The following is a 72,089-nucleotide window of genomic DNA, read 5'->3' on the forward strand; positions in this document are numbered from 1 at the left end:
TAAAGACATCCAGCATTTACTGTCTGTGAGTCATAGTAAAACCAAGTGCAGCTAAGTACTGTATATATTTGTGCACATAGCTTGTAATGTAAATTATAGGAATATATTTGTTATGGATACCATAAGACAGTGCACTGTAAATAGCTAAAACATAACAAACTCCCAGTTTCACAAACGTTTCAACACCAATTGCTAAATTTCCATGATTTTCGCCAGCAGCATCAGCACAGCAGCTGGCTACACTTGGTCCACAGCACAATGTTCTTGTAACACCTCCATCTGATGATGAGGCCTCAGTGGCTCGAAAACATGTGTATGGTAGAATTAATTGTAGCAAAAAATTAAAAGAAGTAACTGGTTTCATACTGCTTACCACATAACTCATTTAATTAATTGTTGTTTATTAAGTTAAGTATATCCTTTTAAGAGTTGAGGGGCACAAAAGGGAAGCACTGGTTGAGAAAAGAGTGAGACAGGGCTTTAGTCTATCCCCAATGTTATTCTATCTGTATATTGAGCAAGCAGTAAAGGAAACAAAAGAAACGTTGGGAGTAAGAATTAAAATCCATGGGGAAGAAATAAAAACTTTGAGGTTCGCCAATGACATTGTGATGTTGTCAGAGACAGCAAAGGACTTGGAATAGCATTTGAACAGAATGGACAGTGTCTTGAAAGATGAACATCAACAAAAGCAATACGAGGATAATGGAATGTAGTCGAATTAAGTCTGGTGATGCTGAGAGAATTAGATTAGTAAATGAGTCACTTAAAGTAGTAAAGTAGTTTTGTTATTTGGGGAGCAAAATAACTGATGATGGTCGAAGTAGAGAAGATATAAAATGTAGACTGGCAATGGGAAGGAAAGCATTTCTGAAGAAGAGGAATTTGTTAATATCGAGTATAGATTTAAGTGTCAGGAAGTCGTTTCTGAAAGTATTTGTATGGAGTGTATCAATGTATGGAAGTGAAACATGGACGATAAATAGTTTAGACAAGAAGAGATTAGAAGCTTTAGAAATGTGGTGCTACACAAGAATGCTGAAGATTAGATGGGTAAATCACATAACTAATGAGGAGGTACTGAATAGAATTGGGGAGAAGAGGAGTTTGTGGCACAACTTGACAAAAAGAAGGGACCGGTTAGTAGGACATGTTCTGAGGCAATTTAGCATTGGAGGGCAGTGTGGAGGGTAAAAATCGTAGAGGGAGACCAAGAAATGAATACACTAAGCAGATTCAGAAGGATGTAGGTTGCAGTAAGTACTGGTAGATGAAGAAGCTAGCACAGGATAGAGTAGGATGGAGAGCTGCATCAAACCAGTCACAGGACTGAAGACAACAACTACAACAACAATAATTGATAGATAGTAAAGGATAAATTTTTGAATTTTTTGATTTACAAATGTTTGAAGTTCTTTTACAGTTTTATGATCCAAATAATTCTCATTACAATTATCGATAAATGAATTAAGTTCTTCTTTAGTGAATTTAAAATAACCTCTCAGCGTATTTGCTCTATAATAATTATGAAAATCTTCTAAGCTGGTCGATTTTATTTCGTGTTTGTAACGAAAAATTAATATTTTTTAAATATAAAAATTTGTTTAGGTTTTAGATAGACATTAATTTTAGATTTTCGAGAAAAATAAAAAAATGTAATGAAATTCAAATAAAAATAATTTGATATGAACATTATAAGTGATTAATTAATTATTTTATGTTTATAATTTTAATTTATTATTTTATGATTTGGTATCTCTTAATTTTAATCAAACTGTGAGCACTTCATGAAGAGTGGGAAAATTTTTGCTTTGAAAATTGTGCTTTTTAATGAGTGGAAAACGATTTCATTGGCTTTTTGTTGCCTCCACTTGAATCGCCATGGGATAATTACTCTGGTGCATGTAGAAGTGTTTCGAAGCACACTCTTAACTGTATGTTATTGAACATGGAATTTTGCAACAGACCCTCTATGTTTTCACCTCTTGCCACAACAACATCGTCAATTACGATTGCAATGGGTACGGGACAATTTGGATTCGACCGTTAGTGAATGGAATCTACCAGTTCTTTGGGTGTATCATATTTTGGCTATAGTTGGTTGATGGTCGCCTCCACAAACGCCCTCATCATGGTGAATGGTGACTCAGAACCTTCAGCCCACCATGGACACAGCCTGGTGCGAGCAGGATTATGCTACAGGAGACATTCTTCTGCACTTGCATGAGACCTGTGGTAGTAATCAAATACAAGTTGACAACTGCGAACCACCTGAACCCTTTCATGACCTGTGTATACACATCTAAGCCACACACAACCACAAATCTGTCAACAAACTGCTGGAACCCTGATATGTAGAATCAGTGGTGTATTTCATTCCGAAGGTGGACAAACAAGCTACTAAGCAGGTGGTCATAACGTTTTCGTTACAGAGTCACATGTATTCATTGAGTATGGTTTATTCCTTTTCCTATTGATTTTTATATATGATAATATATAGATAGATAGATAGATAGATACCCACCAGGGTAGCCAAATGTGCTAATGCAATGCTTCCTGGAATCGAGTAGGTGTGCAGGCTCTGGATCGACTCCGCCCAGCGGATTAACAACAAGGGCCAGTATGCTGGTCAGCCTGTATGTGGTTTCTAGGCGGTTTTCCACATCCCACTAGTAAACACTGGGCTGGTCCCCACGTTCCGCCTTAGTTACAAGACTCACAGACGTTTGAACATGTTCACACTATTTCATGGGTTACACTAGATGCAGACAGCTGTGGTACTCTACTTACATCCCGTGGAGTTCGAGGTGGGGGCAGGAATGGCATCCAGCTGTCCTCTGCAACTAACACTGCCAAATACGTAATAACATGGCTGACAACACTTAGGCGCAGGACAAGAACCAAAGGAAGAAAGCCTTGAACTCTTACAGCAATTGGCAAATAGCTGTGAAAATCTAGGAACAATGGGCAAGGGACACTACATTAGTAGTGTGTGGATAAGCTGAGAATTTAGATGTTGGGAGGCATGCTAAGGTATTCCTTACAGTTGTGGTGCCACTTGGGTCTGGATGGTGCTGTAGTCAGCACATCTGCTTAGTAAGCAGGAGGCCTAGATTCGAATCCTTGTCTGGCACAAATTTTGAATTTTCCCCATCGATTTAAATTAATACCCACTCCAACAATATCTGTAATTCCTTTGTGTCTTAAGTAACGTTTTACTACAAAGTGACATGTATTCATTAAGTACGGTTTTTTCCTTTCCCTATTGAATTTTATATATGATAATTCGCTTCAATCGTTCCGTGTTTGCAAAAGTTATTCCTAGTTTTGAGCTCTTTCAATTCGATTTCTATATTTGTTAGATGGTGAATCTCTGCAAATGTTGAGCTGGAACTTCTACTTTTTAATGATCTTAGACATTCTATTTTTCTGGCCCTGAAATTACTACATGTTTGGATAACATTTACATGCAGAGAGCAATTTCTCGTTAGTTGGTACATACAAGATTAGCAGTATTGATCAGTGTCAGTATTTCGTCCTCTGAGTTTGTACTGTGTTGTGCTGATTATTCTATATGCTATGCTGAGCATCTGTCTTTTTAATATGTGGTTTTGTTGTTATATGTCATAATGTATCATTTGTTGCTTACCCTCTGTTCAATTGTTGTGCATTTCGTTTTGTCTGCCAATGTGTGTGTTTATGATTACTTATTGTAAATTTCTGTATAGTTCCTGTGCTTTATTGTTTATTTTATCTGGTATTATCGCATCATAGCCAAGTAATGCAAACTGTACAGGACGGAATACTTCAACAATTTTTCCCACCAGGCACCGAAAGAAAGAGGAATGTCAACATCCAAAGAGATGTTGTCATGCCATTCATGGCTTAGATGGCAGACGGCGTGTTCTAACTCAGTAACGGAAGAACCAACATTGCGGTTCACAACACAAACCCCTTAAGGAACGTGGTGGCCGTAAGGCAGCCTGTCCAGTCCACTGATATATTACCAATAGACCATATCTGGGATTACGATGGGAAGACGTTCAGAATTGTGAAGCTTTCGAGACCATTTGTTGACAAACAGTCTGTTGGTTTCTGTCTCTGGTTCTGTGGCCGAAATTTGTTTGATGATATTTCTGACATTTCACCAGCACATGTGTCTGGCATTCTCAAAGCTTCACCCTCCATTGCTGGTCCACCGCTACTAATGGAGGGTGAAGCATTGACAAAGTCAGCCACTCAGGCTGGCGAAACGTAAGAAAAATCATCAAAAAGTCAGAAGTCAACAGGCTGGAAGAGATACACTTTCATACCAATCTCCAGACGGTTTTATTCATAAAATGATAGTATCAGTTTCAGGCATAGCTCGTTATTACTCAAGATGATGCTCAGAGGCTGTTAGCTTCCATCCTGCAATGGTTACAAAAATTTATTCGTGCCTGTGGTTGCCACATCTCATACTAATATTCATCTTGGACATCAGTTCCAAATGAGATGAATGTTAAATCGCGTAATACATGTTATGTTATCTAAGTCTCCAGAAATACTAATACACTAGCTGTTCTTGGCCATGTATTACTGTGGCTGTATGGTTAAATAGAAAAGCAAGAAAAGTGAAAACACACATTTCTAATACATATTTCTAATATATATGAGAATTGTATACACGTTCTAATCTCCTTCTCATCCTTGTCTCTCTCAATCTTCTCCTGCCCCACTCTTTGCTCAACTCCTCCTCCTCCCCCTTTCTCTATCCGTCAGCTTTTCCCCCTCTTTTTTTGCATCTTCGCCTCCCTATCTCTCTTTACCTCCTCCTGCCCTTCTCTTTCCCTCCTGTATCTGTCCAACACCTCCTCGCCCTTTCTCTGTCCATCTACTCCTGCCCTCTCCCTCAACATTTCCTCCTGCCCCTGCCTCTCACCACTTCATACTTTCTGTTTTGAACGTCAATGTCCCCCCACCCCACCATCCATCACCAATTCCCCCTCTCTCTGAAAATGAGCCTTGTTTATTGTTATTGGAAATTCAGATTTTGTAGTAGTATTCTAAAAATAGGCCAAAAAATCATAACTACAACTAATGTTTCTTTATTATATATTTCACAGATTTATTATATATACAAAAAATATAGAACCTTTATGCATCCATATGTTTATAACAGTAGTAGGTACAATTTCGAAGTAAATGGGTCGAGCTCTTTTTAAAATTTTTTGTAACATTGTTCCCCTTTATATATGACATATATTTTTATACATTACACATACTGAATGATATAGCCAATGTGGGTCCGAATGTTCACGAGATAACTGTGAAAAATTTGAAGTAATTCAGTCAACAACTTTTCGAGATCTTTGATAGTAATATTTCCCCTTTATATATTTCATATTTATTTATCATATATATTAAAAATAGGTTTGTAAAAGCACACCTAAATTTCCCTGCAATGTTGTGTCAAAATTTCGAAGCAATCGGTGAAGAACTTTTAAAGAATTTAGAAGTTCAAAAAACGAAGGTGAGGTTTTCCAAAAAAACGAATCCCCTTTATTATTATATATCTAGTTATGTACCATATGGCGCTCTAGTAGGTATATAAAAACACGCTCCTGTTCCAATGCAATGTTGTGTCAAAATTTCAAAGCTATCGGTGACGTGAACGCAGACATTTCCATTTCTATTGTACAGATGTCAGTCTGGTGCGCCATGGTATAAAACTTTCCATCTCCATCAGTGAATGCTCAGGGTATATACAGACTTTTTTATTGATAGGTGAGAGACCAGACGGAAACCAGAAAATAAATAGGGTTGTGTGGGTACATTATTGTTGTTGGTTGGTTGTTTTTGGGGAAGGAGACCAGACAGCGTGGTCATCGGTCTCATCGGATTAGGGAAGGATGGGGAAGAAAGTTGGCCGTGCCCTTTCAGAGGAACCATCCCAGCATTTGCCTGGAGTGATTTAGGGAAATCACGGAAAACCTAAATCAGGATGGCCGGACACGGGATTGAACCGTCGTCCTCCCGAATGCAAGTCCAGTGTCTAACCACTGCGCCACCTTGCTCGGTGGTACATTATTACCTAACATTTAGTAGCTAAACAAAGTCAGTAATGCTTTTTTGAATTCTAAAATTTATTTATTCATTTGTAATACATTTTCGTTTATAGTTTTGAGAAATGAAAAGGAAGCTCTTGATATAGAAACAGAAAAAATATTTAAAATGTCTAATCTGTAAAGAAAGAAACGTTTATAACAAACTAGAGCCTCCTATTTCTGGAATGTGCCAGCAGTCCGCTCAGCCAGTATGGAAGGAAATGGACGCCCCCCAGCGGTCTTGCAGCGCCTGGTCCCCAGCAGCTCCGTCGCCCACCACCGGCTGTACCGGCTCCTGGTTGCTGGCGGCATCTCCGCTAGGGACCGCTGGTACGTCTGCAGGTTCCTGCGCCATCGCGGCCACGACCTGCAGACAAAGCGACAAGTTGCTTTCGAAACTGACGCAACCATCAACTCCTTTTTCAGTCACAATGTCTTAAGAAAAATCTAGATGTGGTCGTATGATTCACTAATCTAGCAAAAGCGTTCGACAATGTACAAAGGTCCAAGGCGTTCGACATTCTCAGGATAATAGATGGAAATCAGGAAAAAAAATCGGATAATATGTACAACGTCCAAGAATAAAAATAATAATGCAGGACCCAGAACGAAGTACTCTGATTTTAAGGTTTTAAGGCAGAGGTGTAGACTTCTATCCCTACTGTTCAGTCTATAAACGGAAAAAAAAACAGAGATGGAAATAAAAGGCATGTTCAGGAATGGGATTAAAATTCAAATTGAAAGCATATCAATGATGAGATTCAGTAATGATATTGGTATTATTAGTGAAAGCGAGAAAGAATTGTGTTGAAAAGAATCATGGCTTCCAGGCTTGGATATGCACTGTGAGTGAAAGAAAGAGAGGTGAAAGTATTGAGGAACAACAGAAGTGAGACCCATATAAGTTTACATCAAAACTGCAGACTTGGAGGTAGATGAAGTCAAGTAATCCTGCTACCTTGGAAGCACCACAACACATGATGAAAGAAGCAAGGAAAGTATAAAAAACAGGCTAGCACAGGCAAAGAGGGAATTCCTCGACCAAAGAAGTCTATCGCTATAAAGAATCGATCCTAATGTAAGGAAGAAATTTATAAGAATGCATATCTGAGCATTTTATGGAGGTGACTGTGGGAGAAATTCGGAAAAAACAGAATCAAAATCTCTGAAATGTGGGATTGTAGAAGTATGTTGAAAATTAGTTGGACTGATAAGATGAGAAATGAGGAGAATCTCTCCAGGATCGGCGAAGAGAGAAATATGTGGAAAACACTGATAAGAAATACGGACACGATGACTGGTCGTGTGTTAAGGCATAAAGAAATAGTTTCTATGGCAATTAGGATACGTACAGGATAAAAACTGTAGGATATGACTAAGTCTGGTATATATCCAACAAATAACTGAAGAAGTTTCATAACTGCATGTGCAACTCTGACATCAAGAGATTGGTATAGAAAAGGTTTTTGTGGTGAGCGGAATCAAAGCGTTCAGAAATTGATGACACAAAATTAGTCTCAGTACAGTAGGAACTGAAATAAGTTGGAACCGATCACTCTAAATTTTCTTTATAGATTGACCTGATCTAAGAAATCAGCTAGATTACACATCCCGTGGCTTCAGAAAAGAATTTGACTCAGTACTACACCAACGCTCATTAAAGAAAGTACGATTTGATGTAGTACCAAATACAGTTTGTACATATATTGAGGACTTGTTAGGGAGGATGGAGCATGCTATCTTCTACAGAGGCCACCGAGAGTTGTATAAGTACCCTTACGACTGCTGCAGGAAAGTGTGTCGGGACTACTGCAGTCCATCGTATGTCAATGATCTAGCAGACAATGTACATAATAATCTAACACCTCTCACAGAAAATAGCGTTATAATAGATTACTCTATGAAAAAGCTGCACATATACTCCGTCGATTCTTGCAAGGTTTCAAACTAGCGCAAAGGTTGGCAAGTCCTTGTAAATTTCCAAAAATAAAAATGAGTCACAACTGGAATCATTCAACTCATGGATATAACTCTGAGGAGGGAGGGAGGGGGAGATAACATTTTTGTGGGGATGTGAAATGGAATGATCACGTAGGACTAATCATAGGTAAATTAAGTCACGGACTTGGTTTCATTGGTATGGTACTGGGAAGATGTTATGACTCTACGAAGGAAATTGCGTATAAAATCCATGAGAGAATCATCCAGGATTGTATTCATCTGTCTTCATCTGTTTTGAGCGTATGAACAAACTACAGTACTGTTGGTCACATATTTGTCTGACAAATGGGAGAGTGTCACTGGTTTGCAGAGAACAGATGTAAATGCACATTTGTCGTATCTCAATATGCTTCTAGTTATATAAGGTGTTTAAAACAAGGGATCGTATATATTAACAGGAGACGGTATTTATCAAAACTATAAAAACATTTCCTATAAATATTAGAATGGGACGAATTATTTATTGAGGTAAGGACCATTTTACATGCGTTGAGAAAGGTCAGTGTAGAGATGTGTAAGCTGCCTTCGTCCTGACGTACTTTTCTCATTTCTTCTCTTTCGTGTCTTTACTTAGTCTCCTATGGATGCTGTTGTCAGAGAACGCACTTTCAACTGTCTTCTACGTCGTCCATTCCGTAGATATCGTTTTGACGTAGTGCTGACCAGAAGGAAATTGGTTATTCCTTGCGAACAATGTGAATAGTGAATTGAAGTCCTATTATTTCATGCGGGAAGTAACAATCGTGGTACTTTGGTATGGTTTAGTTACCTGCGTTAATCGACTGACATGTGCAGTGCACGGCGAACTACACGTACAGTGTCATACTGCAACTGAAAAAAATGTTCAGCAGTGTGTTATAAAGATTTGCATATAAAGGGACGATTCGGATTGAGAAATTGGGAGGTCTCGTGCTGTCCACACAAGGAGTGGAGAGGGACGAATGTATCGAGGAGGAGACAATCTAGAAGCAGACTGCGACGAACTGAAACTACTGAGGGCATGAACCACGCTTTTGTGAGTTCAGCACTACACGAGCTGTTACTTTGTCGAAATCACATAGAGCGCGGTGGTGTAGCAGTAAAGTACGTGTCTGGAGATCGAGAGGTTTGCAGACTGAATCCCGGTCGCAAATTTTCATTTGTTTGATCTGTCATTCACCTCTATGTGATGTAAAAGAATCGCGAGGAACGATATGTGTTTCGGACTCCATGTTAAATTTTACTTTCCTTTGCCCGGCTGGATAACTGGGTTGAATTAGTGCCACACAAATCGCCAAAGTCGTTTCTATTCGAAAGAGTTGCACGCGGTAACTGAGCCACACGAAATCATAATTACTTATCGTGCTTTGAAGCCCTCGTGCCAAAAGACCACCATCTCAAATTATAGATGGGTTCTCTGATGGATTGCTGAACATCCTTTGCGTCGAAATTGCCCTTTACTAACGAATGAAATCGGATTCCCACAGAGAGGATAGTTAATTACACACAGAGTGACAATGTATTACAACAATAAACATCTGTGGACAGATGCAAACTGTCGATTGGTCATGAAAGCAAGACATAAGCATATATTTGGTATCGTTGGTTGGTTGGATGGGGATTGTGGTTGGCGCACTCCGTGAGATCTGGAGGGCAGTAGATAACAGTGGACAGGTTTATACCATGCTCCTTGACTTCTGGAAGTCATTCAGTACAGCTTTGAACTGTCACCTAGGGAGCAACATACAAACTTACAGAATACTGGACAAACTTTGTGAGCGTGTTCAGGACTTTCCAGCAGATAAAACTTTGACCTGTTGTTCTTAACTGGGTGAAATGATCAGGCTGAGAGTACCACAAGGGACTGATACAGAGCTGTGATGTGTTCACAGAAGCTCTGTGAAGCTTTTTGTGGCTGGTTCTGTTTTATATAGGAAAGCTGGAACTCCAGGAAAGTGCAGTGAAAAGCAAGAAGGTGTGGAGACAGTAAATGTTCGGTGTATCGAGGGTAGATGCTTGGTGCAGGGCCTGAAGATTCATCTTCAACATAAACAAATGTAACATATTGAGCATAAAATGGCAGAAAGATTCATTATTGTTCGATCATATTATTGGCAGTCAATCACTGAATTCAAAAACAATCAAAACATATCTGGGAGTAACCATCATTTCACCGGCCTAATTAACACGTGCTATTTATCATCAAATGTCGAACGAAAAATTGCCCGCTACACTGGACAACGCCACCCTCGCAGAAAGAAAAGGAATGTAATTTACGCAAGAGAGGTCACCTTCCTATTATCTATACTACGACAGAGACTAACACAAACGTTGAATGAGAGATTAATTGGTCGAACAGCCCCACTGACGTGTGCTTCATCAGATTCCTGCCTGTGCGGATACTTAAAGCCAAAGTGTTATTCCATGGTATCGAGTTGACTCATACCCAACATACCTAATTATTGGCTTCCGGCAAAATGTTTCTACAGGTTCCTTTTCAGGATTTGACTAGTAATATCTCCAGTGGGACACATTGTTTAGACAACCTGTATATGTGGAACCATTCGCAGTTCTGGGCCCAATTTATCTGTCGCAGCACATGATATACAAATGGCGTTGATGATGTCGAATGTGTAGACGGAAGCCGTAGGTTTTACAATCTCCCTCCAGAAAAGTATGCGTGTTATTTGAAAATATACATCAAAATTACTATTGACGGACGCCGTTCTCAGCTTAAAAGAAACAGTAAGATTTTTCAACCTCAAATTGGACGATCAGCTTACTTGTTTATGACACGTAAAATATATTAAAACGAGCACCTTTAATGCTCAAAACATTCTGATATATCTCAGTAGGTGGACACAAGTGAAACCAAGTTATACCTTTTACTGTTTTGTAAAACCTATGTTTGATGCTGGCTCGGCTGAGGGAGTAGGATCTGTGGATTAACTCTCCCAAAAAGTTAGACAGCGTCCACCATCGGTGTGTTAGGGTATCTACAAATAGCTTCATATTAAGCTTCATGAACAGCATTTTCTTCGACATTAGTGAACCCTGATTTTGCATGCACTGGAAATTCGTTACGATCCAGCCTAGTCTTTAGTGTTTTAATGTCGTTGCTCGCTCGAGAGGTGTAAGCGTCTTTCTAAATCATAGAGGAGCAAAGATTTCTTTTCGGATCCGGGAAAAACTAGCACAACAGAAGTCTAGATAAGACGGACATGCATGTGCTAGACATTCGCGGAGAATCTCTTGGAAATATTTCTAAAAAATATTCACAAAACAATCTAAAAAGTTTGTGAAGAAGGAATTGCATCCACACAGTGTGTCCTCACAAATACTGCCGGTACGCATGACGTTTGTTCTGCATTCAGGTCTTATTCCAGAGGTGTGGACATATATTGTGAGGTCTAAACCTTTTTATTATCGGAAGGCCTTTAATAGAGTACAACATTACGAGGTGACTGAGATCCTAAGAAGCAGTGGGATATCGGTTGACACCTTAAATAGTCCTCAATCAAGGCAAGTACTGAGTGTTATAGGCTTGAACTGAACATAAATAAAATAAAAGTAATGGTCGTTGCCAAAAAAATATACCAAACTGTCATCTAAATGGTAATGGTAAACTTACTGCAAAAGTAAACAAAAATGGTATATCTGGGAACTAACATTAACAACCAATGGGATAACTCACAAGAAATTTAAGTCCGTATTAAAGAAGTTCGACTCAGGAACTTTTTCGAACAAGAAGAAGTGATACAGCTATGAACGTTATCAAAATCCGGAATGGATCAGCACTAGAAGACGAAAAATAATACGTTTCTGCGTTTTGAGAAGTGTTCAGTTTCACATTTCTTGACATTTTGGAACAAGCTGACAATTTTTGCACCATCCGGAATGCTTAATGTTACTTTCACATCTGTTGACGACTCTACATCCAAGCTGTCACGTTGCTTCTTCACTGCCAAGAAAGCCTCAATTGAGACACAGATTTCATTTGAGACACACCAAATGACCCTACCTTGATAAGTGTTGCTGCAGTACCGAGTCATATGAAATCCACTACGTGAAGAGAAGATCGAAACACAGTCGCACTTACCACGAGAGCCAGACAGAGGAGCAGGAGAGACTTGGTGGAGGCTGCCATGACGACTGATGCTGCTCTGGCGTCTCCTCGTCCCTTATATACACGATGCGCTGGCGACGACTACGTGCTCTGCGAAGTGGAAGAGAGAAGCAAATATCGCGTGAGGCCTGCTGTTGCAGCTGTCTGCATCGGACAACAACACATTTTGTTAAGATGCCGGAAATGTGTATCGCGCAGGACGACGAAATGACAGCTGAAGTCGCTAACGCACTTCTGTGCAGAGGCCCTCGACTCGGAGACAAGCCGATTCGACTCTTGGTGATGAATGAAATTGTCACTGCCAATATTTTCCAGATAAGTGGGTTAGAGATGATGAAGTAAATTTCTGTTCAACAGACCTCTCTGTTGTGCTAATCATATACAGGTGATGTTCGTGACATATATTGATAATGAGACAGACTGAAGCAATGAATTTAAATTTATACCAGCGCCAGGTATCCTGCTGACTATATGGACGCACTACCCATTGCGCCACCCTGACACACTGGCTGCCATAGCTTCGTGGACAGCATTACTGCCTCTCGCATTCCAAATTCCAATTCGTGCCCAGGACTTTGCCAGCCCCCTTGAAAACTCAGTGTTGCTGAAGCTCTCTGATATCGCAATAGCACCTTAGCGATGAGAGAAATGGGGTCAAACTTGCCTGTGCCTCAGCAATAGGTGATATATTAATCATATAGTCGATGTTCCTCACATAGGACATATGTCTCGTAAGAAGGAGGCCCAGACTCGAATCCTGGTGCTGGTTCAAATTTTAATCCATTTCTTCAGCCTACATCATTATCGTAGAGAAAGGTGAGACTCATTATATCTCAGAAAAATTAACTGTATATGATTAATACACTATGTGATCAAAAGTATCCGTACACCCGGAGAAACATACGTTTTTCATATTAGGAGCATGGTGCTGCGCCGGCCAGTGTGGCCGAGCGGTTCTAGGTGCTTCAGTCCGGAACCGCGCTGCTGCTACGGTCTCAGGTTCGAATCCTGCCTCGGGCATTTATGTGTGTGATGTCCTTAGGCTAGTTAGGTTTAAGTAGATTTTAGAAGACTGATGACCTCAGATGTTAAGTCCCATAGTGCTCAGAGCCATTTGAACCACTGTGCTACCAACTACTGGCAGGTACTCCGTATCAGCGACTTCAGTAGTTATAATCGTGCGAGAGCAAAAAGGGGCTATCCGTGGAACTCACGGACTTCGAACGTGATCAGATGATATGGTGTCACTTGTGTCATATGTCTGTACTTGAGATTTCCGCCCTCCTAAACATTTTTAGGTCCACTGTTTCCGATGTGATAGTGAAGTGGAAACGTGAAGGGACACGTACAGTACAAAAGGGTACTGGTCGACCTCGTCTGTTGACTGACAGAGACCATCGACAGTTGAAGAGGGCCGTAATGTGTAATAGGCAAACGTCTACCCAGACAATCACACGGGAATTCCAAACTGCATCAGAATCCACTGCAAGTAGCCTTCTTTGACAGTTAGGTGGGTGGTAATAAAACTTGGATATCATGGTCGAACGGCTGCTTATAAGCCACACATAGCGCCGGTAAATGCCAAACGACGCCTCGCTTGGTGTAAGGAGCGTCAACATTGGACCATTAAACAGTAGATGGGTGTGGGTACGGCAAATGCCCTGTGAACGTCACCTGCCAGCTGTGTAGTGCCAACAGTAAAATTCGGAGGAGGTGGTCGTGTTTTTCATGGAGGGGGCTAGCACCCCTTGTTGTTTTGCGTGGAACTATCACAGCGCAGGTCTACATTGATGTTTTAAGCAACTTCTTGCTTTCCTCTATTGAAGTGCAATTCGAGCATGGCGATTGCAGCTTTCGACACGATCGAGCACGTGTTCACAATGCACGGCCTGTGTTGGAGTGGTTACACGACAATAACATCCCTTTAATGGACTGACCTGCATAGAGTCCTGACCTGAATTTTATAGAACACCTTTGGGAAGTTTTGAAATGCCGACTTCGTGCCATACCTCTTCTGAGTGAAGTACTCCGTGAAGAAAAGTCTGCCACTCCCCAAGAAATCTTCCAGCATCTGATTCAACTTAAGCCTGCGAGTGTGGAAGCTGAGAGTGTGCCAACACCATATTGAATTCCAGCATTACCGATGGATGGCGCCTCGAACGTGTAAGTCGTTACCAGTCAGGTGTACGGATGGTTTTCATCACATAGTGTATATCACATATGCCTGAGGTATAGGTATAATTAACGCCACTTCGTGCATTGCTGAGGTACTATCCCAATATTGGAGAGCCTCTGCAATACTGGTGCGAGTTTAGAAACGGAATAGCAATAATCTAAGGCGTGAACTCCAATTTGTATTGGGGCGGGAAACGTAGTGGTTTGTCTGCGCAGCTGTCATATATGGAGAACCAGTGAGGTGCAAATGAGAGCGCCCGCGTGTGTGTGAATTCCTAAGGGGCCAAACTGCTTTGGTCATCGGTCCCTTGACTTACACACTACTTAAACTAACTTAAACTAACTTATGCTAAGAACAACACAAACACTCATGCCCGAGGGAGGACTCGAATCTCCGCAACATGACACCATAAACCGCGCGGCCACTCCGCACGGCCTGAGGGCGCGTCTCCGTAGTAAGCAGGAAACCTAGCTTTTGGTATTAGTATAAATTTTAATTCCTTCCTTCAACCTACAGCATTTTCTCTGTTGTGTGTCATAAGTTAAGCGAGGTGACGGTGTGGATCGTAATACATTCGCCTAATGGGGAAGTCAAGCCCTGCGGTTCCTTTAGTGGCATTCGAGAGGATTAGGCTATGTGCCGCTCAGCTATACTCATGAAATATACTCACACACAACTCTCACATATCCGCAATGAAAGAGCACTGTGTGCGTTAAAAATGACCACCTTTTTCACAGGCAACTGAACCCACTACGTGGGGATACCCCAGCCAACAAGGCCATACGATACATACATTTTCACCGCCTGTAATACGTCGGCGATTGTGTTAGGCTCTAGATCGTGCAAAAGTGGCCAATGCAGACCTGTGATAAACGTAGCAGGGTACAGATCTATTCCCATCCCCCCAGGAACCACTGATCTTCCCGTGGTGTGGTGGTTTGCGCGCCTCAACGATAAAGTAGTCAAGTAGCAGATACAACTACAATGGAGGGGTATCTGTTGAGCGCCAGACAAACCTGTGGTTCCTCAAGACGGTCAGCTGCATTTTAGTAGTTGCAGGAGCAATGGTCTGAATGATCGACAGATATGGTTGTGAAACATGAAGCAACATTGCCTTGTTGTGCTGGTACCGCGAACGGATGAAAACAAAGGGAAAATGAAATGGGAGAAAGGGAAAAGATGGTGGTAACATGTTGCTTAAAATCTTTTGGAGGTAAAATAGTCCCCAGTTCGAATTTCCTGGTGGGGACTATTCTCGAGGACGTCACCAGCACGGAAAATAAAACCTGCATTCAGCAGGAAAGAGGGTGGGAGGTTAGACTCCCATAACAGGGCGGGTAAGTTAAAAAATTTAGGAAGGAGATGGATAGGTTGGCAATTAATGAAATTTGATGATGGGATGAAAAAGACTTCTCGTCAGACGAGTACACAGGTCAACTGGCTTACGATTAAACTTTCCAGAAAATCAAGACCGAGAAAAGATTATCAACTATATTCTGTTTGCATGTAGTTTTAATAATTTCCTCTACATTTACATGGGTATTCTGCAAATCAGAAGGCAGAGGTCCCATCGAAAAACCTTCACAATAATCTCCCATTATTCCACTCTCGAGCAGCGGGCGGAAAAAACGAACATCTGTATCTTTCCTTCTCAGCTCTGATTTTTCTTATTTTATTATGATGATTGTTTCTCCCTACGTAGGTCGGCGTTAACAAAATGTTTTCGCATTCGGAGGAGAAAGTTGGTGATTTCGTGAGAAGATCTCGCCGCTGCTGGAAACATATTTGTTTCAACGATGTCCCTCCCAAATCCTGTATCAGGACCGTAAGATCTCTCCCCTATTTCTCGATAATACAAAACGTGATGCCCTTCTTTGAACTTTTTCGGCGTGCTTCGTTAACCCTATCTGGTAAGGATCACACATCACGCAGCATACTCCAAAAGAGGACAGACAAGCATAGTGTAGGCAGTCACTTTAGTAGATCTGTTGCATCATCTAAGTGTTCTGCCGATTAGACACAGTCTTTTTTTCGCCTTCCCAACATTTTCTACGTGTTATTTCTAATTTAAGTTGTTCGTAATAGTAATTCTTAGGTATTGAGTTGAATTTACAGCTTTTAGCTTTGACTGATTTATCATGTAACCGAAGCTTAATGGATTCCTCTTAGATCTCATGTGAATGACCTCACAATTTTCTTTATTTAGGATCAGTTGACAATTTTTGCACCATACAGATATTACTCCTATATGATTTTGCAATTTCTTTTGATCTTCTGATGATTTTACTAGCCCGTAAAAGACAGCGTCATCTACAAACAACCTAAGACTGCTGCTCAGATGGTCTCCTAAAGCTTTTATATAAATAGGGAACAGCAGAGGGCCTATAGCACTACCTTTATGAATACCAGAAAACACTTTTGCTTTACTCAATGACTTCCCGTCAATTGTACCCATTCCAACATAAACTCCCTAATCCAGTCGCGTAACTGAGACAGTATTCTATAAGCACTTAAGTTGATTACAATCTGCTTGTTAGGTTCGGTGTCAAAAGCTTTCTGGAAATCTAAAAATATGGAATCATTTAGAAATCCATTCTCGATATAACTCAACACTTAGTGTGTGTGAAGAACTAGTTGTGTTTCACAAGAACAGTGTTCCCTAAATCCGTGTTCACTGAGCGTCAATAGGTCGTTCTGTTCGAGGTAATTCATAATGAAATATATGTTCCAAAGGCTGCTGCATATCGCTGTTAATTATCTAGTTTTAGTGCATTACTCCTATCGCCTTTTTTGAATAGTGGTTTGACCTACGCAATTTTCCAATCTTTGGGTATGGCACTTTCGTCGAGTGTGTGGCTCTATACGACTGGTAAGGCTGAAGCTATTGCATCGGCGTACTCTGAAAGGAGCCTAATTGGTATATAGTCTGGACTCGAAGACTTGCTTTTATCAAGTGATTTAACTGGTAATACTACTCTGAGGATATCATCTTCTAACACTGACGTTGGCAACTGTTCTTGATTCGAATTCTGCGATATTTACTTCGTCTTCTTTGGTGAAGGGATTTCAGAAGGCTGTGTTTAATAACTCTGCTTTAACAGAATTGTCATCGATAGTACTTCCATTGCTATAGCCCAGAGAAAACATTGTTTCTTGCCGCTAGCATACTTTACACATCACCAGATTCTTATTAGATTTTCAGCCAGGTTTCCAGACAAGATTTTGTTGAGGAAAGTATTATAAGCATCTCGCATTCAAGTCCGTGCTGAATTTCGAGCGTCTGTAAAACATTAGATCTTGGAATTTCACATTCTTTTAAATTTGGCATGCATTTTTCGTTGCCTTTCCAACAGTCTTCTGACCCTTTTTGTGCACCAGGGAGATCAGCTCCATCCTTCATTAATTTATTTGGTATAAATCTCTCGATTGCTATCGACACTATTTCTTTAAACTGAAGCCACATCTGGTCTATAGTTACATTGTTCATTTCGAAGGAGTCAAGATTGTCTCTCAGGAACGGATAAAACGAATTTTTATCTTTTTTTTTTACTTGATACATTTTTCGTTTATTTTTGGAGGATTTGGGAGTTACGATACCCAGTCTGTCTACGACAACCCCGTGTTCACTAATTCCTGTATCCGTCCTGATGCTCATTATTAGCTCAGGATTATCTGTTGCCTTGGGGGTCAAGTGTGTTTTCACAACAGTTTACTATTCGCATGGGCTCATGAAGTAACGGATCGAAATAATTTTCAGAGAATGCGTTTAGCACAATTTCGGATGATGTTTTACGCATTGCTCCGGATTTAAACATGTATTTTCGCCAACGTATCGATGGTGAATTGAAGTCACCACCAACTGTAATTGTATGAGTTGGGTACGCGTTTCAAAGTTGATTCAAGTTTCTCTGAACCTTTCAGCAATTGTACCATCTGCGTTTGGAGGCCGATAAAATGCTCCAATTATTACTTTATTCCATTTTCCAAGAATGACCTCAATCCATACTAACTCACACCAACTATCTACTTCAGTTTCAGTAAAAGATAAACTGGGTTAGATAGAGCAGCAATCAGTCGTAGAATTAAGTTGCAATATAACCACAGTCATTGCGTGCACCCACCCCATGGAGGGCAACCTGAAAAAGATAAACTGCTTCTATCAGCAACAAATATGCCACCTCCAACTGTGTTTAGCCTGCCCTTTCACAACACCCTTAGGTCTACCCCCAAAAATTTCCGCTGAACTTATCTCCGGCTCTAGCCAGCTTTCCATGTCAATAACGGTGTGAGCATCAGTGCTTTCTATTAGCGGTTGGAGCTCTGGCACTTTCCCAACACAGCTGCGACAATTTACAACTGTTATACCAGTGGCTTCTGTATCTACGTTTTTACTCTGTTCAAACTGCACTCTCTGAAACTGAAGCCCTTTTTGTGTTTTCCATAGACACTCTAATCTAAAAAAACTGACCAGTACGCGCCACACAGCCCCTGCTATCTGTGTAGCCGCCTCCTGGATGCAACGGACTCCTGAGCTTTTTAGCGGACCCCGAAACGCCGCCACCCTATTGCGCAAGTCAGGAATCTGCTGCCTACATGGTTGCAGAACTGTCTAAGGCTCTGATTCAGACCTTCCATTGGGCTCTGTACTAGAGATCTGCAATGTGTCCTATCGACTATGCTGCAAATGGTGAGTTCTACTTTCATTTTGCAAGCAAGTCTGGTAGCCTTTTGCACCTCTGATAGCTGCTCGAAACCAGAGAGAATCTCTTCTAATCCAAAGCGACACACATAACTGATAACGACTCTAGCCACCATCTGCAGTTGGCTGAAATCTCTAGAAGAAAACAGAGAATTCACAAAGCTGATGGTTCCTTATAAATATTTTGTAGATTTTAATTATATAACTACAATTAACCACTGTAATAGTGATAAATGAGATTATAAGTTATGCAAATCAGAAATGCAACATCTATGGAAGAACTACAAAGCAGATGTTAAAAATAGAAGCCACATTAAAGATAAACATAAGTGAAAGATTGCTAGAATGAGTTAATCACAGTGAAGACAAGATTTTTGGGTTAAGACCTGTTGGTACATATAAATTCAGTGGTAAATTACCAATAAAATTTGATCAAGATAAATTAAATATTGGTGAAATGTCTCATCAAAGAACAGACAGATTAATAAATCTTTTATCTAAAAGACGGATTACTATGGGTCATATCAAGGAAAAGCCACATTAATAAATCTTTTATTTAAAAAAACAGATTGCTATGGATGACATGACTACAAGAGTTACAGGTTCTGATTTATTAAATAAGGTATATATTTTGTACTATTCAGGAGCATTATATTCGGATAATAATCTGACTAAAATATAAATATTATATAAAAGTAACTGTCGATGATTTTTTGCCAGTATTGAGGCAAAGAAATGCAGATGATTCACCGCAGTGTGAGGATGAGAAAAGAGGTGAAGACTGAAGTAAAAGACATACAGGAAGACCAGTGAAACATATTATGTAGATTAGACATTTAACTGATATATTAGCAGTTATTCACGGAGAAGAATCAGATGGAAATAAAATTATCACAGTGAAAAAGTTGGACTAACACACATGTTAACCAATAAATTTAGTTATGTCATTATCAACAACCTGAAAAGAATACAATATCTGAAAATATTTTTGAACAGTTTGCTACACACATTTTGGAAAACAGAAAAATATCAAAAAGGATTAGTTAATACTTCAGTTAAAAAATAACCATTCGAAATGCGTTTCCCTGGTTGTAATTATTGTGGGTCAGGAATAAAATTAGGAGGAGTATCAGTTAGAGGCAATCAAGGAATAAACCCACTAGATGAAGCTTGCAAAAATCATGGTTTTGCATACAGAGATCATAAATATATAGAAAAGACATGAAGCAGACATACAACTTCAACTATTTGAAAAAGAAAGAATGCATGCTTCTGATACAACAACTGTAGTTGAATGAGTTGTTACAGCAGTTGGAGGAATCTTTTATGGAAATAGAAAATTACATATGGGTTTAGATGTTGATTGCAATGTTTGGGGACAATAAAAATAGTAATCTTTATAAAAATATTTTCTGTATAAAAGAATAGTTTCCATATTAATTATACTTTCTTACCTAGTGGCAAGACTAATACAAAAGCAATTAAAATAAGAAGAAATAATGATCAATTACATAGTACTAGTAATTTGTTAACTATGTGCAAAAAAGGAATAGGCAGAAGAAGACAGGTGGTAATTTATTATAACATTGGGTATACTTGTTCTGTAAAAAATTATCGAATATCTGACAAAAAAGAAAAAAGGTTCCAGATTAACAAAACATGGAGGATGATTTATTCCATTTATTTTGACAGTATTACCATATTTAGCTGTTGCCAGTACAGTAGCAAAAAAGGTAATACATGAAAAACTAAAAGATCAAGAGTTAGAAGAACCAAAGAACAAGACTTGATTTAGAAATGCAGATGAAAGCTGACACTGGAGCAAAAAACCCTAAAAAAATTCCAAAAAATAATTGATATATATCCTAATGTATTAAGTAATTCTGATGTAGATAATATTACTGAACAATTAAAAATAAAACTCTTTCACTGTGTCTTTATTATTGATATATTACCTAATAATCCTAGAGAATATCAATCTGGAATACTTAATTTAAATATTTCTGGTAAGGGTGATGCTTATTGGCCATATTATAAGAATAAAAAATTGATAAAAAATTGATGTTTGTTTCATTTAGAGGAAATATTTACAAAGAATTTGTTAAATGTCTTGGGTGAAATGAGCTGTCTTATAATGGTCAACGAATTTAATAAAGTAAAATGTGGTTATTTGTGTCTATTTGTGACTAGGCTATTGTCCAAAAGTTATAATTTTAATACAATTTTTAATATAGTGAATGGGCATTTTCGAAAATAAGATGCAACCTCAAGGCCACCAAATAAATTTGTATATTTCCATTACTGGGTTTATGAAGAACCTTCATCTTCAAAATCAATAGAAAATTATATAAATGTAATAAATAATTGAAAATTTTAATCAGTTGGCATAATAGGTGTATGAAGTTTTTAATAGTGGCTTTAAATTTAATTATACAAAATGTTCTTTCACTAACAGAAAATGCATTCTTCATAAACCCAGTAATGAAAATATATAGCCAAGGCAATTTGGAACTCACAACTAAAGAAAAAATCCCAGGTGTGTTGATAAATTTTTTAAGGGACGTATTTTTGTAGATTCTAAAGTTTTATCGCTATTTACACTTTTATAGTTTTACAACAAATTTTTTTACATTAAGTTTTATAAAACTACAAGGACATTTATAGCCTAAAATATTGGCAGTACATTAACATTAGATCAATGATTATTTTTCATCAACAATAATTAAAACTTATTTATTATTAAATTGAAGCAAGTTGTAACCAAGGTCTAAATACGAAATCATTTATTACAAAAAATTTTAATATTAATATTTCTTCATTTTAATTTTTAAAATTTTTAGGGTTTTTTAAATATATTAGGAGAATGCAATTAAAGTGATTTGTCCTTTGTGCAACAAGAAAACTAATTAACAAAGGGAAAAATAGCAAAAAAATCTAAAATGAAAAACAAGGCCTTATTGGTTGCATAATAAAGAAGCAATGTGATTATAAAAATATTTTACTATACAAAAACAAGCTTTTTAAAAACTGGAGTCAAAAATCTATTTACGAAGATTGTGAGAAAGAGCTAAAAATTGTTCTAATTATATTTTAATGTAATTATGGTCCTCAAAAAAGGAAGAAAATGTTGAAATTGTAGTAAAAATAAGCATTGTAAAGAGTGCATATTATCAAAAATATATATAAAAATATTATGAAAAAATTGAATGTCTCTGTGGAAAATTTGTTCAAGAAATAGTTTGAAAACATCTAAAATTAGCTTACCACAAGAAAATTTTAAATCTACTCAGAAGCAATATTTTTATTTTTGATTATACTTAATTCTCTTATTTTATAATGTCTATGTGGTACAGTATCTGTACTGGTTTCTAACATAAATCTTGTATCATGTAGCCACATAACCCTTTAACTGCTGTGGACGTGCTAACGCGTGCTCCTTTGTGCCTGTCCCTGTGTGCTCTGAACGTGTTTACGCACGCAACCAGTCCTCCTACCTGGTACTCTGAACCTGTGTACGCCTAGACACGTTCAGAGTACCAGGTAGAAGGACAGGTGGCGCACATAAACACGTTCAGAGCACACAGGGACAGGTACAAACACACGCATGTTAACACATTCAGAGCAGTTAAAAGGTTAAAGGAAATTTGTTGCATTCAATAATTCCCATTCCTAAGACGTAATAAAATTCATTTTTCTATTTTGTTTTATTTTATTGTCTGATTTTTTCATGATCATTGAAAGTAATTTCGCTGTTACAACAAATTTTTAACTCCTTAGGAATTTTTTATATTCTTTTTTCTCTCGTGTATAGTCATAAATTTTGGATTTTAAACTAACATGGTCAGTCACTGTTTTTCCAAAATTTTTATCTTCCATTTTTCGTAAAACTTTTTGTTTTTAGTGGTAATCCATAAGTATTGTCTTTTGAATAATCACTAATATCAGATTGTTTCAGCATCAATTTCATATTCTTAGAATAAATGAATCAGTATCCATGTAACATGAATGAGTATATCCTCCATATTTTGCTTCCATAATATTACAATGGAAATCATACATTTTTTATTTTAGAAATATGTAAAATACTAATCCCAATATAAACAGGTTAATCGAATTTTAATTTTTTTAACATGAACTTCTATTAAATTTTCTGAAAATAATGTGATGATCATAATTTGGTTTTGAAACATACTGCATATACGTTTTGGGATTTTATTTCATTTTAATATTTTGTCTGGTTTTTGACCATCGTTTTACCAAAAACAGAATCATTGGTTTTATCTATAAAAATCTTATTCAAAATCTTTAGTCTCCTTTATTCTCAATTCTGTATTAAAATCGAGACACTTTTCTTAATCATTGTGCTTGTTCAAAACTTAAAATTCCATGCATTTTTGTCAATTTAACACAAGATCTAGGAACTGTTTAATACATGTATGATGTAAAACATAATTGTTTTTATTCTTTAATGTTGTTATTAATTAACGTCTTCATTCTGGAGCTGAAAGTAAATCTTTGTATAAAGTGTGTAATTTTGTATAAGTCGAAATCGACATCTAAAGCATATCCACATTTATAATCGTCAGGGTTTTTTTAGAATTAAAATATTTTGGGTCTAGCCAGTGGAATCCTTCAAACTGAAAAAATAGAAACACACAACCCATCCACACAAATTATTAGTTTCTAAATAAGCTACATAAATCGATTTTTTCATATTTAAAATTTGTCATGTCTTTATTGTTTGCTTTTGCGTACCTTTTAATACAGCCCCCCAAATCTTTTTCAGGCACTGAAACTGTATCATAATCGTTTTATAAATATAGCTCAATTTTAGTTGTTTTTTAACATAGTGTCACAAGATAAATCCAGAGACATTTAATACCAAGAAGGAGGGAGATTAGAAGCATCTCTAAAGTTTTCTGAAGTATATGATAATATAAAACCATGAGGTTTATTATATAATTTTGTACAGTGTTCTATATTTTTCCCAAACTAATTCTCATCTGAAATATTGGTTTTATGAAGTCTTGAATAAAAAAATTCTGTTTTAGGTAATTTCTCTTCACTATCAAAATATACCCATGAATAAAAACATGTTGTAATCATTAAATCTAATTTTTCATAAGTGAAATATTTTTATGTTCCTCCCAATTGTGCTTATTCAAAAACAGAAGTTAATTTATCAATAATTAATGGCATTAATCCAAAAGCATCAAAAAATCTTAAAGTTTATACATCACTTTACTAAATGAAATATATTTTTGTTCAATATTTAGGATTTTGTCAATATGTTTACTATCTATCCTCAACTCATTAATAAACAATTGAAATGTGAATATAACCTGGAAAGATAGAAGGTTTTTTGTAATTATTTTACAATCTTCAATTGCAGTCCCTTGAAATTCTTATGTTCAGTGACAATAATCACTTACATTGTTTCACCAACAGTAAGATTTTTAAAACTAATGTGATATTCTTTAGGCATTATTATTGGATCATTTTGATCACGTAACACTTGAATTTACTAGATTCCCGTCTCAACATTTCTACAAAATTTTCGGGCTGTCGTTACCTGATATTCCGTCGCTGGCTTATAATCCCCATTACAATGTTTTATATGATAACTAAAAGGAATTATAAATGTTTTTTAATATTTATCAATATAAGATTTATCAAGATCTTGCTTGATAAGTGCTAATATTTTTTAATAAACATACAATATAAGCATAAATTACTGAAGGCACTTTTAATGTATTATTATAGTTTTTAAATCTAATTTGTTCTCCTTTTTGACATAATTATTTTACTTCTTTATGTTCTTTACAATCTTTTTTGTGGTCATATAATTTTTCTTGAGGGTCAAAAACCTTAAATACCTATCAAAAGGATAAATTTTTCTTAATGTTTAGTTGATTGTGTGCTATTTAATCTACATATGTCTTTCATCCCACAATATGGAGAATTAATTTCATTTTTACTTAAAAGACGGTTAACATGTTTTTCTTGTTTGTTTTTTGTATGGGAAAGAGGATATATTTCAAGTTTTTCCCACTCATATGCATGAATGTTTGTGGAAATAATTGATTTTTCTCAAATTTCTCAGTGTCTGTTAAGAAACTTGATTTTTGCTTTTTCAAGAATATCATCTACTGCTAGACTGATATTCTTTGTAAAGATGCTCGGCATTTACTGTCTGTGAGTCATAGTAAAACCAAGCGTAGCATGTAATGTAAATTATAGGAATATATTTGATGTGGATACCACAAGGCAGTGCACTGTAAATACCTAAAACGTAGCAAACTTCCAGTTTCACAAACGTTTCATCACAAATTACTAAGTTTGCATTATTTTCGCCAGCAGCATCAGCACAGAATCTAGCTATACTTGGTCCACATCATAATGTTCTTATAACACCTCCATCTTATGATGAGCCATCTGTATCTAGAAATCAATTGTATGGTAGTATGAATTGTGCCAAAAAGGTTAAAAAAGAAACTGGTAGCATACTTATTATCAGATAACTCATCTAATTAATTGTTATTTATTAAGTTTAGGATATCGTTTAAAATTTCTTGTATTCATATTTTTCGAAGTTCATTTAAGGTTTTATTCTCAAATTCATTATAAATAATATAATCCATATTATTTTCAATAATAATAATTGATTGTTGTTTATTAAGTTGAGGATCCAGTTTTGAATTTTTTAATTCTCAACTTTTTGAAGTTCTTTTACAGTTTTATATTCCAAATCATTCTCATTATAATTATTAACTAATGAATTAATGTAATCTTTTTAGTGAATTTTAGATAACCTTTGAGCTTATTTGCTCTATAATAATTATGCAGATATTATAAGCTGGGCATAATTTTTATATTATCAAATAAATATTTTTTGGTTTTAAATAAAAATTATTTTAAATTTTCAAGAAAAATAAATAATGTGATGAAATTCAAATAAAAATAACTTCACCTGAAAAATATAAGTAATTAATTTAATATTTTGTGTTTATAATTTTAATTCATTAATTTTATCATTTTGAATCTCTTAATTTTAATCACATTGTGATCATTGTATTAAGAGGGGGAAGAATTTTGCTTGAAAAATTGTACTTTTTATTTAGGGAAAAACTGATTCCATTGGCTTTAGCTTGCCTGAAGTGGAATAGCCATGGGATAATTACTCTGGTGCATGCAGAAGTGTTTCAGAGCAGACTCTTCATTGTATATTATTGAACATGGAAGTCTGCATCAGACACTTTATCTGTTCACATATTTTCCTAACAACATCATCAATTATGATTGGAATTCTCACGGGACAATTGGGATTAGACCATCAGTGAATGGAAACGTGCCAGCTCTTTTGATATATCACATTTTTCTACCCTAGGTTGATGGTCACCTCCACAAACGCCATCATTGAGACGAATGGCGACTCCAAACCTGCAGCACACCATGGATGCAGCCTGTTGCAAGCAGTATTATGCTAAAGGAGACATTATTCTGCACTTGCATGGAACCTGTGGTAGTAATCAAATACACACTGACAACTGCGAACCACCTGCATCCTTTCATGCTTGCTATACTCCATGTGCTACACTGGTCTAAGGTGAACTCACATTGATGTCTAGTCAACTAAAATCACCTTATGTAAATCCTAGGGAACCCATGTGGGTCGCTATTACATGCCATCACTACGTGCGAAAAGCAGCAGCCTATTATTTACTCTAAATACATGACCTGTGCATACACATCTAAGACACATAACACCAAAACTCTGTCAACAAACTGTGAAATCCCTGATATGTAGAATCAGTGGTGTATTTCATTCTGAAGATGGACAAAGAAGCTATTAAGCAGGTGATCACATTGTTTTCACTTATCATATTATATATGTATAGATAGATACATACCTGCCGAGGTAGCCGAGAGCGCTAACGCACTGCTTCCAGGACTTGGGTGGGCATGCCAGCCCCGGATCGAATCCACCCAGCGGATTAATGATGAGGGCTGGTATGCCAGCCAGCCTGGATGTCGTTTTAGGCTGGTCCCACATTCTGCCTCAGTTATATGACTCATGGACATTTGATCATGCTCACACTATTTCATGGTTTTTACTAGAAACAGACAGCTTGGGTGCACTATTTATGTCCTGGGAGGTTCAGGGTGGCGGCAGGAAGGGCATCCGGCCACCCTCTGCAACTAACATTGGCAAATCCGTCATAAAACAGCCGACTGAATGTCGGCGTGGGAGAAGATGCGAAGAAAGAAATATATGGATAGGGAGGTAAGGCTAGACACCAGCGATCTCTTCAGTGCAGATGGGCACCGGCCTAGAACTCTTACAGGAATTGGCGAATATCTGCGAAAATCTGGGGACAATGGGCAAGGGACACTACATTAGCAGTGTGTGGATAATTTGAGAATTTAGATCAATTGGGAGGTGTGCTAAGGTATTCCTTGCAGTTGTGATGCCCATTGTATCTGGATGATGCTTAGTAAGCAGGAGACCCAGATTCGAATTCTGGTCTAGCATAAATTTTGAATGTTCCCTATTGATTTGTATTAATACCCACTCAAAGCAATATCTGTAATTCCTTTGTGTCTTAAGTGATGTTTTATTACAGAGCGACATATATTAACTTAGTATGGTTTTTTCCTTGCCCTATTGATTTTTATATATGATAATTCACTTCAATCGTTACGTTTGTGTGCAAGTTATTACTAGTTTTGAGATCTTTCAATCCGATTTACATGTTCAAACAACATAAACACGCAGAGAGCAATTGCTCGTTAGTTGGTACATACCAGTTTAGCAGTAGTGATCAGTGTGAGTAGTTTGTCCTTCGAGATTGTACTTCGTTGTGCTGTTTGTGCCATATGCTAATTTGAGCACCTGTCTTTTTAATAGGTTTCCTACCCTGTGTGTGGTTTTCTGGTTGTAAATCATAATGTGTCATTTGTTGCTTGCCCTCTGTGTAACTCTCGTGCATTTCGTTTTGTCTGCCTATGTGTGTGTTTCATGATTACTTATTGACAATTTCTGTATAGTTTCACTACTTTTTTTGTTTATTTTATCTGCTATCTTCGCATCATAGCCAAGTAATGCAACAGTGTCTAGTACTGTATAGGACGGAATACCTCAACAATTTTTCCCAGCTGGCACGGAAAGAAAGAGGAGCACCAACATCCAAAGAGATGTTGTCATACCTTTCATGAGTTAGATGTGAGACGACGTGTTCTAACTCAGAAACGCAAGAACCAACGTTGCAGTTGACAACACAAACACCTTAAGGAAAGTGAGGTCCTCAATTAGCCTGCCCAGTCCACTGATTTATTACCAATAGACCATATCTGCGATTGCGATGGGAAGTTGTTCAAAATTGTAAGGCTTTCGAGACCACTTGTTGAAAAACTGCCTGTTGGCTTCTGTCTCGGGTTCTGCGGCCGAATTTTGTTTGTGATTTCTCTGATAATTCACCAGCACATGTGTCTGGCATTGTCAAAGCTTCACCCTCCATTGCTAGCCCACCACTACCAATGGGGGTGAAACCTTGACAACGCCAGCTGCTCACGCTGCCGAAAGACGAGAAAAATCATCAAAATGGCATCAGCTGACGAATCCAAGCCAGAAGTCAACAACAGGCAGGAAGACGAACACTTTCATACCAATCTCCACGCTGTGTTATTAAATAAATGTTACAGTATCAGCTTCAGGCATAGCTCGTTATTGCTCAAAATGACGCTCAGAGGCTGTTAGCTTCTATCCTACAACAGTTACAAAAACTTATTCGTGCCAGTTGGTGCCACATCTCATACTGATATTCACGATGCACATCGGTCCAGTGAGATGAATGTTAAATCCCGTAATATATGGTATATTATCTAAGGCTCTACAAATGTAATATACTAGCTGTTCTTGGCCATGCATTACTGTGGCTGTCTGGTTAAATGGAAAATCAAGGAAAGAGAAACACACGTTTCTGATATGTATGAGAATTGGATACACTTTCTAATCAACTCCTCATCCTTGTGTCTCTCAATCTTCACCTGCCCCTCTCTTTATCCATCTCCTCCTACTCCCCTTTTCTCTGTCCATCAGCGGTTCTCCCACTTTTTGTGCTTCCTCGCCTCCCTATCTCTCTGTACCTTCTTCTGCCCCTCTCTCTCCCCCCTGTATCTGTCCAACGCCCCCTCGCCCTTTCTCTGTCCATTTTCTCCTGCTCTCCCCCTCAACATTTCCTCCTGCCCCTGTCTCTGACAACTTCTTACTTTCTGTTTTCTACGTCAATGTCCTCCCTCCCTCTGTCCATCTCCAATTACCCCCTCTCTCTGCCAGTGAGCCTTGTTTATTGTTGTTGGAAATTCAGAACTTGTAGTAGTATTCTAAAAATAAGCCAATAAACCATAAATAAAACTCTCCTGTTTGCAAATAACGTTTCCTTATTATGTATTTCGTAGATTTATTCTGTATACAAAAAAATATAGAGCCTATATGCTTCCATAATTTTATTACAGTAGCATGTAGAATTTCGAAGTAAACCAGTCGAGCACCTTTTGAAATTTTTGTAACAGTGTTCTCCTTTATACATGGTATATATATTTAAATATTACATATATTAAATTATATACCCTATGTGAGTCTGAACGTTCATGAGGGTAGTGTGTAAAAATTTGAAGTAACTCAGTCAACAACTTTCTGAGATCTTTGATAATAATGTTTCTCCTTTACGTATTTCTTATTTATTTATATATCATATATATTAAAAATAGGTATATAAAAACACACACAAATTCCGCTGAAATGTTGTGTCAAAATTTCGAAGCAATTGGTGAAGAACTTTCAGAGAATTTAGTGGTACAACAAAACAAGATGAGTTTTTTTTTCAAAAATCGTATCCCCTTTATTATTATATATGTAGTTATGTACCATATGCCGCTCCAGTAGGTATATAAAAACAACGCAATGTTGTGTCAAAATTTCTAAGCAATCGGTGAAGAAATTTTGGAGACTCCATCGCAAGTATTTTCGTTTTCATTTGTACAGATGTCAGGCTACTGTGTCAAGTAAATGCTCAGGGTACATGCAGTCTTTTTTATTGCTAAGTGAGAGACCAGTCAGAAACCAGAAAATAAAGAGTTGTGTGGGAAACATTATTCCAGAATTTCTCTTAGGGTAACAGTTAAAATAGAAAAATATTTAGTAAATAAATGACGTCAGTAATGCTTTTTTGAATTCTAAAATTTATTTATTCTTTTGTAATACATTTTCGTTTAGAATTTTGAGAAATGAAAAGGAAGCTCTTGATATAGAAAAAGGAAAAGTATTTTAAATGTCTAATCTGTAAAGAAAGAAACGTTTATAGCAAAGTAGAGCTTCCTATTTCTGGAGTCTGCCAGCAGTTCGTTCAGCCGGTATGGAAGGAAATGGACGCCCCCCAGCGGTCTTGCAGCAACTGGTCCCCAGCAGCTCCGTCGCCCACCACCGGTTGTACCGGCTCCTGGTTGCTGGCGGCATCTCCGCTAGGGACAGCTTGTACGTCTGCAGGTTCCTGCGCCATCGCGGCCACGACCTGCAGACAAAGCGACAAGTTGCTTTCGAAACTGACGCAACCATCAACTTCTTTTTCAGTCACAATGTCTTAAGAAAAATCTAGATGTGGTCATATGATTTATCGATCTAGAAAAAGCGTTCGAACAATGTACAAAGTGCAAGGCGTACGACATCCTCAGGACAATAAATGTAAGTCAGAAAAAAGAACAGATAATATGTACAACGATCAAAGAGTAAAAATAATAATGCAAGATCAAGAATGAAGTACTTGGATTTTTTTAGGTTTTAAGACAGAGGTACAGACTTCTACCCCTATGGATCAATCTATGAATGGAAAAACCAGTGATGGAAATAAAAGGAATGTTCAGGAATGGGATTAAAATTCAAGATGAAAGCATATCAATGATTTTGGTATTATTAGTGTAAGTGAGAAAGAATTACACGGCGTGTTGAACAGATTGATGTCTTCCCACATGGATATGTACTGTGAGTGAAACCAAGAGAAGCGAAAGTACTGAGAATCAGCAGAAGTGAAACCGATATAAGTTTACATCAAAACTGCAGACTTGGAGGTAGATGAAGTCAAGTAATCTCGCTACCTTGGAAGCACAACAATGCACGATGGAAGATGCAAGGAAAATATAAAAAGCAGGCTAGCACAAGCAAAGAGGGCATTCCTCGACCAAACAAGTCCATCACTATAAACAATCGATCTTAATTTAAGGAAGAAATTTATAAGAATGCATATCTGGAGTAAAGCACTGTACCGAGGTGACTGTGGGAGAAACTGGGAAAGAACAGAATGGAAGTGTCTGAAATGTGGGATTGTAGAAGAATGTTGAAAATTAGTTGGACTGATAAGATGAGAAATGAGGAGACTCTTTGCAGAGTCGGCGAAGAGAGAAAATATAAGGAAAACACTGACAAGAAGTACAGACACGATGACTGGTCATGTGTCAGGGCATAAAGAAATAATTTGCATGGCACTTAGGATGTGTACAGGATAAAAACTGTAGGATAAGACGAAGAATGGTATGTATCCAAGAAATAACTGAAGACATTGCGTTGCTGCATATGCAACTCTGAGATCAAGAGGTTGGCACATAAGAGGATTTCGTGGTGAGCCGAATAAAGCCATTCAGAAACTGATGACACATAATTAGTCTCAGCGCAGTAGGAACTGAAAGAAGTTGGAACCGATCACTCTAAATTTTCTTTGTAGATTGTACCGATCTAAGAAATGAGCTAGTTACACATCTCGTGACTTCGGAAAAGCATTTGACTCAATACCACACCAATGCTTATTAACGAAAGTACGATTTGATGTAATGTCAAATACATTTTGTACAGGGATGGAGGACTTGTTAGGAAGGATGCAGCATGCTATCTTCTATAATTACCCATACGATTACTGCAGGAAAATGTGTCGGGACCACTGCCGTCCATCGTGTGTCAATGATCTAGCAGACAATGTAATGAAGATCTAACACCTCTTACAGAGGATACCGTTATAATAAATTACTCTAAGAAAAAGCTGCACAAATACTCCGTTAATTCCTGCAAGGTTTCAAAGTAGTGCAAAGGATGGATAGCCCCTGTAAATTTCCAAAAATGAAAATGAGTCACAACTGGAATCATTCAACTCATACGTATAACTCGGAGGAGGGAGGCGAGACGGAGGTAACATTTTTGTAGGGATGTGAAATGGAATGATCACCTAGGATCAATTATAGGTAAATTAAGCCATGGACTTGGCTTCATTGGTATGCTACTGGGAAAATGCTATGAGTCTACAAAGGAAATTGCTTATAAAATCCATGAGAGAATCATCCAGGATTGTATTCATCTGTCTGCATCTGTGTTGAGCGTATGAACGAACTACAGTACTGTTGGTCACATATTTGTTTGACAAACGGGAGAGTGTCACTGGTTTGCAGAGAACAGATGTAAATGAACATTTGTCATATCTCGATATACTGCTAGTTATGTAGGGTGTTTAAAAAAGATGATCGTATATACAGGGTGTTACAAAAAGGTACGGCCAAACTTTCCGGAAACATTCCTCACACTCAAAGAAAGAAAATATGTTATGTGGACATGTGTCCGGAAACGCTTACTTTCCATGTTAGAGCTCATTTTATTACTTCTCTTCAAATCACATTAATCATGGAATGGAAACACGCAGCAACAGAACGTACCAGCGTGACTTCAAACACTTTGTTACAGGAAATGTTCAAAATGTTCTCCGTTAGCGAGGATACATGCATCCACCCTCCGTCGCATGGAATTCCTGATGCGCTGATGCAGCCCTGGAGAATGGCGTATTGTATCACAGCCGTCCACAATACGAGCACGAAGAGTCTCTACATTTGGTACCTGGGTTGCGTAGACAGAGCTTTCAAATGCCCCTATAAATGAAAGTCAAGAGGGTTGAGGTCAGGAGAGCGTGGAGGCCATGGAATTGGTCCGCCTCTACCAATCCATCGGTCACCGAATCTGTTGTTGAGAAGCGTACGAACACTTCGACTGAAATGTGCAGGAGCTCCATCGTGCATGAACCACATGTTATGTCGTACTTGTAAAGGCACATGTTCTAGCAGCACAGGTAGTGTATCCCGTATGAAATCATGGTAACGTGCTCCAGTGGGCGTAGGTGGAAGAGCATAGGGCCCAATCAAGACATCACCAACAATGCCTGTCCAAACGTTTACATAAAATGTGTGTTGATGACGTGATTGCACAATTGCGTGCGGATTCTCGTCAGCCCACACATGTTGACTGTGAAAATTTAAAATTTGATACATACTGACGAAACTAAAATGAGCTCTAACATGGAAATTAAGCGTTTCCGGATACATGTCCACATATAACCTTTTCTTTATTTGTGTGTGAGGAATGTTTCCTGAAAGTTTGGCCGTACCTTTTTGTAACACATTGTATATAAACAGGAGATGTTATTTATCAAAACTAGAGAAAAATCGTATATAAATATTAGTATGGGAACAATTGTTTATTGAGATAAGAACTATTTTACATGCGTTGAGAAAGGTCAGTGTAGAGATGTTTAAGCTGCCTTCGTCTTGACGTACTATTCTCATTTCTTCACCTTCGTGTCTTTACTTAGTCTCCTATGGATGCTGTTGTCACAGAAGGCACTTCCAACTCTCTTCTACGCTGAGTCAAGTGCATATCGTTTTGACGTAGTGCTGACCAGAAGGAAATTGGATATTCCTTGCGAAAAATGTAAATAGTGAATTGCCTATTATTTCATGCGGCAAGTAACAATCGTGGTATTTTGGTATGGTTTAGCCACCTGCGTTAATCGACTGACATGTGTAGTGCACGGTGAACTACACGTACAGTGTCATATTACAACCGAAACAAATGTTCAGCAGTGTTATAAAAGACTTGCATATAAAGGGACGATTCGGATTAAGAAATTGGGAGGTCTCGTGCTGTCCACACAAGGTGTGGAGAGGGACGAACGTATCGAGGAGGAGACAATCCAGAAGCAGATCGCGAAGAACTTGAACTGCTGAAGGCATGAACCATGCTCTTGCGAGTTCAGTTCTAACGAGCTGTTACTTTGTCGAAATCACATATAGCGCTGTGGTGTAACAGTAAAGTGCGTGTCTGGAGATCGAGAGGTTGCGAGACCGAATCCCGGCCGGAAATTTTCAGTTTGTTTGATCTATCATTCACCTCTCTGTGATGTAAAGAATTGTGATGAACGACATGTGATTCAGACTCCATATTAAATTGTGCTTTCATTTCCCCGGCTGGATAATTGAATTAGCGACACACAAATCGCCGAAGTCGCGTCTATTGAAAAGACTTGCACGCGGTAACTGAGCCACACGAAATAATAATTACTTACAATGCATTAAAGCCCTCGTGCCAAAACACCACCATCTCAAATTATAGACGTGTTCTAAGAAGGATCGCTGAACATTCTCTGTGTAGAAATTGCACTTTACTAACGAATGAATTGGGATTCACACACAGAGTGGCAATAAATTACAATAATAAACATGTGTGGGCAGATGCAAACTGTCGTGTGGTCATGAAAGAAAGACATAAGCATCGCTTTAGTATCGATGGATGCGTAGGAATTGTCGTTGGCGCACTACAAGGGCCATACATTTCACCGGCCAAATTAACATGTGCTATTTATTATCAACTGTCGAACGGAAAATTACCCGCAACACTGGACATTGTCGGCCTCGCAGAAAGACAAGGAATGTAATTTACGTAGGAGAGGTCACCTACCGATCATCTGTACTACGACAGCGACTAACACAAACGTTGAGTGAGAGATAAATTGTTCGAGCAGCCCCAGTGACATGTGCTTAATCACTCAGATTTCTGCCTATGCGAGTACTTAATGGCAAAGTGTTATTCCATAGTATCGAGTAGGTACATATCTAACAAGTGTGTGTGGGATTACGTAGGCTTTCCCGGCGTAATAAGTCTTGAAAATCTCTTCGGGTTTGCTGCCGGATCCAAAAATCAGCTTGACTCGATATTTCGGCGATCCAACTGTTCGCCATCTTCAGGAAAATGCTGCTTATGCTAATGAGTCCCGCTCAGAACTGACGCCAGGTTGCAAATCGACGTCCTATATAGGCCACCGTTCAGTACACGGCGCATGCGCCGCCCATCACGGTTTCTGCCTTCCAAAACAGGGAGGTGGTGCCGCTCTTAGTGAAATACTGCTGGCAACGATATATCGCAATCAAGGCCGCACCGAAGACCGTTCAGTTTTGATGCAAGATAATACAGGATTTTTGCTAAGAGGGAACCCATTGTCTCTGTTGATTAAATTATCAGTCAACCTAATTTCAATCGCCTCTTTATACACAGTTTCAAAAACCGGAAATGTTGGCAACCACAACAGTTTCCTCAAATTTCATTTTGTGTCCCTCATTTAGGCAGTGTTCTGCTAGCGCCGATTTTTCCGGCTGTTGTAGCCTCGTATGTCGACGATGTTCCACACACCTGTCTTGCACTGTGCGAATAGAACGGCCAACGTAAGCTTTCCCACATTGACATGGAATTTTGTACACCCCGTGTTTCCTAAGCCCCAAATCATCCTTCACAGAGCCACGCAGAGCCCTAATCTTAGAAGGTGGACGGAAAACACTCTTAATGTTAAAATTCCTTAAAATTCGTCCAATCTTAAGCTATAAGCCTCCAGCATAAGGAAGAAAGGCCACAGATCCATGTTCCTCTTCGTACACCTTCGGAGATGGTCCAAACTCCATAGCCCGACGAATCTGCTTCTCGGTGTACCCATTTTCCTTAAAAACAGTCATCAAATGCTCAAGTTCTTGGGTTAAGCTGTCTGCATCGGAAATGACATATGCTCTCCGTACCAAAGTCCTAAGGACGCCACTACGTTGGTGTGGTGGATGACAACTCTTAGGATGCAGATACCAATCTGCGTGTGTCGGCTTTCGGTGAACACTGTGTCCCAAAGTTCCATCTGGTTTTTTATAAATCATTACATCTAGCAACGGAAGCATCCCATCATTTTCAACCTCCATCGCCGACATACGAGGCTACAACAGCCGGAAAAATCGGCGGTAGCAGAACACTGCCTAAATGAGGGACACAAAATGAAATTTGAGGGTACTGTTGTGGTTGCCAACATTTCCTGTTTTTGGAACAGTGTGTATAAAGAGGCGATTGAAATTAGGTTGACTGATAATTTAATCAACAGAGACAATGGGTTTCCTCTTAGCAAAACGTGGAATCCTGTATTATCTCGCATCAAAACTGAACGTTCTTCGGTGCGCCCTTGATTGCGATATATCGTTGCCAGCAGTGTTTCACTAAGGGCGGCGCCACCTCCCTGTTTTGGAAGGCAGAAACCGTGATGGGCGGCGCATGCGCCGTGTACTGAGCGGTGGCCTATATAGGACGTCTATTTGCAACCTGACGTGTTCTCAGCGGGACTCATCAGCATAAGCAGCACTTTCCTGAAGATAGCGAACAGTTGGGTCGCCGAAATATCGAGTCAAGTTGATTTTAGGATCCGGCACCAAACCCGAAGAGACTTTCAAGGTGTGTGTGTGCCATGCATGTAAAAAAAATTGACGGCAGCAAACTGTATTTACATCAGTTGGTGACTCGTTGGGAAAGTGGGATGAGGGATGTATCGCAACCAGTGGTAATCAAAGTAAGCTGCTGCTATAGTGTATCTCAACAATTATTCGAGTCTGGACATATGTTTCTAAAAGTTCTTTTTCAAGATTTGATTAGTACAATTTCCTGTGAGATACATTGTGTAGACAACCTGTATCTGTGAAATCATACGCAGTTTTGGGCCGAATTTATCTATCACAGCACATGAAATACGAATGGTGTTGAGGAAGTCGAATGTGTAGCCGGAAGCCGTAGGTTTTACAATCTCCCCTCAGAAAAGTATGTGTGTTATTTGAAAATATACATCAAAATTACTAATGATGGATGCCGTTCTCAGTTTAAAAGAAACAGTAATATTTTTCGACCTCAAATTAGACGATCAGCTTACTTGTTTACAACCCTTAAAATACTTAAAACGAGAACCTTTAATGCTCTAAATATTCTGATATATCTCAGTAGGTGGACACAGGTGAAGACATGTTATACCTTTTACTGTTTTGTAAAATCTATGTTTGATGCTGGCTCGGCTGAGGGAGTAAGATCTGTGGCTTAACTCTCCCCAAAAAGTTAGACAGCGTCCACCATCGATGTGTTAGGGTATCTACAAATAGCTTCATATTAAGCTTCATGAACAGCATTTTCTTCGACATTAGTGAACCCTGATTTTGCATGCACTGGAAATTCGTTACGATCCAGCATAGTCTTTAGTGTTAATCTCGCTGCTCGCTCTAGAGATGTAAGCGTCTTTCTAAATCATAGATCTGCAAAGATTTCTGTTCGGATCCGGGAAAACTAGCACAACTGAAGTCTAGATAAGACGGACATGCATGTGCTAGAGATTCGCGAAGAGACCCCTGAAAATATTTCTAAAAAAATATTCACAAAAGAACCTAAAAAGTTTGTGAAGAAGGAATTGTACCTACACAGTGTGTCTTCAGAAATACTGCCGGTACGCATGACGTTTGTTTTGCATTCAGGTCTTATACTAGATGTGTGGACATGTATAGTGAGGTCTAAACCTTTTTATTATCAGAAGGCCTTTGATAGAGTACAACAATACGAGGTGATTGAGATGCTAAGATGCAGTGGGATAGATGATACACCAATATCGGCTGACACCTTAAATAGTCCTCAGTCAACGGAAGTACTGAGAGTTACAGGCTAGAACTGAACATAAATAAAATAAAAGTAATGGTCGTCGCCAAAAAAATTTACCAAGCTGTCATCTAAATGTTAATGGTAAACTTACTGCAAGAGTAAACAAAAATGGTATATCTGGGGACTAACATTAACAACGAATGGGATAACTCACAAAGAATTTATGTCCGTATTAAAGAAGTCCGACTCAGGAACTTTCTCAAACAAGCAGAAATGATGTAGCTATGAAGGTTATCAAAATCCGGAATGGACCAGCACTAGAAGACGAAAAATAATACGTTTCTGAGTTTTGAGAAGTGCTCAGTTTCACGTTTCTAGACATTTTGGAACAAGCTGACAATTTCTGCACCACCCAGAACACTTGATGTTACTTTCACATCTGTCGACGACTCTACATCCAAGCTGTCACGTTGCGTCTTCACTACTAAGAAAACCTCAATTCGGACCCAGATTTCATTTGAGACACCCCAAATGACCACACCTTGATAAGTGTTGGTGCAGTACCGAGCCATAGGCTACCGCCTACGTGAAGAGAAGATGGAAACGCAGTCGCACTTACCACGAGAGCCAGACAGAGGAGCAGGAGAGACTTGGTGGAGGCTGCCATGACGACTGATGCAGCTCTGGCGTCTCCTCGTCCCTTATATACATCATGCGCTGGCGACGGCTGCGTGCCCCGCGCAGCAGAAGAGAGCTGCAAATGTCGCGTGAGGCCTGCTGTTGCAGCTGTCTGCATCGGACAACAACACATTTTGTTAAGATACCGGAAATGTGTATTGCGCAGGACAAAGAAATGCCAGCTGAGGTCGCTAACAAACATCTGTGTAGTTGTGTTCGACTCGGAGATGAGTCGATTCGACTCTTGGTGATGGATGAAATTGTCACTGCCAGTATTCGTCAGACAAGTGGGGTAGAGATGGTGAAGTAAATTTCTGTTCACTAAACCTCTCTGTTGTGCTACTCATGTACAGGTTATGGTCCTGAGACATAATGAGTCTCACCTTTATCTATGACAATGGTATAGACTGAAGCAATGGATTAAAATTTATACCAGCGTTAGGTATCCTGCTAACTAGGTGGAGGCTCTATCCATTGCGCCACCCTGACACTCTGGCTACCACAGCTTCGCGGACTGCATTACTGCCTCTCGCATTCCAAATTCCAATTAGTGCCCCAGGCCTTTAAGAGCACCCTTCTAAACTCAGTGTTGCTGAATCTCTCTGATATCGCAATAGCACCTTACCATAGGTGATATGTTAATCATTTAGTCGATGTTCCTGATTTAGAACTTATGTCTCGTAACAAGGAGGCCCAGGCTCGAATCCTGGTGCTGGTTTAAATATTAATTCTTTGCTTCAGCCTACATCATTATCGTAGAGAAAGGTGAGACTCAGTATATCTCTGGAACATTAGCTGTATACGATTAATACACTATGTAGTCGAAAGTATCCGCAAATCCCCAAAAACTTACGTTTCATATTACGTGCATTGTGCTGCCAACTACTGTCAGTTACTCAATGTCAGCGACCTCAGTAGTCATCAGACATCGTGAGAGAGCAGAAAAGGTCGCTCCGCGGAACTCACGGACTTCGAACGTGATCAGATGATTGGGTGTCAATCGCGTCATACGTCTGTACGCGAGATTTTCATCCTCCTAAACATCCTTACGTCCACTGTTTCTGATGTGATAGTGAACTGGAAACGTGAAGGGACATGTATAGCAAAGTCTGTTGATTGACAGAGACCGCCGAACATCTACCCAGACCATCACACAGGAATTCCATACTGAATCAGGATCCACTGCAAGTACTATGACAGTTAGGCGGGATGTAAGAAAACTTGGATTTCACGGTCGAGCGGCTGCTCATAAGCCACACACAACGCCGATAAATTCCAAACGACGTCTCGCTTGGTGTAAGGATCGTAAACATTGGACGCTTATACAGTGGAAAAACGTTGTGTTGAGTGACGAATCACGGTACACAATAAGTTGATCCGGTGGCAGGTTGTGGGTATGGCGAATGCCCGGTGAACGTCACCTGCCAGCGTGTGTAGTGCCAACAGTAAAATTCGGAGGCGGTGGTCGGGTTTTTCATGGAGAGGGCTAGCACCCCTTGTTGTTTTGCGTGGCAGTAACACAGCACAGGTCTACATTGATGTTTTAAGCAACTTCTTGCTTTCCTCTGTTGAAGAGCATTTCGGGGATGGCGATTGCAGCTTTCAACACGTTCGAGCACCTGTTCATTATGCACGGCCTGTGTTGGAGTGGTTACACGACAATAACATCCCTTTGATGGACTGGCCTGCATAGAGACCTGACCTGAATCCTATAGAACACCTTTGGGAAGTTTTGAAATGCCGACTTCCTGCCAGACCTCTTCTCAGTGAAGCACTCCGTGAAGAAAAGTCTGCCATTCCCCAAGAACTCTTCCAGCACCTGATTGAAAGTATGTCTGCTATAGTGGAAGCTAAGGGTGTGCCAACACCATACTGAGTTCCAGCATTAGCGATGGAGGGCGCCTCGAACTTGTAAGTCATTTTCAGCCAGGTGTCCGGATGGTTTTGATCACATAGTGTATATCACGTATGTCTGAGGTACAGATAGGATTGGCACCACTTGCTAGGGTACTATTCCAATATTAGAGAGCCTCTGCAATACTGGTGCGAGTTTAGAAGCGGAGTAGCAATAACATAAGGCGTGAATTCCAATTTGTATTGGGGCGGGGAACATAGTGTGTTATTCTGCACAGCTGTCATATACGGAGAAACAGTGAGGCGCAACTGTGAGCGCGTCTCCTAAGTAAGCAGGAAACTTAGGTTTTGTTGTTAGTACAAATATTAATTCCTTCCTTCATCCTACAGCATTTTCCCTGTTGTGTCTCATAAGTGAGGGCATGTGACGTTGTGGATGGTAATATATCCGCCTAATGGGGATGTTAAGCCCAGCGGTTCGTTTAGTGGCACTGGAGAGGATTAGGCTCTGTGTTGCTATGGTTTCACCCTGTCCTGTCTCTGGTAGTCATCATACAACACAAACATGCCCGCATTTATTACAGTCAACTACACTCTAGAAATATACACCCGACACAACTCTCACATATCCGCAATGAAAGGGCACAGTGTGCGTTAAGGTTGACCACCTTTTCCGACAGACAGATGAACCCACTCTGTGAGGGTCAAATGGTTCAAATGGCTCTGAGCGCTATGGGACTTAACATCTGTGGTCATCAGTCCCCTAGAACTTAGAACTATTTAAACCTAACTGTGGTATCACCGCCAGACACCACACTTGCTAGGTGGTAGCCTTTAAATCGGCCGCGGTCCATTAGTATACGTCGGACCCGCCTGTCGCCACTGTCAGTGATTGCAGACCGAGCGCCGCCACACTGCAGGTCTAGAGAGACTTCCTAGCACTCGCCCCAGTTGTACAGCCGACTTTGCTAGAGATGGTTCAATGACAAATTACGCTCTCATTTGCCGAGACAATAGTTAGCATAGCCTTCAGCTACGTCATTTGCTACGACCTAGCAAGGCGCCATTATCATTTGCTATTTATCTTGTGATGCATGTACCGTCAGACCGATGTTCACCAATTATGGATTAAAGTTAAGTATTCCAACAGCTACGTATTATTTTCACTAGACTCAACTCCTTTAACTGTTCCAGACCTCGGGCGCTGATAACCACGCAGTTGAGCGCCCCACAAACCAAACATCATCATCATCATCACCTGTTCCAGACCTCACGCCACCCTGCGTGAGCTCAAACGCGTGCCTTTCGGCTACCGGTCATAGTGGCTTGGCTGTCTTGCCAAGTCACAACACTAACTAACCTAAGGACATCACACACATCCATGCCCGAGGCAAGTTTCGAACCTGCGACCGTAGCAGTCGCGCCGTTCCGGACTGAGCGCCTAGAACCGCTAGACCACCGCGGCCGGCCCACTTCGTGAGGATATCCCAGTCAATAATGCCATACGATGTCTACATTTTCACCGACTGACATACTTTGGTGATTGTGTTAGGTCACTAGATCATGCAAAAGTGGCTGATCTGTGATAAAAATAGCGGTGTATTGATCTATTCCCATCCCCTCAGGAGTCACTGATCTTGCCGTGGTGGAGTGGCTTGCGTGCCACAAGGATGCAGTAGTCATGCAGCAGATGCAACTACAACGGATCTGGTCGTTAAACATGAACCAAAAAGGAAAATGATGGTGGTAACATGTTGCTTTAAACCTTTTGGAGGTAAAATAGACCCCGATTCGATTATCCTGGTGGGGACTATTCTCGAGGACGTCATCAGCACGAAAGATAAAACTGGCATTCAGCATTCAGGAAAGAGCGTTGGAGGTTAGACCCCAATAACAGGTCTGGTAAGTTAGAAAACTTAGGAGGGAGATGGATACGTTAACAATTAATGAAATTTGATGACGGGATGAAAAGGACTTCTCGTCAGACGAGTACACAGGTCAACTGGCGTACGATTAAACTTTGCATAAAACTATATTCTGTTTGCATGTAGTTTTAATTATTTCCTCTAAAGTGGGTGAAACTATTCACGTCTATGTCATTATTTACATGGGTATTCTACATATCAGAGGGCAGAGGGCTCATCGAAACACCTTCACTATAATCTCCCATTACTCGTTCTCGAGCAGCGTGCGGAAAAAGACGAACATCTGTATCTTTCCCACCTTCACTATAATCTCCCATTATTCGCCCTCGAGCAGCGTGCGGAGTTCTGATTTTTCTTATTTTATTATAATGATTTTTTCTCCCTACGTAGGTCGGTGTTAAGAAAATGTCTTCGCATTCGGAGGAGAAAGTTGGTGATTTCGTGTGAAGATCCCGCCGCAGCTAGAAACGTAGTTTTTTTTAATGATGTATATCCCAAATCCTGTATCAGGACAGTGACATCTCTCGGCGATTTCTCGACAGAAGAAAACGTGATGCTCTTCTTTGAACTTTATCTGCGTGCTCCGCTAACCTCGGCGTTGAAAGCTTTGTGAAAACCTTAAAATAAGGAATAAATTAGAAATCCCTTGTCGATAGCACTCAACACTTTGTGTGCGTAAAGAACTAGTTGTGTTTCACAAGGACTATGCTAAATCCGTGTTGACTGATCGTTAATAGGTCGTTCGAGGTAATTCATATGTTCGAACACAGTATATGTTCCAAAATCTCGCTGCATATCGCTGTTAATTATATAGGTCTGTTATTTACTGCATCACTCCTATTGCCTCTTTTGAATGCTGGTGTGACCCATACAATTTTCCAATCGTTGGGTATGGCTCTTTCGTAGACTGGTTGGCTGTATATGACTGGTAAGGATGAAGCTATTGCATCAGCGTACTCTGATAGCAGCCTAATTGGTATATAGTCTGGACCGGAAGACTTGCTTTTATTAAGTGATTTAAGTGGTTACACTACTCTGACGATATCTACTTCTAACTCACTGATGTTGGCAACTGTTCTTGATTCGAATACGACAGTGTAGTGTGGTTTTATTGGGCTATGTCAGCAAATGGCTATCGAGAGTGCCTTTGCTAACAGCACGATATCACAGGCAGCCTCTCCTGAGCTTTTGACCATATCGATTGGACCCTAGACGACTGGAAAACCGTGAGCTAGTGGGATGAATACCAATTTTAGTTGATAAGAGCTGATGGCACTGTTCGAGTTGTGGCACAGACCCCACAAAGCCATGGACCTAAGTTGTCAACGAGGCACTGTGCAAGCTGCTGGTGGCTCCATAGTGCTGCAAGCTGCGGTTACATGGGTCAATGACGGTAAATGGTTATATTCGGCTTCTTGGATGCCATCTGCAGTCATCCATTTATCTGATGTTCCGAAACAACAATGGAAATTTTATGGATGATAATGCTCCAGGTCACTGGGCCGCAAATGGTTAGAAGAACATTTTGGACAATTCAAGGGAATGATTTCACCCCCTCCCCAGATCGCCCGACACGAATCCCATCAATCATTTGTGGTACATAATCGAGAGTCCAGTTCGTGTTCAAAATTCGGGACCAGCAACACTTTGGCAATTATGGACGGCTATAGAGGCAGCATGGCTCAGAACTTCAGCAGGAGTCTTCCAGTGAATTATTGAGTCCATACCACATCGAGTTTCTGCACTACAGGGGCAGAAGACGGTCCGACACGACATTAGTTGGTATCCCATGACGTTTGTCATCTTAGTGCATGTGGAAGAGTTGCCATTTTACACAGAAGAGAATGGGTAACGTCCTAAGATTATTACTATGCAGGAAAAAATCCTCATTGCTCTCTTCTAGAAAAATCCTTATACAGGGTTAGACAAGTGGTGTGTCCTGCCTTGCTTGACTTCCAGTACCGGGAAGGCAGGCTCTGACAATGCTTACGATGCTCCCTGATCATCGATGTCTGGCCATTGATTTATCAGTTTTAACCAAATTAGACGTGTTTTTGATAAACAATACCACTGCGGTACTTAATTTGGTCGTTTATTGCGGCTTGCTGCAAGTGGATACAAAAATCGAACCACAGTTGGGTTTTGGCACTGAAAACATTATTTAATATTTTTGACGAATAACACAGGAAACTTAAATGCAGAAATAACAATGAGGCACTTCATTTGAAGTCAGTTGTGGCACACGATTCTGTAGACGTGCCGCCGCCAGCGCTGCCTACTGGAGACGCCAGCAGCCAGGAGACGATGAAGACTGTAGTGAGCACCACACCTTCCATGCAGACTTGCAGCACCTCACGATAAGCCCCCGCACGTTTATCTTATGATTGAGCTACTGGCAGAAACAACTGTCATACAAACTAAGTTAGTCAAATTACCAGTTTCGTCTGTTACAGTTATTTCTAAGTCGATGTATAGTATCAAAAATTAGAATATATGGCATTTCACATTAAAAATGTTGTATACAAGTCGACTAGTGAAAAATTACCATAGCAATCTCTTAAAGGTACTGTCAATCTTTTTTTGAGATCAGATGGCTTACCACTTAATTGAAAAAGACACTCATTTGTATTAATAAAAAATTATTAAATGAATAAAACTTATTAGGATCCAAAGATAATAGCTGCTGAGAAGAAATCGAAAAATAAGCATGGCAAGAACTTACTTAACTCTATTTGATGTGTAATAATAGGCCCAAGTGGATAGGGAAACAATGGTAATGATTTACTATTACATTCTAGCAATTTATCGAAAATAATGACAAAATTTTATCATTCAATGAATGTCAAGGTAATTCAGCTGTCGCATTCGATGATTTGATTCTCAAAAGTGAGGATGTAGTTAGAGAATATTATACTAGAGGAAGACACAAGAAATGGTTTGTTTCTATTTAGCCCAGACATACTCAAAGATACCAAAACAATTTGTAAGAGGTAAAATAAATTTTTAAAATAATTTTAGAAAAGACAATACGAATTTAAATCTTATTTATCTTGAATTGGTCGGTGGCGATTTAAAATTTGATGATTTTGAAAGAAACGTATCGTAAATGCAAGAATGAAGGTAAATTAACTATTGCTATAACAGATATGACAGAAAAATTAATAATGATAAGCACAGATATAAGATTAAAAATTTATTAAAAACATAAACACAAAGCTAATCGTTAAACATAATCGTCAAGCATAACAATAAACCCTGAACGCCAAATATGAAACATAAGCATTGAATATAAAATGCTGAATGTTACTTGCAAAACGTTGAATGTTAAAATTAAATCATTCATGCTTTTTATCCTTACTAAATGTCTGCAAAATACAATTGCACAAAACAGCAGAGTACACATAATGAGTACAGCCCAGAGATTATTAAAAAGGCTAATAGAAATAGAAAGTTAAAGCAGCAACTAAAAGAGGGATTAAAAAAATGGAGAAACAACCAAGATGAGAATCTGAAAAATGTAAGAAAAATGTCAGCCAGTTATTGAAGCAATCGAAAAAGTTAAAGACAGTACTGAAGGTAACGGCGATCATCTCTGAAAGCAATAAAACAGAACAGAAAACTCACAAAGCTGATGGTTTGGCTATAAATATTTTGAAGAATTTAATGACATACATGCAATTAAGCAGTGTAAAGTGATGAATGACACTGTACGTTAACCAAGTTAGAAATACAATATTAATTGAAGAACTACAAAGAAGAGAATATTAATAAAAACAAGAAAACAACTAAAAAATAAACATAAGTGAAAGAATGCTAGAATATCTTAACCACAGTGAAGACAAGGTTTTTGGGTCTAGACCTGTTGGTACATTTAAATTTGTTGGTAAATTACCAATAAAATTCGATCCAGATAAATTAACTATTTGTGAAAGGTCTCATCATGGAACAGATTAATAAATCTTTTAACTAAAATACAAATTATTATAGATTATATGAATACAAGAGTTACAGTTTCTGATTTATTAAATAAGTTGTATATTTTGTACTATTCAAGAGCAATATATTCTGATAATAATCTGACTAAAATAAAATAAAGTGCATGTAATAAATATAAATATTAAATAAAAGAAACTGTCGCTGATTTTCTGCCAGCATTGAGGCAAAGAAATGCAGATGATTCACTGCAGAGTGTGGATGAGAAAAGAGCTGGAACTGAATTAAAAAAAAACATACAGGAAGTCCAGTGGATTATATTATAGATAAGAGATGTAATTGATGTATTAGCAGTTATTCATGGAGAAGAATTTGATGGAAATAAAAATTATCACAGTGAAAAAGTTGGAATAACACACATCTTAACCAATAAATTTAGTTACGTCATTATCAACAATCCAAAACCAATAGTTTATCTGAAACTATATTTGAATAATTTGCCACACACGTTTTGGAAAACAGAAAAATATGGAAAAGGATTAGTTAATACTTTAGTTAACAAATAACCATTTGAAATGCACCTCCCTGGTTGTAATTATTGAGGGTCGGGAACAAAATTAGAAGGGAGATTAGCCAGAGGCAATCAAGGAATAGATTCACTAAATGAAGCTTTTAAAAATCATGATTTTTTCCATACAGCGATCATAAAGATATAGAAAAAGACACAAAGCAGACAAACATAGGGTATATAGACTATCTAACAAAAAAGAAAGAAGGTTGCAGATTAACAAAACGTGGAGGATGATTTCTTCCATTTATTTTGATGGCATTGCCATATTTAGCTGCTACCAGTAGGGTACTCGGTACCTTAGCAGAAACAGTAATAGATGATAATCAAAAAGAACACGAATTTGAAGAACAAAATGACATGATTTAGCAGTACAGAAGAAAGCTGACACTGGAGCAAAAAACACTAAAAAAAATTCTTTCATGGTGTCTTTATGATTGATGAATTACCTAATCATCCTAGACAGTATGAATCTGGGATACTTAAGTTAGATGTTTCTGGTAAAGATGATACTTACAAGATGTATCATAAGAATAATGATAAAAAATTGGTGTTTGTTTTATTTGAAGGAAATAATCCCAAAGAGTTGGTTAAAGGTCCTGGCTGAAGTGAGCTGTCTTATAATGGTCAACGAATTCACAATTTTAATGAAGTAATAATATGTGGTCATTTGTGTCTATTTCTGAGAAAACTATTGACCTATAATTTATAAGTTTAATAAAATTTTTAATATAGTGAATGGGCGTTTTCGAAAATAAGGTGCAACCTAAAGGTCACCAAATAAATTTGTGAGCATTAGAAAACATGATACCTGCTTTAGAATCATGTAGATAAAAAACAGTAACATTCAATTCAAAAATAGAAAATATGATTCAACAATTTCAGAAAGAATTAAATAAAATTTTTCAAAATCACCAAGGCCTGTTTTAGTTTTAAAGGAAGAATTTGTAAAATCCAATAAGTTAATATGATACTGTTATTAAACAATATTTACAAAATCAATTAAAAGATATTTCCACAAATGCTGATTATATGACTATTCAAATACAATTTAATTATTATATTATTAAACAACAATTTGCATTAAATAACCTGCAACTAAATAATTACTTAACAAAAATAGAAATAGAAGTAACAAATTTACTTACATATATTAAATCAACATGCCAAAAAATTCATGATAAACAAAATATCAAATTTTCATTTATTATAGGAGAGGGACAAAAATTTTTAATTTGATTATGATTATGTTGCAGGTGTTGTTGGTCAAAATGTAAATAAAAATCAATCTTGACACAATTTTGATATTACATTACCTTTTTTATGAACTTTACAATGTGACTGGTGACACTGTATCATTAGAAATCGGTTTTGTATCCACCTTTCTACAATAATATTAAATGATTCTGTTAAAATTATGCCAGTAGATGTAAAGATAATTACATTTGATGAAGTAATTTGCTTTTCAAGATAATTATAATTAGAGAACTATAGTCTTAAAATTAGTCAATGAATGCAGTAATACAAGTATTTGACAATAAAAATGAAGTCACAGAAGTTAATGTATTTGTATCTATTGATGAGTCTAAATACATAGATGGCAATAGTTAGAATTACTGAAATTAAAGGAATTTTTAGAAGGCTATACAGCTAATTGGTCAAAATAAATTTTCGTAACTGAAAGCAATATTTATTCTAATCTAATCACATATAAATTAAAGGTTTTAGGTGAAGATAAAATAAAGGATATTTTTATGAAGAACTACAAAAGCAAATTATCATGTCATATATCTTGCTCAGAAGATGTTAAGAAGGGGAGGAGATGATGTATATGTTAAATCGTTAGAACTAGATAATTCAAAATACAGTTGGATGCATACAAATATAATTATTATATAAAATTTTTGTTTGTCTAAATGGAAATTGTTATTGCTAATTTCACTGTCTTTGGTAGCATGTGTAATGCCAACTACGTTAGTTGTTTTATCAGAGAAGATAGAGTACATTTCGATATTAAAATTAAATTTAATAAGAATGATCAAATGTCAGAAATATTTAGGAATTTTAAATTCGAGCAGTTTGGATCAGACGGATTTAGTGAGTTTTGTGTGTTAGATGTAAAAAAAATCGTTATGAACATTATAGAAAAATAATTATTAAAAAATTAATTGGCTCCTCACTTTTATTGAAATAATTGCGACAACTAACAACTTTCAATCTTTCTTTCATTAAGCAAATTATGATCATAATAAAGTTGTAACACTGCTTCATAAATTGGATGTCTACTGTTAATAGTATTGATTTGTTTTTGAAGAATTTTACTATGTGTTTGAACAACATAATAATTAGAAATAATATTGTTATCAAATAATTATAAAAGAAAAAATGTTGATCTTAATACTGCATTTTGTGTTAATGGAAGAACATTTTGTGTAATTTAATTTAAAGCCACTCTCAAAAACTCCATATGTCTATTATGACTACTGATTAAATTTTTTAGTTCTTTATTTCATTTTGATAATTTTCTATTTCTTTTTCCAATTTTATAAATTATCATGTTTAAGAACAGAAGGTGAAGCTGCTTCACAAGCCCAATAAAGGAAATATTCAGACTAGGCATTTTGGAACTCACACTAAAGAAAAAAACGCAGGCACGTTGATAATTTTTAAGGGATGTAATTTTTTAGATTCTGGAGTTTTATCACTATTAAAACGCGTATAATTTTACAACAATTTTTAACATAAGGTTATATAACACTATGGGGACATTCATATCCTAAAATATTGGCAGTCCATTTCACATAAAGATCAAGGATTATTTCTTCATCAATAATCGTTAAAACTTGTTTATTATTAAATTTAAAGAAGTTGTTAGCATGGTTTAAATACGCTTTCACTTGTTATAAAAAATTTTATAATATATATTTATTCCTTCATTTTCATTTTTCAAGTTTTAGGGATTTTTAAACATAAATGGAGAATGCAATTAAAGTTATTTGTCCTTTGTGCAGCAAGAAAAAAAATTAATAAAGAAATACAAATAGCAAAAAAGAATCTATCATCAAATACAATTATTTATTAGTTGCATCATAAAGAAGCAAAGTGAATATAAAAATTATTTATTGTACAAATACAAGCTTTTTAAAAAGGGAGTAAAAAGTATATTTGTTGGTAGAAAGAGCTAAATTTGTTCAAAATTATTTTTTGTATTTATGATCCTCCAAAAAAGGAATAATATTTTAAAAATTGTTGTAACACTAACCACTGTAAAGAGTGCCTAATATCAAAAATATATATCAAAATATTCTGAAAAATATCTAGTTTCTAGGAAGATTTGTTAAAGAATTAGTTGGAGTACATAAAAAAAACTTACCATTAGAAAACTTTAAATGTGCTAAGATTTAATTATTTCTTTAATTGTTTATATTTAATTCTTTTATTTTATAATATCTATGTGGTACAGTATCTGTCCTGGTTTCTAATATAAATCTATTATCATGGTAGACACTTAAAGCAATTTTTCAGCATTCAATAATTAGCATTTCTAAGATGTAATCAAATTCATTTTTCTATGTTGTTTTATTTTATTGTCTAAAATCTTTTTAATAATCATTGAAAGTTATTTCACAGTTACTACAAATTTTTAACGCCTTCAGATTTCTTATATTATATTTTTTCTCACATCTATAATCATACATTATGGATTTTAAACTGACATGGTGTACCACGATTTTTCCAAAATTTTTATCTCCCACTTTTACTAAAACTTTTTTGTTTATTAGTGGTAATCCATAAATATTGTCTTCTGAACAATCACTTATATATAATTCGTACAGCATCGATTTCATAACGTTAGAATAATCTTAGGTTCTTGATTTGTATGTAAATGAATCTGTGTCCTTGTAATATAAATTAGCATGTCCTCTATATTATGCTTTCACAACATTACTATGAAAAACTTACATTTTTTAATTTTAGAAATATGTAAAATAATCACCCTAATATAAACAGGTTTATCGAATCATAACTGTTTTTTTTCATATACATTTCTATTAATTTTTCTGAAAACATCGTCATGTACATAGTTTGGTTTTGGAACATACTGCACGCATGTTTTGGGATTTGATTTTGTTTTAATATTTTGTCTATTTTTTGACCATCGTTTTACAAAAACAGAATTATTTATTTTAATCTATAAAAACATTTTTCAAAATCTTTAGTCACCTTTATTCTCAGTTCTGTAGTAAAATCGAGTCACTTTTTTAAGTTGTTCAAAACTTAATATCCCATGGATTTTTATAGATTTTAATGCATGATTTATGCTCTGTTTAAAATATAGCTATGATTTACCACATATTTTTATCGATTATTTGATGTTATTAATTTTTGTCCTCCTACTGGCGTTAAAAGCAAATCTTTGTATAAATTAAGTAGTTTTGTGTGATTCGAAATCGACTTTTAAAATTGTTTTTTTAGAAATTAAAATTTTTTGTGTCTAACCACTGGAATCCTTTAAATGCTTAAAATTGAGACACACAACCGAACCACATAAAATATTAGTATCTAAATAAGCTGCATAACTTGAATTTTACTTCAGGAATAAAATTTTTTGAGTCTTTATAATATCTGCTTTTGCATATATTTTAATGCTGTGAGAAATACCTCCACTATCAAATCTTTTTCAGGCATTGAAACCATGTCATAGTCGTTTAATAATTCTAGTTCAATTACAGTACTTTTAACATAGTGTCACAAGATAAACCCAGAGTAGTATAATACCAAGAAGGAGGGAGTTTAGAAAACTTAATACATGTATCTCTGAAATTTTCTTAAGAATCTCCCAATATCAAAACATGAGGTTCATTATATAATTTTGTGCAGTATTCCAAATTTTTCATTCTAAATGTTTCCCAAACAAATTTTCATATTACATATTGGATTTATTAAGTCATGATTAGAAAAAATCCTTTTATGTAACTTTATTTACTTTGATTTTTCTTCAGTTTCTATATATACCTATGAATAGAGTCTTCTTGTAAAGATTAAATCGAATTTTTTGAATTTGAAATATTTTGTTGTTCCTCTAAATTGTGCTTATTCCAAAACAGAAGATAATTAATAAATATTTAATGGGATACATGTGAAAGCATTCAAAAAACTTAATTTTAATTGGTCTTAAACTAATTTAGTAAATGAAATGCTGCTCGTGGTCTCGCAGTAGCGTTCTTCTTTCCCGAGCACAGGGTCCTGGTTTCGACTCCTGGTGGGTTCAGGGATTTTTCCTGCCTCATGATGACTGGATGACTGGATGTTGTTTCATCTTCATCATCATCATTCATCCCCATTATTGTTGGAGGAAGGCAATGGATAACCACCTCCACTAGAACCTTGCCTAGTAAAGCGGTGTGGGTCTCCCACATCATTCCCCTATGCTCTGTAAAGAAGCATCGGACTTCATTATAATTGTTCAATATTCAGAAGAACACTTGAATTATGAATATAACCTTGGAGAAAAGAAGAATTTTTATAAATAATATTACAAACTTTACTGGCAGCCCCTTGAAATATTTCTGTTAAATGATAATGATCGCTTACCTTTTTTCCTCCATCAGTAAATTTCCCTTGAAACATAAAACATTTTTCAAATATATTAAAATTTATATAATGTTCTTTAGGCATTATTATTGTAACATTTTTATCACATAACACTTCGAATTCACTAGACTCTCATTTCACCATTTCTACAAATTTTTGGGAGTGTCTTTAACTCACATTCCACAGGTGGTATACGATCACCATTAGAAACTTTTATATAGTAACTTAAAGGAATTGTAAATGCTATATCTATCAGTATAAGATTGATCAAGATTTTGCTTGATAAGTGCTAGTATATTTTAATAAACATTCGATATTGGCATAAATTACTAAAGCACTTTTACATTATTATTATAATTTTTAAATCTATTTTGTTCTCCTTTTTTGGCATAATTATTTTACTTCTTTTTGTTTCTTACTATCGTTTTTTCTTAATATTTAATTGATTGTCATCTAGTTAATCTAGATATGTCTTTTATCCTAAAATATGGAGAATTAATTTCATATTTAATTAAAAGAAGATTAAAATGCTTTTCTGGTTTGTTTTTTCTATGGGAAAGAGGATATATTTAAGGTTTTTCCCCCTCATGTGCATGAACATTTATGGGAATATTTCATTTTTTCCTCATATTTTTCAGTGTCTGTTAATTCTATAAGAAAATAATTTTTTGGTTCTTCAAGAATTTCATCTACTGCTTGACTGATATTCTTTGTAAAAATGCCCACTGTTTACTGTCTATGAGTCATAGTAAAACCAAGTGCAGCTAAGTACTGTGTATATTTGTGTATATAGTTTGTAATGTAAATTGTACGAATAAATTTGATGTGGATACCACAAGGCAGTGCACTGTAAATACCTAAAACATAACAAACTTCCAGTTTCACAAATGTTTCATCACCAATTACTAAATTTCCATCATTTTCGGCTGCAGCATCAGCACAGCATCTAGCTACACATGGTCTACAGCATAATGTTCTTATAACGCCTCCATCTGATGACACGCCCTCAATATCTTGAAAACAAGTGTATGGGAGTATGAATTGTACTTAAAATTTAAAAAAACACTGGATGCATACTTATTACCAGATAAGTCATCTAATTAATTCTTATTTAATAAGTTTAGGATATCCAATTAAATTTCTTGTTTTCAAATATTTCGAAGTTAATTTAAGCTTTTATTCTCAAATTCATTATTAATACCATTATCCTAATTATTTTCAATCAAATGAATTAACTGTTATTAAGTTCAGGATAAATTTTTGAATTTTTTATTCATCTATATTTAAAGTTGTTTTACAGTTTTATATTCCAGATCATTTGTATTATAATTAATAACAATTTGATTAATTTCTTTTTTATTTAATTGTGATAACCTTTGAGCTTATTTTTTCTATAATAATTATGCAAATTTTGTAATCTGAGCATTTCTATTTCGTATTTACAAAGAAAAATTTTTGTATCTTTTAAGTAAAAATTTATTTTAGATTTTCTAGAAAAATAAATATTGTTATGAAATTCAAATGAAAATTATTTCATATAAAAATATAAGTAATTAATTCAATATTTCATGTTTATTATTTTAATTGATTAATTTTAGCATTTGGCATCTCTTAATTTTAATCACATTGTGATCACTGTATTAAGAGTGGGAAGATTTTTGATTTGAAAAACTGTACTTTTTATTTAGGGAGAAACTGAATTCATTGAATTTTTGTTGCCTGAGCTAGAATCCCCATGGGATCATTACTCTGGTGCATGGAGAAGTTCAAAAATGGCTCTGAGCACTATGGGACCTAACTTCTGAGGTCATCAGTCCCATAGAACTTAGAACTACATAAACCTAACTAATCTAAGGACGTCACACACATCCATGCCTGAGGCAGGATTTGAACCTGCGATCGTAGCACTCGCTCGGTTCCAGACTGTAGCGCCTAGAACCGCTGGGTCACTCCAGCTGGCTGCATGGAGAAGTGTTTCAGAGCACACTCTTCATTGCACATTATTGATAATGAAGTCTGCAACAGACCCTTTATATGTCACATATTGTCCCAACAACATCGCCAGTTACGATTTCAATGCTTATGGGACCATTAAGATTCGACGATCAGTGAATGGAAACATGCCAGCTCTTTGGGTGTATCACATTTTGGCTACACTAGCTTGATGGTCACTTCCACTAATGCCCTCATCGAGGTGTATGACGACTCAGAACCTCCAGCACACCATGGATACAGCCTGGTGCAAGCAGTATTATGCTACAGGAGATATTCTTCTACACTTGCATGAGCCCTGTGGTGGTAATCGAATACACACTGACAACTGTGAACCACCTGCATCCTTTCATGCTTGATGTAATTCCTGTGCTACACTGGTCTAAAGTGAACTCACATTGATTTCTAGGCAACCAAAGTTACCTTATGTAAATCCTACAGAACCCAACTGGCTCACTATTAGGCACCATCACTACATGTGGAAAACAGCGGTCCCATTTTTTACAATAATTACAAGACCTGTGCATACCACCAGAACACTGTCAACAAACTGTCAGATCCTAATAAATAGAACCAGTGGTGTATTTCATTCTGAAGATGGACAAAGAAAGATAGATACCCGCCAGAGTAGCTGAGAGCGCTACTGCACTGCTTCCTGGACTCAGTTAGGCGCACCGGTCCCAGATCGAAGATGCCTGGCGGATTAGCAACGAGGGCGGGTATTCTGGCCAGCCTGGATGTGATTTTAGGCATTTTTCCACATCCCACTGTGTGAATACTGGGCTGGTCGAAAAGTACTGCCTCAGTTATACAACTCACAGACATTTGGACGCATTCACACTATTTCATGGCTTACACTAGACACAGACAGCTGGGGTACACTACTTCCATACCGGGGGTTTCGGGTTGGTGGCAGGAAGGGCATCTGGCCACCCTCTGCAACTAACACTGCCAAACCCATAATAACACAGCCGACTCAATGTTGGTGGGGGAAATGGTCCAAAGAAAGAAAGAAAGAAATATATAGATATATGATCTCTTCAGTGCAGATGGGCACCAGCCTAGAACTCTTACAGCAATCGACGAATAGCTGTGAAAATCTGGGGACAATGGGCAAGGGACACTAATTAGCAGTGTGTGGATAAGTTGAGAATTTAGATCTGTTGGGAGACATGCTAAGGTATTCCTTGCAGTTGTGATGCCTATTGTGCCTGGACGGCGCTGTAGTCAGCACGTTTGCTTTGTAAGCAGGAAACCCAAATTCGAATCCTGGTCTGGCACAAATTTTGAATTTTCCCCATTGATTTAAATTAATACCCTCTCAAAGCAGTATTTGCAATTCCTTTGTGACAGTGTGACATGTATTCGCTTAGTATGGCTTTTCCTTGCCCTGTTCGTTTTATATATGATAATTCACTTCAATCGTGACGTTTTTGTGAAAGCTATTACTAGTTTTGAGATCTTTCAATCCGATTTCTATATTTGTTAGATGGAGAATCTGTACCATTAGATACTCTAAAAATGTGTTGGAGCTGCTACTTTCTAATGATGTAAGGTTTTCTATTTATTTGGTGCTGAGATTCCTACATGTTCAGACAAGATATACATGCAGAGAGCAATTGCTCGTTAGATGGTGCATACCATATTAGCAGTGTCAGTAGTTGGTCCTCTGAGTTTGTTCTATATGCTATGTTGAGCACCTGTCTTTGTATTATGTTTCCTACTCTGTGTGTGGTTTTTTGTTGTACATCATAATGTGTAATTAGTTGCTTACCCTCTGTTTAATTGTTGTGCATTTCGTTTTGTTTGCCTGTGTGTGTGTTTTATGATTACTTATTGCCAATTTCTGTATAGTTTCAGTGCTTTTTTGTTTATTTTATGTGGTATCTTCGTATCACTGCCAAGTAACGCAGCAGTGTCTAGTACTGTGTAGGAAGGAATACCTCAACAATTTTTCCCAGCAGGCACCGAAAGAGAGAGGAGCGTCAACATCCAAAGAGATGTTGCCATAACCTTCATGACTTAGATGCCAGACGATGTGTTCTAGCTCAGTAACATAAGAACCAACATTGCAGTTCACAAGCCAAACGCCTTAAGGAACGTGGGGGTCCTCAATTCGCCAGTCCAGTCCACGAATAGACCATATCTGGGATTGCGATGAGAAGATGTTCTGAATTTTAAGCATTTCGTGAACACTTGTTGACAAACTGCCTGTTAGCTTCTGACTCGGGTTCTGCGGCAGAAATTTGTTTGATGATATTTCTAACATTTCACCAGCACATGTTTCTGGCGTTCTCAAAGCTTCACCCTCCATTGCTAGTCCACCCCTACTAATGGAGGGTGAAGCCTACACAAAGCAAGCCACTCACGCCGGCGAAACATAAGAAAAATTATCAAAAAGACATCAGCTGACGAATCCCAGCTAGGCAGTAAGACGTACACATTCATACCAATCTCCAGACGGTGTTATTAATAAACTGATACAGTATCAATTTCAGGCATAGCTCGTTATTGCTCATTCTGTTACGGCTACAAAAGCTTATTCGTGCCTGTGTGTGCCACACCTCATACTAATATTCATCACGGACATCAGTCCAATGAGATGAATGTTGATTTGTGTAATATATGTTATGTTATCTAAGTCTCTACAAATCTAATAAACTAGCTGTTCTTGGCCATGCTTCAATGTGGCTGTCTGGTTAAATAGAAAAGCAAAAAAAGAGAAAACACTCGTTTCTAATGTATATGAGAACTGGATACACGTTCTAATCTCCTTCTCATCCTTGCCTCTCTGTCTTCTCCTGCACCTCTCTTTGTCCATCTCCTCCTCCACCCAATTTCCAGTTTCTCTGTCCATCAGCTCCTCCCCTCTTTTTGTGCATCCTCGCCTCCCTATCTCTCTTTACCTCCTCCTGCCCTTCTCTCTCCCCCCTGTATCTGTCCAACACCTCCTTGCCCTTTCTCTGCCCATCTTCTCCTGCCCTCTCCCTCAACTTTTTCTCCTGCCCCTGTCTCAACAACTCTACGTCAATGTTGCCCCACTCCTCTGTTCATGTTGAATTCCCACCCCCCCCCCCCTCCCCCCGCTGACAACAGGCTTTGTTTATTGTTACTGGAAATTCAGATCTTGTAGTAGTATTCTAAAATAAGCAAATAAACCATAAATACAACTCTCCTGTTTGCTAATAACGTTTCATTCCTGTAAATTTCATAGATTTATTATACATACAAAAAATATAGAGCCTATAGGAGACCATTAGTTTATTACAGCTGCATGTAGAATTCCGATGTAAATCGGTCGAGCACTTTCTGAAATTTTTTGTAACATTGTTCCCCTTTATTTATGGCATATATATATTACACATATTAAATTAAATAGCCTATGAAGGTCTGAATATTCACAAGAGTACTTTGTGAGAATTTGAAGTAATTCGGTCAACAATTTTTCGAGATCTTTGATAATATTGTTTCCCCTTACATATTTCATATTTGTTTATATATATCATATATATTAAAAAATAGGTATATAAAAGCACACACAAATTCACCTGAAATGTTTTGTCAGAATTTCGAAGCAATCAGTGAAGTACTTGCACATAATTTAGAGGTATAAGAAACGAAGATGCGGTTATTCTTCTATACATGTGGTTATGTGCCACATGACGCTCCAGTAGGTGTATAAAAACACGCTCCTGTTCCAGTGCAATATTGATCAAAATTTTTAAACAATTAGTGAAGAAATTTCGGAGACGCGAACGCAAACATTTACATTTTCATGTGTACACATGTAAGACTGGTGTGTCAAGGTATGAAATTTTTCCATCCCCATCAGTGAATACTCAGAGTATATACAGTCTTATTTATTGCTAGGTAAGAGACCAGATGGAAACCAGAAAATAAATAAGGTTGTGTAGGAAACATTATTTCAGAATTTTGCTCTTAGAATAAGAGTTAAACTGGCTTTAGTAGCTAAACGAAGTCAGTAATGCTTTTTTGAATTCTAAAGTTTATTCATTCTTTTGTAATACATTTTCGTTTACCGTTTTGAAAAATGAAAAGGAAGCTCTTGATATAGAAACAGGAAAAGTATTTTAAATGTCTAAACCGTAAAGGAAGAAACGTTTATGACAAACTAGAGCCTCCTATTTCTGGAATGTGCCAGCAGTCCGCTCAGCCGCTGTGGAAGGAAATGGACGCCCTCCAGCGGTCTTGCAGCGCCTGGTCCCCAGCAGCTCCGTCGCCCACCACCGGCTGTACCGGCTCCTGGTTGCTGGCGGCATCTCCGCTAGGGACCGCTGGTACGTCTGCAGGTTCCTGCGCCATCGCGGCCACGACCTGCAGACAAAGCGACAAGTTGCTTTCGAAACTGACGCAACCATCAACTCTTTTCTCAGTCACCATGTCTTAAGAAAACTGTAGATGTGGTCGTATCATTTATCGATCTAGAAAAAGCATTTGACGATGTACAAAGGTGCAAGGCGTTCGACATTCCCAGGGCAATAGATGTGAGTCAGAAAAAAACACAGATAATATATACAACGACCAAAGAGTAAAAATAATAATGCAAGACCAAGAACGAAGTTCTGAGATTTTAAAGGTTTGAAGACAGGGATATAGACTTCTACCCCTACTGTTCCATCTGCAAACGGAAAAACCAGTGATGGAAATAAAAGGAATGTTCATCAATGGTATTAAAATTCAAGATGAAAGCATATCAATGATGAGATTCGGTTATTGGTATTATTAGTGAAAGAGAAAGAATTACATGGCGTGTTGGACAGATTGATGTCTTCCAAGCATGGATATGCACTGTGAGTGAAACGAAGAGAAGCAGCAGAAGTGAAATCCCGACAAGTGTACACCAAAACTGCAGATTAAGAGGTAGATGAAGTCAAGTAATCCTGTTACCTTGGAAGCACTACAACGCACCATGGAAGATGCAAGGAAAATATAGAAAGCAGGCTAGCACAGGAAAATGGGCATTCCTCGACCAAAGAAGTTCATCACAATAAACAATCGATCTTAATTTAAGGAAGAAATTTGTAAGAATGCATATCTGGATTACTGCATTCTATGGAAAAGATTGTGGGAGAAACTGGGAAACAACAGAATCGAAGTGTCTGAATTGTGGGATTGGAGGAGTAAGTTGAAAATTAGTTGATCTGATAAGATGATAAATGGGGAGATTCTCTGCAGAATCGGCGGAGAGAGAAGAACGGACAGGATGACTGGTCGTGTGTTAGTGCGTAAATAAATAACTTCCATGGCACTTAGGATACGTACAGGATAAAAACTGAAGGATAAGACGAAGATTGGTATATATCCAAGAAATAACTGAAGACGTTGCTTTGCAGCATATGCAACTCTGAGATCAAGAGGTTAGCACAGAAGAGGATTCGTGGTGAGCCGAATGAAACCATTCAGAAATTGATGACACAAAATTAGTCTCAGTGCAGTAGGAACTGAAAGAAATTGGAACCGATCACACTAAATTTTCTTTATAGATTGACCCGATCTAAGAAATCAGCTAGATTACATATCTTGTGACTTTGGAAAAGCATTTGACTCAATACCACACCAACGCTTATTAACGAAAGTACGATTTGATGTAGTTTCAAATACAGTTTGTACATATATTGAGGACTTGCTAGGGAGGATGGAGCATGCTATCTTCTACAGAGGCCACCGAGAGTTCTATAAGTACCCTTACGATTGCTGCAGGAAAGTGTGTCGGGACCACTGCAGTCCATCGTGTGTCAATGATCTAGCAGACAATGTACATAAAGATCTAACACCTCTAACAGAAGATACCGTTATAATAGATTATTCTATGAAAAAGCTGCGCATATACTCCGTCGATTCTTGCAAGGTTTCAAAGTAGCGCAAAGGTTGGCAAGTCCTTGTAAATTTCCAAAAACAAAAATGAGTCACAACTGGAATCATTCAACTCATGGATATAACTCGGAGGAGGGAGGGAGGGGGAGGTAACATTTCTGCAGGGATGTGAAATGGAATGATCACGTAGGACCAATCATAGGTAAATTAAGTCACGGACTTGGTTTCATTGGTATGGTACTGGGAAAATGTTATGACTCTACGAAGGAAATTGCGAATAAAATCCATGAGAGAATCATCCAGGATTGTATTCATCTGTCTTCATCTGTGTTGAGCATATGAACGAACTATAGTACTGTTGGTCACATATTTGTTTGACAAACGGGAGAGTGTCACTGGTTTGCAGAGAACAGACGTAAATGCACATTTGTCGTATCTCGATATACTGCTAGTTATATAAGGCGTTTAAAACAAAGGATCGTATATATTAACAGCAGACGGTATTTATCAAAACTATAAAAACATTTCCTATAAATATTAGTATGGGACCAACTATTTATTGAGGCAAGGACCATTTTACATGCGTTGAGAAAGGTCAGTATAGAGATGTGTAAGCTGCTTACGTCTTGACGTACTTGTCTCATTTCTTCTCTTTCGTGTCGTTACTTAGTCTCCTACGGATGTTGTTGTCACAGAAGGAACTTTCAGCTGTCTTCTACGTCGTCAATTCCGTACACATCGTTTTGAGGTAGTGCTGACACCAGAAAGAAATCGGTTATTCCTTGCGAACAATGCAAGTAGTGAATTGAACTCCTATTATTTTATGCGAGAAGTAACAATCGTGGTATTTTGGTGTGGTTTAGTCACCTGCGTTAATCGACTGACATGTGCAGTGCACGGCGAACTACACGTACAGTGTCATACTGCAACTGAAAAAAATGTTCAGCAGGATGTTATAAAGACTTCCATATAAAGGGACGATTCGGATTAAGAAATTGGGAGGTCTCGTACTGTCCACACAAGGAGTGGAGAGGGACGAATGTATCGAGGAGGAGACAATCCAGAAGCAGATCGCGAAGAACTGGAACTGCTGAAGGCATAAACCATGCTCTTGCGAGTTCAGTTCTACACGAGCTGTTACTTTGTCGAAATCACATAGAGAGCGGTGGTGTAGCAGTAAAGTGCGTGTCTGGAGATCGAGAGGTTTGCAGACTGAATCCCGGCCGGAAATTTTCAGTTTGTTTGATCCATCATTCACCTCTCTGTGATGTACAGAATTGCGATGAACGACATGTGATTCGAACTCCGTATTAAATTGTACTTTCATTTCCCTGGCTGGACAACTGGGTTGAATTAGTGACACGCAAACCACCGAAGTCGCGTCTACTCAAAAGTCTTGCACCCGGTAATTGAGCCACGAAATGGGCTGGGAAGCCCTCGTGCCAAAACGCCGCTTTCCGAAATTATAGATGGATTCCAAGATGGATCGCTGAACATCCTCTGTGTAGAAATTGCACTTTACTAACGAATGAAGTGGGATTCACACATAGAGTGACAATAAATTACAATAATAAACCTGTGTGGGCCGATGCAAATCGATGGATGGGTAGGAATTGTGGGTGGCGCACTACTAGGGCCATACATTTCACCGACCAAATTAACAGGTGCTATTTATTGTCAACTGTCGAACGGAAAATTACACACAACCCTGGACGATGTCACCCTCGTGGAAAGACAAGGAATGTAATTTAAGCAAGAGAGGTCACCTCCCGATTATCTATACTGCGACAGCGACTAACACAAACGTTGAGTGAGAGAGAAATTGGTCGAGCAGCCCCAGTGACATGCGCTTAATCACTCATATTTCTGTCTATGCGGATAACTGAAGGCAAAGTGTTATTCCAAGGTATCGAGTAGGTACATACCTAAGAGGTGTGTGTGTGCCATGCATGTAACAAGATATGACAACAGCAGTCTGTATTTACCCGACTTGGTGGCTCTTTGAGAAAGAGGTATGAGGGATGTATCGGAACGAGTGGTAACCTCAGTGAGCAGCTGCTATAGTGTCATTACACAGATGACCAGAATAATACCCGTATCTCGACGGTTATTTGTTTCCGGACATATGCTTCTACAAGTTCTTTTTCAAGATTTGACTAGTACCATCTCCTGTGGGACACATTGTTTAGACATCCTGTATATGTGAAACCATTCGCAGTTCTGGGCCCATTTTATCTATCACGGCACATGAAATACAAATGGCGTTGAGGAAGTCGAATGTGTAGACGGAAGCCGTAGGTTTTACAATCTTTACCCAGAAAAGTATGTGTGTTATATGAAAATACACATCAAAATTACGATTGACGGATGCCGTTCTCAGCTTGAAACAAACAGTAAGATTTTCCGATCTCAGATTGGACTATCAGCTTACTTGTTTATCACACGTAAAATATCTTGAAACGAGAACCTTTAATGCTCCAAACATTTTGATATATCTCAGTAGGTGGACACAAGTGAAGACATGTCATACCTTTTACTGTTTTGTAAAACCAATGTTTCATGCTGGCTCGATTGACGGAGTAGGATCTGTGGATTAACTCTCCCAAAAAAGATAGAAAGCGTCCACCATCGGTGTGTTAGGGTGTCTACAGACAGCTTCATATTAATGATCATAAACAGCATATTCTTCGACATTAGTGAACCTTGATTTTGATGCACTGGAAATTCGTTACGATCTAGCATAGTTAATCTCACTGACAGATGTACACATGTGCACATGTTTGCTGTTGCAGCAATGATTCCTTTTCGAATTGAGGTAAACAAGCACTACAGAAATCTAGATAAGACGGACATGCATGTGCTACACATTCGCGAAGAATGGCTTCAATGAGGTATTGTAAAGTTGCTAATAAACGAGGACCTAAAAATACAATGATTTCAAAACAACAAGTCTGATAAGCTATCTCCTAAAAATATTGATAAAAATTATTCACAAAAAAATCTAAAAATGTTTATGAAGAGCGAATTGCACCTACACAGTGTGTCTTCTGTAATACTGCCGGTACGCAAGAGGTTTGTTCTGCATTCAGATCTTATTCCAGAGGTGATGTATTGTGACGGCTATTGGTCTTTCATTATCAGAAGGGCTTTGGTAGACTACAGCAATACAAGGTGACTGAGGTACTAACAAGAAGTAGGATAGATGATGAATGATTAACCTCTATTAGAATCAATATATTGCTGTGAGGTTAGAAAAAGAGAAATCTGGTACTTTAGAGATATGGCGCAGAGTGATCTCGGCTGTTTTATATTGACACTGACGTCTAATCTTCATTCGAGATATTTCTTCAAAGAAGCCCAAATGTGGAAGAAGGTATCGTCTTGATGGAGATTAGCTGATCAATACCAGCTACGCTGTAATATCGGCTTAAATAGTCTCCAGCATCTTGCATACTCAATTAAGAAAGGTATTGGGCATTATGTCACAGAACTGAACATAAATAAAATAAATAGTCAGTAAGATAGACATACCAAGCTGTCATCTAAATATTAATGGTGAACTTAATGCAGAAATAAATAAAAATTAGCGCACCTGGGAACTAACATTAACAACCAATGGGATAACTCGCAAGAAATTGAAGTCTGTATTAAAGGAGCTAGAGACAGGAACCTTTCCGAACAAGAGGAAGTGACATAGCTATGAAAGTTACCAACATTCGGGATGGACAAGCACTAGAAAACGAAAAGTAAGTACGTTTCTGCATTTTGTGAAGTGTTCAGTTTTGAGTTTCAAGGCATTTTGTAACAAGCTGTCAATCTTTGCACCACTCTGAAATCTTATTGAGATTTGACTGGGTTTTGTGCAGCATTTTAAAATAGTACTTAATTAGGGATAACTCCATCACATGCAGAAAGTATGAGATTACTATGGATATTGCCTACCAGGCTTTTAACGTGCAATACGAACAGCAAGGATCCCATCCCATTACATTTTGCTGTGGAACGCCTGATGTTACTTTCACACCTGTCGACGACTCTTCATCCAAGCTCTCACGTTGCGTCTTCACTACCAAGAAATTGTCATTTCAGTCCCAGATGTCATTTGAGACAAACCAAATGGCCATGCTTTGGGCTGATAAGCTTTGGTGCAGTACCAACTCATATGCTATCGCTTATGCGAAGCGAAGGTCGAAACGCAGTCGCACTTACCACGAGAGCCAGACAGAGGAACAGGAGAGATTTGGTGGAGGCTGCCATGACGACTGATGCAGCTCTGGCGTCTCCTCGTCCCTTATATACACGATGCAGTAGCGACGACTGCGTGCTCTGTGAACTGGAAGAGAGAAGCAAATATCGCGTGAGGCCTGCTGTTGCAGCTGTCTGCATCGACAAACAACACATTTTGTTAAGGTGCCGGAAATGTGTATTGCGCAGAAGGAAGAAATGACACCTTAGGCGAAGTCGCTAATACGCGTCTGTGTAGTGGCGCTGCCGATTCGGCTCCTGGTGGTGGATGAAATTGTCACTGCCAGTATTTCGCCATTGATTGGGGAAGATGTGATTAAGTACAGTTCTGATCACTCTCTCTGTTGCGCTAATCGTATACAAGTGAAGTTCCTGAGACATACCTGTACTGAGTCTCACCTCTATCTATGTTAATGATGTAGAATGTAGCAATGAGTTAAAATTTCGCAGAAAGTACCGGATCCAACAACGTTTATATATTAGTGGATACACGAAAAATTTGTCCATAGCTTTCCATCCCACGTTCATCTGCTTAAAAGGACATTTACACTGTATCGATATATGATGGTCTCAAGAAAAGCCTTTCAAAAATTTTAAAACTATTGGAATAAGTACATTTAATGGTAATTCATTTGTTAAAGAGCTAAACTTCAAGGTCTATACATAAATTCCGATAGAATATGTAGAACAACTTAAACTGGAAAGAACACAAGCAAAATGTTGTGGGGAAGGCGAACCAAAGACTGCGTTTTGTTGGCAAAAACTTATAAGATGCAACAGATCTACTAAAGAGACTGCCTACACTATGTTTGTGCGTCCTCTTTTGGAGTACTGCTGTGTGCGATGTGGGATCCTGAACAGATAACATTAACGGAGTACACCGAGAAAGTTCAATGAAGGGCAGCACGTTTTGTATTATCGAGAAATAGGAGAGACAGCATCACGGACGTGATACAGGTTTTGGGGTGGACATCATTAAAAGAAAGGCGTTTCTCTTCTCACGAAATTTCAGTCATCAACAGCCCCCTCCGAATCTGAAAATATTTTGCTGACGCATACCTACATAGGGAGAAACAATCATCATAATAAAATAAGGGAAACCAGAACTGGCATGGAAAGATATAGGTGTTCGTTTTTATCGAGTGCTGTTGGAGGATGAAATATAGAGAATTATTGTGAATGTGATTTGATGAACCCTCTGCCAGGCGCTTGAGATTTGCAGGATATGAATGTAGATGTACATGTAGACGTAGATGTAGACGTAGAAGAGTTGCCTTCTTAAATCCAAGAGAAGGTGGAATGTTGTAACACAATGGAGGGAACAAAAGGGTAGTATCAAAAATCTCTTTGCTCTTTTCTAGGAGAAGCCTCGTACAGGATGTAGGCAAGTGCTATGTCCATCATAGTGCGACTCCCCGGAAACGCTGTCTCTCTGACAATGGATACACTACACCGTGATCGTCGGACTTGGGCAAGTGGTGTACTGGTTTTAACCAATTTAAGACGAGTTTTTGATAAATAATACGGACTTTCGGGCACGGAAGTAGCATTGTGGCACATAGTTTGAGCTTCCATAGTGCCCTGTTCCAACTGGATGCGAAGATCGATCAACAATCGAGATGCATTGCACATGAGTAAATGAATTTTAGCATTCAGTAATGTACTACATTCTTTCTAAAACCACCGAAAGGTTTGTCATTTATCTGTTCTGCCAAGGTGAAGAAATGAATGATACTTTCGACATGAAAGCAGATCTTAAAATGTTTCCTTCACAGTATAGTGTAATTACTCACTTGTATGTGACCTGTTATCTAAGTACTAAAAGTGAGTATATATTTCATGTACACCAATGCATAATTGTGTATGGTTTTCCTTCAAATTTTTATGTAATAACAAGAAATCAAAGGAACAATTTGTGCCTTTTTTAAACTACAGCATTACTGAACTACATATCGCTAAAATGAGAATTAGATACTATTTCTACATCGTACTAAAATTGCTTCCAGTCCTCCAGCTTTATAACTTAGATTGTATTAGCAAAGAACGTATTACTACAGTTATTTATAGTCTTTGATTGCATATGAACTTCATTCTGATTACTAGTTCTGATGTTAGCCATCTTCAGATCTGTTACAAGAGATATAAAAGAATAATACCAATTAACGACTATATCACAACAAATACAATAAACTGCAATTTAAATTTGTACAGCCTCTACGTCACAGTGCCCAAACATACCAATTGTTCCCACTGCTCAATTCAAATTTATCCTGTCGTAAGTTTTTCTTTAGAACATGTACACGCCACAACTTAAAATTGCTTCATATGAATGATATCAGCACCTTTAAATAATTGTGCATAGACAAGGTAGCTGCCCCACTTCCTAATACTGAATAATGTAACTTTCAAATAAGCAATCGTTTAAAAACATTTAAATTTTCATTAGAAGCTGATACGAATATTCATTTATGTTTTACAACTGTTGTTTTTTGTCGACTTCATTCCGAAGCCTGGTTTGATGTAGCTCTCCACTCTATTATTCGCTGTTCAAGCCTCTTCACCTCCAAATAACTACTGTAACCTACATCCTTCTGAACCTGCTTCCTGTATTCAGCTGTTGGTATTACTTTTCTTCACAGACACCATATTTCAAAATCATCTATTCTCCTGTTGTTCGGATGTTTACCGTCCACTTTTCCCTTTCACACAAACCTCCACTTCAAACAGTACTTTCAGAAAAGACTTCCTAACAATTAAAGTTATATTAGGTCTTAACAAATATGAAGAGCACAAGGCAAAAATGATGATAGTCAACTTTTTCCCATTCTGAGGTTAGGACAGGAATTTGTAGCTCAAATACGGCCGAATTTGTAGGGAGGTGTACACAGCAAGAATGCTGGCAGTTACTAAGTTATTTACCATTTTATTTTTGTTGTGCACGGTAAAACTGATGAATGTCATCTGTGTTCATGGCACATATGATGAAAGTCATTTCATAAGGCTGGCAAAACCTGCTTGATCAGGAGTTCAACGTGCTGTCTTCATTCTTTTGTTTACTTTGTGTTTGTGGTTAGAAAGCTGCCAAAGTTAATAGCTTGTGTTCTTGGTAGTAGTTTCTGAGAAAATGAGTGAATTAAGTGAGTCAAGTGTGGATGAAGATTGTGAAAACGTCAGTAAACCTAGCACAAAGAAGAGAAAATCCCATGGAAGGGTAAGAGATGTGATGAAAAAACTTAAAGTGTGTACTCACAAAAATGGGTCTGATTGCAGATGTAAAAGACTGCAGTGTTTTGATAGAGTTTGTGAAGCTGAGAGAAAAAGATTAATGTCTCATTTTAATAGTTTAGAATCTAATGATGGTCAGTCCACATACTTGGCGGGCTTATCAATGTTTATGACGTCAAAAATCGCAGACCAAGAAAGCCTGAAAATGAATCTAGTTTTAATGATAAGAACTACACCTACAAAGTAAGAATAATGGATGGTGATAATTTTATTGACACCCTTGTGTGTTATAAAGCATGTTTGTCTATTTTGGATGTAACTGGAAGAAGGGTTCAAACTATTCAAACGAGTCTGAAAGAAACAGGTGAACCTCCAACAGACAAGAGAGGAAAGTATGACCACAGACATTGTAGGACCTCAGAAGAAGTTAAGCAAAGTGTCACTGATCACAGTGCATCGTTTAAGGGCCGTACAAAGCATTATAGTTTCGATAAAACTAAAAAAATATACTTGCCAGACACTTTAAATTTGAAAAAATGTACACATTGTACAAAACAGGTATGCCTAGTGGTAATATTGTGTCCTATGAATATTATAGACAGATATTCGTATCTAAGCTTAACATAGCTTTTGGATATCCCAGAAGCGACACCTGCAGTGCATGTGACAGGTACCAAGCAGAAATGAAAGCTCTAAACCTCCAGCTGGAACAGACTAATGATGACAAGGAAAAAGCAAATATTTTAAGCAGAATTGAGACAAAACAATGTGAGAATGAACAACACTTGAGGAAAGTTAACATGTTTTATGACACAAAGAGAAAATGTAGGAAAATTCAAGGAAAAGGGAGGATACTCAGGCACTTACTACTGATTTTCAAAAAAATGTAAGCTTACCTAATTTGACCACAAATGACGTTTACTACCGCCAATTGTCACTGTATTTGTTCAATGTGCACAGCCTATCTAAGGGAAATGCAACTTTTTTTGCTTACTCAGAAACAGAAGGAGGTAAAGGTGCAGACGAAGTAGTATCGATGTTGCACTATTATATCTTCACCATGTTACAGTCCAATGTTAAAAATTTGTACATATTTTGCAATTCTTGTAGCGGACAGAACCAGAACTACACCATGTTTCGCTTCTGTCATTATGTGGTACAGATCCTTAAAAACTAGACTGCATAGCAATTATATTCCCTATTCGCGGCCATTCTTACCTAGAATGCGATAGAGATATGGCCCTGATAAGCGGCAAATTTCCCACAGAGATACCACAACATTGGGTAAATGAAATAAAGAATGCCAGAGTAAGGCCTTCGCCTTTCACTGTGATTGAAGCTGACCAAAACCTATTTAGAGAATGGACTGCTTTTTTGGAAAATCAATATCACAAGAAATGCCCATTTGCTACACGACCAATTCGTGAATTAAAATTTTCAAAAGACCATTGTAGGTTAGTTGAACACAGACCATCTTACACTGGGTACTTTCTGATGTCACCGATCCTAACACAACACCAGATTACCAAGCTTTCAAGAGAGACAGAAGAACCTGGAGATAATACGTCCTTCTCTTTACCACCAATTCTGCGTGAAGGTAAGAGAAAATGACGCAACACTTTACCTTTGCTTTCACATATCAGTAATCTATAAACCTATAATGAGTTATATGGTGTCACCGCCAGACACCACACTTGCTAGGTGGTAACCTATAAATCGGCCGCGGTTCCTTAGTATACGTCGGACCCACGTGTCGCCACTATCAGTGATTGCAGACCGAGCGCCGCCACACGGCAGGTGTAGTCTAGAGAGACTCCCCAGCACTCGCCCCATTTGTACAGCCGACTTTGCTAGCGATAGATCACCGTCTACATACGCTCTCATTTGTCGAGACGACAGTTTAGCGTAGGCTTTAGCTACGTCATTTGCTATGAGCTAGCAAGGCGCCATATTCTTCAGGAATGTATTCTGAACTGATAATATTGTGAATCATGTACCTTCAAGAGCGACGTTCATCATTTATGGATTAAAGTTAAGTATCAAACAAATTACGTCCGCTTTCTGAATTCTATTTCCTTGTCATGTTCCAGACCTTACGTCAGTATAGTCCCTCCCTCCTCACGCCAGCCTGCGTGAGCTAAAACGCGTGAATTTCGGCCTCTTCTAGTAACATGGTGTTGGCACTTCCGCCAACACAACAAGTTATAGAATAATACCTCATAACAATAGTGTAACCTTGAAAGTAATTAAAACTTATCAGTATAGGAAATATTTTTGCCGTTATTGCAACAGATATTTAGTTAGGTTATTAGTTAAATTCATAATACTCTATGTAAGTAGGTAGGTTACTATTTTATGACAAAAACCACAAGCAGGTTCCCTTGTTTTAGCTCAAAAGTTTGCTTATTTCGAGATCTGATTAAAGTAAAACCTGGAAAGTACCAAGTCCTGCAGCATCTGAAGCAGTTTTGCAGTCCATCTGCTCAAAAGTACTTTGAAGAACTTCCTCATTGACAAAATGTAAGTTGTAATTAACAGTGTTAAAATAAAATCTATATGGGCCTAATGTGTTAAAATCTAGAGTATTGTAAATCTTATAAAATAAACAGTAGACAGAATCTGTTTACAGGTTACAAGATCCACTGAAGAGGCACAGAAAGATAGTGGGCTTTCATCGTTTTTACCAATTTTTTTATGACTACCATCACTTTTACCATGTTTTTGTGTACCTATTTAAGTTTTTGATTAATAAAGTATCTTAAAATTGAAAATGTGTTTATTGTATTACATTTATTACCTAAACAAATAGATATAGAACAAGAAAAATGTTGTTGCGATAGTTATACGGTGAACGTTTATGATATACGAGAGACTAGAGCAGAAAATTCGTCGTCCTGAAAAGTTACAAAAAAGTGACTATCATCATTTTTGCCTTGTGCAATTCATATCTCTTTTCCAAGATGTCTTTCATGCTATAGCCAGTCTGCATTTTATATTCCTTCTACGTCGTCTATCATCAGTTAATTTTCCGCCCAAATAGTAAAACTCATCTACTACTTTTAGTATCTCATTTCCTACTCCAATTTCTTTGGCATCACCTTCAGTATCACCTGACGTATTTCGACTACATTTCATTACTCTTGATTTACTTTTGTTGCTGTTCATCTTATAACCTCTCTTCAAGTATTACGTCACAGGATCCTTCGTTGTTTCTGCCACAATTACCATGTCGGCGGCAAAGCTCGATGTTTTCATTGCTTCTCCTTATACTTTTCCCTGTGCTTCAACTACGACAAAATAAAATTAAAAGAAAAGCAAAATAGTGAGAACTTTGCGTCCTAAGTTGTTCTTATTAAAATAATGGAAGACTAACTGAAAAAGCATTGTGGTCCAAAATTATTTAGGTATATATGATTGCACATATTTTCTTTTCTATGTATACGTAATTATTTAGTTTCGTTTTCTTAATTCATGCTGTAAGCCAAGCACCGTCTTGTGGACATCGTTGAATATCCCGCTTCACGCCCTGTAGTTCCGATAAATGGTGGCTATACGTAGCCTTCAACATGGCGTCTATAACGGAGGTGCATTCCAAGCAGAGAGCTGTCATTGAGTTTCTTTTGGCGGACAACTGGTGCATCGCAGATATTCATAGGTGTTTGCAGAATTTTTACGGAGATCTGGCAGTGAATAAAAGTACAGTGAGGCGTGAGGTGAGGCGTCTGTCAGCACCGCAACAAGCTCACGCAAACCTTCTGATCTCCACGCGCCGGCCACACACAGATGGGACTCCTTCAATGTTGGAACGTGCGAATACTCACATTCGTGGTTATCGACGTGTCTCAGTCCAGTATCTCATTGCTCAACTGAACGTCTCTGTTAGTTGTGGTGACATAATCGTCCATTAGTTGGAGCGATAGTCGCAGGCGATGAAACATGTGTTCATCTCTTCGAATCGCAAACAAAATGGCAATTTCTGCAATGGCGCCACACCGCTTGTCCTCCGGAGAAAAAAATCAAAGCATCACCCTCAGCCGGCAAAGTCCTGGCGATGGTCTTCTGGGACTCTGAAGGGGTCATTCTGTTTGATGTCCTCCGTCATGATGCAACAATCAGCTGTGAAGTGTACTGTGCTACACTCATAAAATTCAAAAAACAAATTCAGCGTGTTCATCGCCACAAAAATGCAAACGAAGTTCTCTATGGAAAAGCAAGGCCTCACTCAAGTCCACGCAACTGAAAGGAGCTCACAGAATTTCTTCTTCTTCCTCATCTACCCTACAACTCGGATCTCACCTCTCGTACTTTGTGTCTGCCGTCTGTTTGGTTCAATGAAGGAGGCACTCTGCGGAAAGCAGCATGTGGATAATGACGAT

The 72,089-nt window shown here is 37.9% G+C and overlaps 2 protein-coding genes and 1 long non-coding RNA gene across 3 annotated transcripts in view; all 3 read right to left on the reverse strand.

Moving 5' to 3' along the window:
• Positions 1-6,104: 6,104 nt before the first annotated feature.
• LOC124711401 lies at positions 6,105-12,266 on the reverse strand. The gene is made up of 2 exons (XR_007005475.1): positions 12,166-12,266; positions 6,105-6,453 (listed from the first exon to the last, which is right to left on the reverse strand). It is a non-coding gene; the product is annotated as an uncharacterized LOC124711401 (long non-coding RNA).
• Positions 12,267-30,288: 18,022 nt separating this feature from the next.
• LOC124712315 lies at positions 30,289-52,430 on the reverse strand. Its single transcript, XM_047242608.1, has 3 exons — positions 52,417-52,430; positions 38,483-38,653; positions 30,289-30,637 (listed from the first exon to the last, which is right to left on the reverse strand). Exons 1-3 carry the CDS (start codon positions 52,428-52,430, stop codon positions 30,445-30,447), a joined length of 378 nt encoding a protein of 125 aa, XP_047098564.1. The 3' UTR covers positions 30,289-30,444.
• Positions 52,431-58,394: 5,964 nt separating this feature from the next.
• Positions 58,395-72,089, reverse strand: part of LOC124712316 — a 16,115-nt gene continuing 2,420 nt past the window's right edge. The window contains exons 2-3 of the mRNA XM_047242609.1: positions 64,453-64,576; positions 58,395-58,743 (exon numbers count right to left, since the gene is read on the reverse strand). Of these exons, the coding sequence (XP_047098565.1) occupies positions 58,551-58,743; positions 64,453-64,576 (317 nt within the window). The 3' untranslated portion in view covers positions 58,395-58,550. The remainder of the gene's footprint in view (positions 58,744-64,452; positions 64,577-72,089) is intronic.

This window comes from Schistocerca piceifrons, chromosome 8 (assembly GCF_021461385.2).
Source record: "Schistocerca piceifrons isolate TAMUIC-IGC-003096 chromosome 8, iqSchPice1.1, whole genome shotgun sequence".
Taxonomy (NCBI): domain Eukaryota; kingdom Metazoa; phylum Arthropoda; class Insecta; order Orthoptera; family Acrididae; genus Schistocerca; species Schistocerca piceifrons.

Excerpts from the sequence above, each read along its gene's own strand:
- LOC124712315 (XM_047242608.1), bottom strand. Across the intron at positions 30,638-38,482 it reads TCCTCTGTCTGGCTCTCGTG|GTCGTGGCCGCGATGGCGCA; the intron begins GTAAGTGCGACT and ends CTTTGTCTGCAG.